Source organism: Petromyzon marinus, unplaced genomic scaffold, assembly GCF_048934315.1.
Source record: "Petromyzon marinus isolate PM22_M1 ecotype Great Lakes invasive population unplaced genomic scaffold, UKy_Petmar_22M1.pri1.0 PM_G_Scaffold_43, whole genome shotgun sequence".
NCBI lineage: Eukaryota > Metazoa > Chordata > Hyperoartia > Petromyzontiformes > Petromyzontidae > Petromyzon > Petromyzon marinus.
The window spans coordinates 1,320,781-1,380,000 of record NW_027422995.1 but is presented as its reverse complement, the minus strand read 5'-3'; the positions used below and the strand labels follow the sequence as shown (position 1 = coordinate 1,380,000).

Here is a 59,220-nt window from a genome sequence, read left to right as displayed (position 1 = left end):
ACTTTCTGTATGTGTCTATGTAAGTGTTTCAGTGTCTGTATGTAAGTGTCTGTATGTAAGTGTCTGTATGTAAGTGTCTGTATGTAAGAGTCTGTATATAAGTGTCTGTATGTAAGTGTCTGTATGTAAGCTTCTTTATGTAAGTGTCTGTAAGTAGTGTCTCTATGTAAGTGTCTCAGTGTCTGTATGTAAGTGTCTGTATGTAAGTGTCTCAATGTAAGTGTCTGTATGTAAGTGTCTGTATGTACGTGTCTCAAGGTAAGTGTCTGTATGTAATTGTCTGTATGTAAGTGTCTATATGTAAGAGTCTGTATGCAAGTGTCTGTATGTACGTGTCTAAGTGTCTGTATGTAAGTATCTCTATGTAAGAGTCTGTATGTAAGTGTCAGTATGTAAGTGTCTAAGTGTCTGTATGTAAGGGTCTGTATGTAAGTGTCTGTATGTAAGTGTCTTCATGTAAGTGGCTGTATGTAAGTGTCTGTAAGTGTCTGTATGTAAGTATCTGTATGTAAGTGTCTGTATGTAAGTGTATGTTTGTAAGTGTCTGTATGTAAGTGTCTGTATGTAAGTGCCTGTTTGTAAGTGTCTGTATGTAAGTGTCTGTATATAAGTGCATGTATGTAAGTGTCTGTATGTAAGTGTCTCAGTGTCTGTATGTAAGTGTCTGTATGTAAGTGTCTCAGTGTCTGTATGTAAGTGTATGTAAGTGTCTGTATGTGTCTGTATGTAAGTGTATGTAACTTTCTGTATGTGTCTATGTAAGTGTTTCAGTGTCTGTATGTAAGTGTCTGTATGTAAGTGTCTGTATGTAAGTGTCTGTATGTAAGTGTCTGTATATAAGTGTCTGTATGTAAGTGTCTGTATGTAAGCTTCTGTATGTAAGTGTCTGTAAGTAGTGTCTCTATGTAAGTGTCTCAGTGTCTGTATGTAAGTGTCTCAATGTAAGTGTCTGTATGTAAGTGTCTGTATGTACGTGTCTCAAGGTAAGTGTCTGTATGTAATTGTCTGTATGTAAGTGTCTTTATGTAAGAGTCTGTATGCAAGTGTCTGTATGTACGTGTCTAAGTGTCTGTATGTAAGTATCTCTATGTAAGAGTCTGTATGTAAGTGTCAGTATGTAGGTGTCTAAGTGTCTGTATGTAAGTGTCTGTAAGTGTCTGTATGTATCTGTATGTAAGTTTCTGTATGTAAGTGTATGTTTGTAAGTGTCTGTATGTAAGTGTCTGTATGTAAGTGCCTGTTTGTAAGTGTCTGTATGTAAGTGTCTGTATATAAGTGCCTGTATGTAAGTGTCTGTATGTAAGTGTCTGTGTCTGTATGTAAGTGTCTGTATGTAAGTGTCTCAGTGTCTGTATGTAAGTGTCTGTATGTAAGCTTCTGTATGTAAGTGTCTGTAAGTAGTGTCTCTATGTAAGTTTCTGTATGTAAGTGTCTCAATGTAAGTGTCTGTATGTAAGTGTCTGTATGTCAGTGTCACAGTGTCTGTATGTAAGTGTCTGTATGTAAGTGTCTGTATGTAAGTATCTGTATGTAAATGTCTGTGTGTAAGTGTCTGTATGTAAGTGTCTTAGTGTCTGTATGTAAGTGTCTGTATGTAAGTGTCTGTTTGTGTCTGTATGTAAGTGTCTGTATGTAAGTGTCTGTATGTAAGTGGCTGTATGTAAGTGTCTGTAAGTGTCTGTATGTAAGTATCTGTATGTAAGTGTCTGTATGTAAGTATCTCTATGTAAGAGTCTGTATGTAAGTGTCAGTATGTAGGTGTCTAAGTGTCTGTATGTAAGTGTCTGTAAGTGTCTGTATGTATCTGTATGTAAGTTTCTGTATGTAAGTGTATGTTTGTAAGTGTCTGTATGTAAGTGTCTGTATGTAAGTGCCTGTTTGTAAGTGTCTGTATGTAAGTGTCTGTATATAAGTGCCTGTATGTAAGTGTCTGTATGTAAGTGTCTGTGTCTGTATGTAAGTGTCTGTATGTAAGTGTCTCAGTGTCTGTATGTAAGTGTCTGTATGTAAGCTTCTGTATGTAAGTGTCTGTAAGTAGTGTCTCTATGTAAGTTTCTGTATGTAAGTGTCTCAATGTAAGTGTCTGTATGTAAGTGTCTGTATGTCAGTGTCACAGTGTCTGTATGTAAGTGTCTGTATGTAAGTGTCTGTATGTAAGTATCTGTATGTAAATGTCTGTGTGTAAGTGTCTGTATGTAAGTGTCTTAGTGTCTGTATGTAAGTGTCTGTATGTAAGTGTCTGTTTGTGTCTGTATGTAAGTGTCTGTATGTAAGTGTCTGTATGTAAGTGGCTGTATGTAAGTGTCTGTAAGTGTCTGTATGTAAGTATCTGTATGTAAGTGTCTGTATGTAAGTTTCTGTATGTAAGTGTATGGTTGTAAGTGTCTGTATGTAAGTGTCTGTATGTAAGTGTCTGTATGTAAGTGTCTGTATGTAAGTGTCTCAGTGTCTGTATGTAAGTGTCTGTATGTAAGCTTCTGTATGTAAGTGTCTGTAAGTAGTGTCTCTATGTAAGTGTCTCAGTGTCTGTATGTAAGTTTCTGTATGTAAGTGTCTCAATGTAAGTGTCTGTATGTAAGTGTCTGTATGTCAGTGTCACAGTGTCTGTATGTAAGTGTCTGTATGTAAGTGTCTCAGTGTCTGTATGTAAGTGTATGTAAGTGTCTGTATGTGTCTGTATGTAAGTGTATGTAACTTTCTGTATGTGTCTATGTAAGTGTTTCAGTGTCTGTATGTAAGTGTCTGTATGTAAGTGTCTGTATGTAAGTGTCTGTATGTAAGTGTCTGTATATAAGTGTCTGTATGTAAGTGTCTGTATGTAAGCTTCTGTATGTAAGTGTCTGTAAGTAGTGTCTCTATGTAAGTGTCTCAGTGTCTGTATGTAAGTGTCTCAATGTAAGTGTCTGTATGTAAGTGTCTGTATGTACGTGTCTCAAGGTAAGTGTCTGTATGTAATTGTCTGTATGTAAGTGTCTTTATGTAAGAGTCTGTATGCAAGTGTCTGTATGTACGTGTCTAAGTGTCTGTATGTAAGTATCTCTATGTAAGAGTCTGTATGTAAGTGTCAGTATGTAGGTGTCTAAGTGTCTGTATGTAAGTGTCTGTAAGTGTCTGTATGTATCTGTATGTAAGTTTCTGTATGTAAGTGTATGTTTGTAAGTGTCTGTATGTAAGTGTCTGTATGTAAGTGCCTGTTTGTAAGTGTCTGTATGTAAGTGTCTGTATATAAGTGCCTGTATGTAAGTGTCTGTATGTAAGTGTCTGTGTCTGTATGTAAGTGTCTGTATGTAAGTGTCTCAGTGTCTGTATGTAAGTGTCTGTATGTAAGCTTCTGTATGTAAGTGTCTGTAAGTAGTGTCTCTATGTAAGTTTCTGTATGTAAGTGTCTCAATGTAAGTGTCTGTATGTAAGTGTCTGTATGTCAGTGTCACAGTGTCTGTATGTAAGTGTCTGTATGTAAGTGTCTGTATGTAAGTATCTGTATGTAAATGTCTGTGTGTAAGTGTCTGTATGTAAGTGTCTTAGTGTCTGTATGTAAGTGTCTGTATGTAAGTGTCTGTTTGTGTCTGTATGTAAGTGTCTGTATGTAAGTGTCTGTATGTAAGTGGCTGTATGTAAGTGTCTGTAAGTGTCTGTATGTAAGTATCTGTATGTAAGTGTCTGTATGTAAGTGTCTGTATGTAAGTGCCTGTTTGTAAGTGTCTGTATGTAAGTGTCTGTATATAAGTGCATGTATGTAAGTGTCTGTATGTAAGTGTCTCAGTGTCTGTATGTAAGTGTCTGTATGTAAGTGTCTCAGTGTCTGTATGTAAGTGTATGTAAGTGTCTGTATGTGTCTGTATGTAAGTGTATGTAACTTTCTGTATGTGTCTATGTAAGTGTTTCAGTGTCTGTATGTAAGTGTCTGTATGTAAGTGTCTGTATGTAAGTGTCTGTATGTAAGTGTCTGTATATAAGTGTCTGTATGTAAGTGTCTGTATGTAAGCTTCTGTATGTAAGTGTCTGTAAGTAGTGTCTCTATGTAAGTGTCTCAGTGTCTGTATGTAAGTGTCTCAATGTAAGTGTCTGTATGTAAGTGTCTGTATGTACGTGTCTCAAGGTAAGTGTCTGTATGTAATTGTCTGTATGTAAGTGTCTTTATGTAAGAGTCTGTATGCAAGTGTCTGTATGTACGTGTCTAAGTGTCTGTATGTAAGTATCTCTATGTAAGAGTCTGTATGTAAGTGTCAGTATGTAGGTGTCTAAGTGTCTGTATGTAAGTGTCTGTAAGTGTCTGTATGTATCTGTATGTAAGTTTCTGTATGTAAGTGTATGTTTGTAAGTGTCTGTATGTAAGTGTCTGTATGTAAGTGCCTGTTTGTAAGTGTCTGTATGTAAGTGTCTGTATATAAGTGCCTGTATGTAAGTGTCTGTATGTAAGTGTCTGTGTCTGTATGTAAGTGTCTGTATGTAAGTGTCTCAGTGTCTGTATGTAAGTGTCTGTATGTAAGCTTCTGTATGTAAGTGTCTGTAAGTAGTGTCTCTATGTAAGTTTCTGTATGTAAGTGTCTCAATGTAAGTGTCTGTATGTAAGTGTCTGTATGTCAGTGTCACAGTGTCTGTATGTAAGTGTCTGTATGTAAGTGTCTGTATGTAAGTATCTGTATGTAAATGTCTGTGTGTAAGTGTCTGTATGTAAGTGTCTTAGTGTCTGTATGTAAGTGTCTGTATGTAAGTGTCTGTTTGTGTCTGTATGTAAGTGTCTGTATGTAAGTGTCTGTATGTAAGTGGCTGTATGTAAGTGTCTGTAAGTGTCTGTATGTAAGTATCTGTATGTAAGTGTCTGTATGTAAGTATCTCTATGTAAGAGTCTGTATGTAAGTGTCAGTATGTAGGTGTCTAAGTGTCTGTATGTAAGTGTCTGTAAGTGTCTGTATGTATCTGTATGTAAGTTTCTGTATGTAAGTGTATGTTTGTAAGTGTCTGTATGTAAGTGTCTGTATGTAAGTGCCTGTTTGTAAGTGTCTGTATGTAAGTGTCTGTATATAAGTGCCTGTATGTAAGTGTCTGTATGTAAGTGTCTGTGTCTGTATGTAAGTGTCTGTATGTAAGTGTCTCAGTGTCTGTATGTAAGTGTCTGTATGTAAGCTTCTGTATGTAAGTGTCTGTAAGTAGTGTCTCTATGTAAGTTTCTGTATGTAAGTGTCTCAATGTAAGTGTCTGTATGTAAGTGTCTGTATGTCAGTGTCACAGTGTCTGTATGTAAGTGTCTGTATGTAAGTGTCTGTATGTAAGTATCTGTATGTAAATGTCTGTGTGTAAGTGTCTGTATGTAAGTGTCTTAGTGTCTGTATGTAAGTGTCTGTATGTAAGTGTCTGTTTGTGTCTGTATGTAAGTGTCTGTATGTAAGTGTCTGTATGTAAGTGGCTGTATGTAAGTGTCTGTAAGTGTCTGTATGTAAGTATCTGTATGTAAGTGTCTGTATGTAAGTTTCTGTATGTAAGTGTATGGTTGTAAGTGTCTGTATGTAAGTGTCTGTATGTAAGTGTCTGTATGTAAGTGTCTGTATGTAAGTGTCTCAGTGTCTGTATGTAAGTGTCTGTATGTAAGCTTCTGTATGTAAGTGTCTGTAAGTAGTGTCTCTATGTAAGTGTCTCAGTGTCTGTATGTAAGTTTCTGTATGTAAGTGTCTCAATGTAAGTGTCTGTATGTAAGTGTCTGTATGTCAGTGTCACAGTGTCTGTATGTAAGTGTCTGTATGTAAGTGTCTCAGTGTCTGTATGTAAGTGTCTGTATGTAAGCGTCTGTATGTGTCTATGTAAGTGTCTCAGTGTCTGTATTTAAGTGTCTGTATGTAAGTGTCTGTATGTAAGTGTCTCAGTGTCTGTATGTAAGTGTATGTAAGTGTCTGTATGTAAGTGTCTGTATGTAAGTGTATGTAACTTTCTGTATGTGTCTATGTAAGTGTTTCAGTGTCTGTATGTAAGTGTCTGTATGTAAGTGTCTGTATGTAAGTGTCTGTATGTAAGTGTCTGTATATAAGTGTCTGTATGTAAGTGTCTGTATGTAAGCTTCTGTATGTAAGTGTCTGTAAGTAGTGTCTCTATGTAAGTGTCTCAGTGTCTGTATGTAAGTGTCTGTATGTAAGTGTCTCAATGTAAGTGTCTGTATGTAAGTGTCTGTATGTACGTGTCTCAAGGTAAGTGTCTGTATGTAATTGTCTGTATGTAAGTGTCTTTATGTAAGAGTCTGTATGCAAGTGTCTGTATGTACGTGTCTAAGTGTCTGTATGTAAGTATCTCTATGTAAGAGTCTGTATGTAAGTGTCAGTATGTAAGTGTCTAAGTGTCTGTATGTAAGGGTCTGTATGTAAGTGTCTGTATGTAAGTGTCTTCATGTAAGTGGCTGTATGTAAGTGTCTGTAAGTGTCTGTATGTAAGTATCTGTATGTAAGTGTCTGTATGTAAGTTTCTGTATGTAAGTGTATGTTTGTAAGTGTCTGTATGTAAGTGTCTGTATGTAAGTGCCTGTTTGTAAGTGTCTGTATGTAAGTTTCTGTATGTAAGTGTCTGTATGTAAGTGTCTCAGTGTCTGTATGTAAGTGTCTGTATGTAAGTGTCTCAGTGTCTGTATGTAAGTGTATGTAAGTGTCTGTATGTAAGTGTCTGTATGTAAGTGTATGTAACTTTCTGTATGTGTCTATGTAAGTGTTTCAGTGTCTGTATGTAAGTGTCTGTATGTGAGTGTCTGTATGTAAGTGTCTGTATATAAGTGTCTGTATGTAAGTGTCTGTATGTAAGCTTCTGTATGTAAGTGTCTGTAAGTAGTGTCTCTATGTAAGTGTCTCAGTGTCTGTATGTAAGTGTCTGTATGTAAGTGTCTCAATGTAAGTGTCTGTATGTAAGTGTCTGTATGTACGTGTCTCAAGGTAAGTGTCTGTATGTAATTGTCTGTATGTAAGTGTCTTTATGTAAGAGTCTGTATGCAAGTGTCTGTATGTACGTGTCTAAGTGTCTGTATGTAAGTATCTCTATGTAAGAGTCTGTATGTAAGTGTCAGTATGTAAGTGTCTAAGTGTCTGTATGTAAGGGTCTGTATGTAAGTGTCTGTATGTAAGTGTCTTCATGTAAGTGGCTGTATGTAAGTGTCTGTAAGTGTCTGTATGTAAGTATCTGTATGTAAGTGTCTGTATGTAAGTTTCTGTATGTAAGTGTATGTTTGTAAGTGTCTGTATGTAAGTGTCTGTATGTAAGTGCCTGTTTGTAAGTGTCTGTATGTAAGTGTCTGTATATAAGTGCCTGTATGTAAGTGTCTGTATGTAAGTGTCTCAGTGTCTGTATGTAAGTGTCTGTATGTAAGTGTCTCAGTGTCTGTATGTAAGTGTCTGTATGTAAGCTTCTGTATGTAAGTGTCTGTAAGTAGTGTCTCTATGTAAGTTTCTGTATGTAAGTGTCTCAATGTAAGTGTCTGTATGTAAGTGTCTGTATGTCAGTGTCACAGTGTCTGTATGTAAGTGTCTGTATGTAAGTGTCTGTATGTAAGTATCTGTATGTAAATGTCTGTGTGTAAGTGTCTGTATGTAAGTGTCTTAGTGTCTGTATGTAAGTGTCTGTATGTAAGTGTCTTAGTGTCTGTATGTAAGTGTCTGTATGTAAGTGTCTGTATGTAAGTGTCTGTATGTAAGTGTCTGTATGTAAGTGTCTCAGTGTCTGTATGTAAGTGTCTGTATGTAAGCTTCTGTATGTAAGTGTCTGTAAGTAGTGTCTCTATGTAAGTGTCTCAGTGTCTGTATGTAAGTTTCTGTATGTAAGTGTCTCAATGTAAGTGTCTGTATGTCAGTGTCACAGTGTCTGTATGTAAGTGTCTGTATGTAAGTGTCTCAGTGTCTGTATGTAAGTGTCTGTATGTAAGCGTCTGTATGTGTCTATGTAAGTGTCTCAGTGTCTGTATTTAAGTGTCTGTATGTAAGTGTCTGTATGTAAGTGTCTCAGTGTCTGTATGTAAGTGTATGTAAGTGTCTGTATGTAAGTGTCTGTATGTAAGTGTATGTAACTTTCTGTATGTGTCTATGTAAGTGTTTCAGTGTCTGTATGTAAGTGTCTGTATGTAAGTGTCTGTATGTAAGTGTCTGTATGTAAGTGTCTGTATATAAGTGTCTGTATGTAAGTGTCTGTATGTAAGCTTCTGTATGTAAGTGTCTGTAAGTAGTGTCTCTATGTAAGTGTCTCAGTGTCTGTATGTAAGTGTCTGTATGTAAGTGTCTCAATGTAAGTGTCTGTATGTAAGTGTCTGTATGTACGTGTCTCAAGGTAAGTGTCTGTATGTAATTGTCTGTATGTAAGTGTCTTTATGTAAGAGTCTGTATGCAAGTGTCTGTATGTACGTGTCTAAGTGTCTGTATGTAAGTATCTCTATGTAAGAGTCTGTATGTAAGTGTCAGTATGTAAGTGTCTAAGTGTCTGTATGTAAGGGTCTGTATGTAAGTGTCTGTATGTAAGTGTCTTCATGTAAGTGGCTGTATGTAAGTGTCTGTAAGTGTCTGTATGTAAGTATCTGTATGTAAGTGTCTGTATGTAAGTTTCTGTATGTAAGTGTATGTTTGTAAGTGTCTGTATGTAAGTGTCTGTATGTAAGTGCCTGTTTGTAAGTGTCTGTATGTAAGTTTCTGTATGTAAGTGTCTGTATGTAAGTGTCTCAGTGTCTGTATGTAAGTGTCTGTATGTAAGTGTCTCAGTGTCTGTATGTAAGTGTATGTAAGTGTCTGTATGTAAGTGTCTGTATGTAAGTGTATGTAACTTTCTGTATGTGTCTATGTAAGTGTTTCAGTGTCTGTATGTAAGTGTCTGTATGTAAGTGTCTGTATGTAAGTGTCTGTATATAAGTGTCTGTATGTAAGTGTCTGTATGTAAGCTTCTGTATGTAAGTGTCTGTAAGTAGTGTCTCTATGTAAGTGTCTCAGTGTCTGTATGTAAGTGTCTGTATGTAAGTGTCTCAATGTAAGTGTCTGTATGTAAGTGTCTGTATGTACGTGTCTCAAGGTAAGTGTCTGTATGTAATTGTCTGTATGTAAGTGTCTTTATGTAAGAGTCTGTATGCAAGTGTCTGTATGTACGTGTCTAAGTGTCTGTATGTAAGTATCTCTATGTAAGAGTCTGTATGTAAGTGTCAGTATGTAAGTGTCTAAGTGTCTGTATGTAAGGGTCTGTATGTAAGTGTCTGTATGTAAGTGTCTTCATGTAAGTGGCTGTATGTAAGTGTCTGTAAGTGTCTGTATGTAAGTATCTGTATGTAAGTGTCTGTATGTAAGTTTCTGTATGTAAGTGTATGTTTGTAAGTGTCTGTATGTAAGTGTCTGTATGTAAGTGCCTGTTTGTAAGTGTCTGTATGTAAGTGTCTGTATATAAGTGCCTGTATGTAAGTGTCTGTATGTAAGTGTCTCAGTGTCTGTATGTAAGTGTCTGTATGTAAGTGTCTCAGTGTCTGTATGTAAGTGTCTGTATGTAAGCTTCTGTATGTAAGTGTCTGTAAGTAGTGTCTCTATGTAAGTTTCTGTATGTAAGTGTCTCAATGTAAGTGTCTGTATGTAAGTGTCTGTATGTCAGTGTCACAGTGTCTGTATGTAAGTGTCTGTATGTAAGTGTCTGTATGTAAGTATCTGTATGTAAATGTCTGTGTGTAAGTGTCTGTATGTAAGTGTCTTAGTGTCTGTATGTAAGTGTCTGTATGTAAGTGTCTTAGTGTCTGTATGTAAGTGTCTGTATGTAAGTGTCTGTATGTAAGTGTCTGTATGTAAGTGGCTGTATGTAAGTGTCTGTAAGTGTCTGTATGTAAGTATCTGTATGTAAGTGTCTGTATGTAAGTTTCTGTATGTAAGTGTATGGTTGTAAGTGTCTGTATGTAAGTGTCTGTATGTAAGTGTCTGTATGTAAGTGTCTGTATGTAAGTGTCTCAGTGTCTGTATGTAAGTGTCTGTATGTAAGCTTCTGTATGTAAGTGTCTGTAAGTAGTGTCTCTATGTAAGTGTCTCAGTGTCTGTATGTAAGTTTCTGTATGTAAGTGTCTCAATGTAAGTGTCTGTATGTCAGTGTCACAGTGTCTGTATGTAAGTGTCTGTATGTAAGTGTCTCAGTGTCTGTATGTAAGTGTCTGTATGTAAGCGTCTATATGTGTCTATGTAAGTGTCTCAGTGTCTGTATTTAAGTGTCTGTATGTAAGTGTCTGTATGTAAGTGTCTGTATGTAAGTGTATGTAACTTTCTGTATGTGTCTATGTAAGTGTTTCAGTGTCTGTATGTAAGTGTCTGTATGTAAGTGTCTGTATGTAAGTGTCTGTATGTAAGTGTCTATATAAGTGTCTGTATGTAAGTGTCTGTATGTAAGCTTCTGTATGTAAGTGTCTGTAAGTAGTGTCTCTATGTAAGTGTCTCAGTGTCTGTATGTAAGTGTCTGTATGTAAGTGTCTCAATGTAAGTGTCTGTATGTAAGTGTCTGTATGTACGTGTCTCAAGGTAAGTGTCTGTATGTAATTGTCTGTATGTAAGTGTCTTTATGTAAGAGTCTGTATGCAAGTGTCTGTATGTACGTGTCTAAGTGTCTGTATGTAAGTATCTCTATGTAAGAGTCTGTATGTAAGTGTCAGTATGTAAGTGTCTAAGTGTCTGTATGTAAGGGTCTGTATGTAAGTGTCTGTATGTAAGTGTCTTCATGTAAGTGGCTGTATGTAAGTGTCTGTAAGTGTCTGTATGTAAGTATCTGTATGTAAGTGTCTGTATGTAAGTTTCTGTATGTAAGTGTATGTTTGTAAGTGTCTGTATGTAAGTGTCTGTATGTAAGTGCCTGTTTGTAAGTGTCTGTATGTAAGTGTCTGTATATAAGTGCCTGTATGTAAGTGTCTGTATGTAAGTGTCTCAGTGTCTGTATGTAAGTGTCTGTATGTAAGTGTCTCAGTGTCTGTATGTAAGTGTATGTAAGTGTCTGTATGTAAGTGTCTGTATGTAAGTGTATGTAACTTTCTGTATGTGTCTATGTAAGTGTTTCAGTGTCTGTATGTAAGTGTCTGTATGTAAGTGTCTGTATGTAAGTGTCTGTATGTAAGTGTCTGTATATAAGTGTCTGTATGTAAGTGTCTGTATGTAAGCTTCTGTATGTAAGTGTCTGTAAGTAGTGTCTCTATGTAAGTGTCTCAGTGTCTGTATGTAAGTGTCTGTATGTAAGTGTCTCAATGTAAGTGTCTGTATGTAAGTGTCTGTATGTACGTGTCTCAAGGTAAGTGTCTGTATGTAATTGTCTGTATGTAAGTGTCTTTATGTAAGAGTCTGTATGCAAGTGTCTGTATGTACGTGTCTAAGTGTCTGTATGTAAGTATCTCTATGTAAGAGTCTGTATGTAAGTGTCAGTATGTAAGTGTCTAAGTGTCTGTATGTAAGGGTCTGTATGTAAGTGTCTGTATGTAAGTGTCTTCATGTAAGTGGCTGTATGTAAGTGTCTGTAAGTGTCTGTATGTAAGTATCTGTATGTAAGTGTCTGTATGTAAGTTTCTGTATGTAAGTGTATGTTTGTAAGTGTCTGTATGTAAGTGTCTGTATGTAAGTGCCTGTTTGTAAGTGTCTGTATGTAAGTGTCTGTATATAAGTGCCTGTATGTAAGTGTCTGTATGTAAGTGTCTCAGTGTCTGTATGTAAGTGTCTGTATGTAAGTGTCTCAGTGTCTGTATGTAAGTGTCTGTATGTAAGCTTCTGTATGTAAGTGTCTGTAAGTAGTGTCTCTATGTAAGTTTCTGTATGTAAGTGTCTCAATGTAAGTGTCTGTATGTAAGTGTCTGTATGTCAGTGTCACAGTGTCTGTATGTAAGTGTCTGTATGTAAGTGTCTGTATGTAAGTATCTGTATGTAAATGTCTGTGTGTAAGTGTCTGTATGTAAGTGTCTTAGTGTCTGTATGTAAGTGTCTGTATGTAAGTGTCTGTTTGTGTCTGTATGTAAGTGTCTGTATGTAAGTGTCTGTATGTAAGTGTCTGTATGTAAGTGGCTGTATGTAAGTGTCTGTAAGTGTCTGTATGTAAGTATCTGTATGTAAGTGTCTGTATGTAAGTTTCTGTATGTAAGTGTATGGTTGTAAGTGTCTGTATGTAAGTGTCTGTATGTAAGTGTCTGTATGTAAGTGTCTGTATGTAAGTGTCTCAGTGTCTGTATGTAAGTGTCTGTATGTAAGCTTCTGTATGTAAGTGTCTGTAAGTAGTGTCTCTATGTAAGTGTCTCAGTGTCTGTATGTAAGTTTCTGTATGTAAGTGTCTCAATGTAAGTGTCTGTATGTAAGTGTCTGTATGTCAGTGTCACAGTGTCTGTATGTAAGTGTCTGTATGTAAGTGTCTCAGTGTCTGTATGTAAGTGTCTGTATGTAAGCGTCTGTATGTGTCTATGTAAGTGTCTCAGTGTCTGTATTTAAGTGTCTGTATGTAAGTGTCTGTATGTAAGTGTCTCAGTGTCTGTATGTAAGTGTATGTAAGTGTCTGTATGTAAGTGTCTGTATGTAAGTGTATGTAACTTTCTGTATGTGTCTATGTAAGTGTTTCAGTGTCTGTATGTAAGTGTCTGTATGTAAGTGTCTGTATGTAAGTGTCTGTATATAAGTGTCTGTATGTAAGTGTCTGTATGTAAGCTTCTGTATGTAAGTGTCTGTAAGTAGTGTCTCTATGTAAGTGTCTCAGTGTCTGTATGTAAGTGTCTGTATGTAAGTGTCTCAATGTAAGTGTCTGTATGTAAGTGTCTGTATGTACGTGTCTCAAGGTAAGTGTCTGTATGTAATTGTCTGTATGTAAGTGTCTTTATGTAAGAGTCTGTATGCAAGTGTCTGTATGTACGTGTCTAAGTGTCTGTATGTAAGTATCTCTATGTAAGAGTCTGTATGTAAGTGTCAGTATGTAAGTGTCTAAGTGTCTGTATGTAAGGGTCTGTATGTAAGTGTCTGTATGTAAGTGTCTTCATGTAAGTGGCTGTATGTAAGTGTCTGTAAGTGTCTGTATGTAAGTATCTGTATGTAAGTGTCTGTATGTAAGTTTCTGTATGTAAGTGTATGTTTGTAAGTGTCTGTATGTAAGTGTCTGTATGTAAGTGCCTGTTTGTAAGTGTCTGTATGTAAGTGTCTGTATATAAGTGCCTGTATGTAAGTGTCTGTATGTAAGTGTCTCAGTGTCTGTATGTAAGAGTCTGTATGTAAGTGTCTCAGTGTCTGTATGTAAGTGTATGTAAGTGTCTGTATGTAAGTGTCTGTATGTAAGTGTATGTAACTTTCTGTATGTGTCTATGTAAGTGTTTCAGTGTCTGTATGTAAGTGTCTGTATGTAAGTGTCTGTATGTAAGTGTCTGTATGTAAGTGTCTGTATATAAGTGTCTGTATGTAAGTGTCTGTATGTAAGCTTCTGTATGTAAGTGTCTGTAAGTAGTGTCTCTATGTAAGTGTCTCAGTGTCTGTATGTGTCTGTATGTAAGTGTCTCAATGTAAGTGTCTGTATGTAAGTGTCTGTATGTACGTGTCTCAAGGTAAGTGTCTGTATGTAATTGTCTGTATGTAAGTGTCTTTATGTAAGAGTCTGTATGCAAGTGTCTGTATGTACGTGTCTAAGTGTCTGTATGTAAGTGTCTCTATGTAAGAGTCTGTATGTAAGTGTCAGTATGTAAGTGTCTAAGTGTCTGTATGTAAGGGTCTGTATGTAAGTGTCTATATGTAAGTGTCTGTATGTAAGTGTCTCAGTGTCTGTATGTAAGTGTCTGTATGTAAGCGTCTGTATGTGTCTATGTAAGTGTCTCAGTGTCTGTATTTAAGTGTCTGTATGTAAGTGTCTGTATGTAAGTGTCTCAGTGTCTGTATGTAAGTGTATGTAAGTGTCTATGTAAGTGTTTCAGTGTCTGTATGTAAGTGTCTGTATGTAAGTGTCTGTATGTAACTGTCTGTATGTAAGTGTCTGTATATAAGTGTCTGTATGTAAGTGTCTGTATGTAAGTGTATGTAAGTTTCTGTATGTAAGTGTCTATGTAAGTGTCTCAGTGTCTGTATGTAAGTGTCTGTATGTAACTGTCTGAATGTAAGTGTCTGTATATAAGTGTCTGTATGTAAGTGTCTGTATGTAAGTGTATGTAAGTGTCTGTATGTAAGTGTCTGTATGTAAGTGTCTCAGTGTCTGTATGTAAGTGTATGTAAGTTTCTGTATGTAAGTGTCTATGTAAGTGTCTCAGTGTCTGTATGTAAGTGTCTGTATGTAAGCGTCTGTATGTGTCTATGTAAGTGTCTCAGTGTCTGTATTTAAGTGTCTGTATGTAAGTGTCTGTATGTAAGTGTCTCAGTGTCTGTATGTAAGTGTATGTAAGTGTCTGTATGTAAGTGTCTGTATGTAAGTGTATGTAAGTTTCTGTATGTGTCTATGTAAGTGTTTCAGTGTCTGTATGTAAGTGTCTGTATGTAAGTGTCTGTATGTAAGTGTCTGTATGTAAGTGTCTGTATATAAGTGTCTGTATGTAAGTGTCTGTATGTAAGCTTCTGTATGTAAGTGTCTGTAAGTAGTGTCTCTATGTAAGTGTCTCAGTGTCTGTATGTGTCTGTATGTAAGTGTCTCAATGTAAGTGTCTGTATGTAAGTGTCTGTATGTACGTGTCTCAAGGTAAGTGTCTGTATGTAATTGTCTGTATGTAAGTGTCTTTATGTAAGAGTCTGTATGCAAGTGTCTGTATGTACGTGTCTAAGTGTCTGTATGTAAGTTTCTCTATGTAAGAGTCTGTATGTAAGTGTCAGTATGTAAGTGTCTAAGTGTCTGTATGTAAGGGTCTGTATGTAAGTGTCTATATGTAAGTGTCTGTATGTAAGTGTCTGTATGTAAGTGTCTGTATGTAAGTGTCTGTATGTAAGTATCTGTATGTAAATGTCTGTGTGTAAGTGTCTGTATGTAAGTGTCTTAGTGTCTGTATGTAAGTGTCTGTATGTAAGTGTCTGTTTGTGTCTGTATGTAAGTTTCTGTATGTAAGTGTATGTTTGTAAGTGTCTGTATGTAAGTGTCTGTATGTAAGTGTCTGTAAGTGTCTGTATGTAAGTGTCTCAGTGTCTGTATGTAAGTGTCTGTATGTAAGTGTCTCAGTGTCTGTATGTAAGTGTCTGTATGTAAGCTTCTGTATGTAAGTGTCTGTAAGTAGTGTCTCTATGTAAGTTTCTGTATGTAAGTGTCTCAATGTAAGTGTCTGTATGTAAGTGTCTGTATGTCAGTGTCACAGTGTCTGTATGTAAGTGTCTGTATGTAAGTGTCTCAGTGTCTGTATGTAAGTGTCTGTATGTAAGCGTCTGTATGTGTCTATGTAAGTGTCTCAGTGTCTGTATTTAAGTGTCTGTATGTAAGTGTCTGTATGTAAGTGTCTCAGTGTCTGTATGTAAGTGTATGTAAGTTTCTGTATGTAAGTGTCTATGTAAGTGTTTCAGTGTCTGTATGTAAGTGTCTGTATGTAAGTGTCTGTATGTACCTGTCTGTATGTAAGTGTCTGTATATAAGTGTCTGTATGTAAGTGTATGTAAGTTTCTGTATGTAAGTGTCTATGTAAGTGTCTCAGTGTCTGTATGTAAGTGTCTGTATGTAACTGTCTGAATGTAAGTGTCTGTATATAAGTGTCTGTATGTAAGTGTCTGTATGTAAGTGTATGTAAGTGTCTGTATGTAAGTGTCTGTATGTAAGTGTCTCAGTGTCTGTATGTAAGTGTATGTAAGTTTCTGTATGTAAGTGTCTATGTAAGTGTCTCAGTGTCTGTATGTAAGTGTCTGTATGTAAGCGTCTGTATGTGTCTATGTAAGTGTCTCAGTGTCTGTATTTAAGTGTCTGTATGTAAGTGTCTGTATGTAAGTGTCTCAGTGTCTGTATGTAAGTGTATGTAAGTGTCTGTATGTAAGTGTCTGTATGTAAGTGTATGTAAGTTTCTGTATGTGTCTATGTAAGTGTTTCAGTGTCTGTATGTAAGTGTCTGTATGTAAGTGTCTGTATGTAAGTGTCTGTATGTAAGTGTCTGTATATAAGTGTCTGTATGTAAGTGTCTGTATGTAAGCTTCTGTATGTAAGTGTCTGTAAGTAGTGTCTCTATGTAAGTGTCTCAGTGTCTGTATGTGTCTGTATGTAAGTGTCTCAATGTAAGTGTCTGTATGTAAGTGTCTGTATGTACGTGTCTCAAGGTAAGTGTCTGTATGTAATTGTCTGTATGTAAGTGTCTTTATGTAAGAGTCTGTATGCAAGTGTCTGTATGTACGTGTCTAAGTGTCTGTATGTAAGTTTCTCTATGTAAGAGTCTGTATGTAAGTGTCAGTATGTAAGTGTCTAAGTGTCTGTATGTAAGGGTCTGTATGTAAGTGTCTATATGTAAGTGTCTGTATGTAAGTGTCTGTATGTAAGTGTCTGTATGTAAGTGTCTGTATGTAAGTATCTGTATGTAAATGTCTGTGTGTAAGTGTCTGTATGTAAGTGTCTTAGTGTCTGTATGTAAGTGTCTGTATGTAAGTGTCTGTTTGTGTCTGTATGTAAGTTTCTGTATGTAAGTGTATGTTTGTAAGTGTCTGTATGTAAGTGTCTGTATGTAAGTGTCTGTAAGTGTCTGTATGTAAGTGTCTCAGTGTCTGTATGTAAGTGTCTGTATGTAAGTGTCTCAGTGTCTGTATGTAAGTGTCTGTATGTAAGCTTCTGTATGTAAGTGTCTGTAAGTAGTGTCTCTATGTAAGTTTCTGTATGTAAGTGTCTCAATGTAAGTGTCTGTATGTAAGTGTCTGTATGTCAGTGTCACAGTGTCTGTATGTAAGTGTCTGTATGTAAGTGTCTCAGTGTCTGTATGTAAGTGTCTGTATGTAAGCGTCTGTATGTGTCTATGTAAGTGTCTCAGTGTCTGTATTTAAGTGTCTGTATGTAAGTGTCTGTATGTAAGTGTCTCAGTGTCTGTATGTAAGTGTATGTAAGTTTCTGTATGTAAGTGTCTATGTAAGTGTTTCAGTGTCTGTATGTAAGTGTCTGTATGTAAGTGTCTGTATGTAACTGTCTGTATGTAAGTGTCTGTATATAAGTGTCTGTATGTAAGTGTATGTAAGTTTCTGTATGTAAGTGTCTATGTAAGTGTCTCAGTGTCTGTATGTAAGTGTCTGTATGTAACTGTCTGAATGTAAGTGTCTGTATATAAGTGTCTGTATGTAAGTGTCTGTATGTAAGTGTATGTAAGTGTCTGTATGTAAGTGTCTGTATGTAAGTGTCTCAGTGTCTGTATGTAAGTGTATGTAAGTTTCTGTATGTAAGTGTCTATGTAAGTGTTTCAGTGTCTGTATGTAAGTGTCTGTATGTAAGTGTCTGTATGTAACTGTCTGTATGTAAGTGTCTGTATATAAGTGTCTGTATGTAAGTGTCTGTATGTAAGTGTATGTAAGTTTCTGTATGTAAGTGTCTATGTGTCTCAGTGTCTGTATGTAAGTGTCTCAGTGTCTGTATGTAAGTGTATGTAAGTGTCTGTATGTAAGTGTCTGTATGTAAGTGTATGTAAGTTTCTGTATGTGTCTATGTAAGTGTTTCAGTGTCTGTATGTAAGTGTCTGTATGTAAGTGTCTGTATATAAGTGTCTGTATGTAAGTGTCTGTATGTAAGCTTATGTATGTAAGTGTCTGTAAGTAGTGTCTCTATGTAAGTGTCTCAGTGTCTGTATGTGTCTGTATGTAAGTGTCTCAATGTAAGTGTCTGTATGTAAGTGTCTGTATGTACGTGTCTCAAGGTAAGTGTCTGTATGTAATTGTCTGTATGTAAGTGTCTTTATGTAAGAGTCTGTATGCAAGTGTCTGTATGTACGTGTCTAAGTGTCTGTATGTAAGTGTCTCTATGTAAGAGTCTGTATGTAAGTGTCAGTATGTAAGTGTCTAAGTGTCTGTATGTAAGGGTCTGTATGTAAGTGTCTATATGTAAGTGTCTGTATGTAAGTGTCTCAGTGTCTGTATGTAAGTGTCTGTATGTAAGCGTCTGTATGTGTCTATGTAAGTGTCTCAGTGTCTGTATTTAAGTGTCTGTATGTAAGTGTCTGTATGTAAGTGTCTCAGTGTCTGTATGTAAGTGTATGTAAGTGTCTATGTAAGTGTTTCAGTGTCTGTATGTAAGTGTCTGTATGTAAGTGTCTGTATGTAACTGTCTGTATGTAAGTGTCTGTATATAAGTGTCTGTATGTAAGTGTCTGTATGAAAGTGTATGTAAGTTTCTGTATGTAAGTGTCTATGTAAGTGTCTCAGTGTCTGTATGTAAGTGTCTGTATGTAACTGTCTGAATGTAAGTGTCTGTATATAAGTGTCTGTATGTAAGTGTCTGTATGTAAGTGTATGTAAGTGTCTGTATGTAAGTGTCTGTATGTAAGTGTCTCAGTGTCTGTATGTAAGTGTATGTAAGTTTCTGTATGTAAGTGTCTATGTAAGTGTTTCAGTGTCTGTATGTAAGTGTCTGTATGTAAGTGTCTGTATGTAACTGTCTGTATGTAAGTGTCTGTATATAAGTGTCTGTATGTAAGTGTCTGTATGTAAGTGTATGTAAGTTTCTGTATGTAAGTGTCTATGTGTCTCAGTGTCTGTATGTAAGTGTCTGTATGTAAGCATCTGTATGTGTCTATGTAAGTGTCTCAGTGTCTGTATTTAAGTGTCTGTATGTAAGTGTCTGTATGTAAGTGTCTCAGTGTCTGTATGTAAGTGTATGTAAGTGTCTGTATGTAAGTGTCTGTATGTAAGTGTATGTAAGTTTCTGTATGTGTCTATGTAAGTGTTTCAGTGTCTGTATGTAAGTGTCTGTATGTAAGTGTCTGTATGTAAGTGTCTGTATATAAGTGTCTGTATGTAAGTGTCTGTATGTAAGCTTCTGTATGTAAGTGTCTGTAAGTAGTGTCTCTATGTAAGTGTCTCAGTGTCTGTATGTGTCTGTATGTAAGTGTCTCAATGTAAGTGTCTGTATGTAAGTGTCTCAATGTAAGTGTCTGTATGTAAGTGTCTGTATGTACGTGTCTCAAGGTAAGTGTCTGTATGTAATTGTCTGTATGTAAGTGTCTTTATGTAAGAGTCTGTATGCAAGTGTCTGTATGTACGTGTCTAAGTGTCTGTATGTAAGTGTCTCTATGTAAGAGTCTGTATGTAAGTGTCAGTATGTAAGTGTCTAAGTGTCTGTATGTAAGGGTCTGTATGTAAGTGTCTATATGTAAGTGTCTGTATGTAAGTGTCTCAGTGTCTGTATGTAAGTGTCTGTATGTAAGCGTCTGTATGTGTCTATGTAAGTGTCTCAGTGTCTGTATTTAAGTGTCTGTATGTAAGTGTCTGTATGTAAGTGTCTCAGTGTCTGTATGTAAGTGTATGTAAGTGTCTGTATGTAAGTGTCTGTATGTAAGTGTATGTAAGTTTCTGTATGTGTCTATGTAAGTGTTTCAGTGTCTGTATGTAAGTGTCTGTATGTAAGTGTCTGTATATAAGTGTCTGTATGTAAGTGTCTGTATGTAAGCTTATGTATGTAAGTGTCTGTAAGTAGTGTCTCTATGTAAGTGTCTCAGTGTCTGTATGTGTCTGTATGTAAGTGTCTCAATGTAAGTGTCTGTATGTAAGTGTCTGTATGTACGTGTCTCAAGGTAAGTGTCTGTATGTAATTGTCTGTATGTAAGTGTCTTTATGTAAGAGTCTGTATGCAAGTGTCTGTATGTACGTGTCTAAGTGTCTGTATGTAAGTGTCTCTATGTAAGAGTCTGTATGTAAGTGTCAGTATGTAAGTGTCTAAGTGTCTGTATGTAAGGGTCTGTATGTAAGTGTCTATATGTAAGTGTCTGTATGTAAGTGTCTCAGTGTCTGTATGTAAGTGTCTGTATGTAAGCGTCTGTATGTGTCTATGTAAGTGTCTCAGTGTCTGTATTTAAGTGTCTGTATGTAAGTGTCTGTATGTAAGTGTCTCAGTGTCTGTATGTAAGTGTATGTAAGTGTCTATGTAAGTGTTTCAGTGTCTGTATGTAAGTGTCTGTATGTAAGTGTCTGTATGTAAGTGTCTGTATATAAGTGTCTGTATATAAGTGTCTGTATGTAAGTGTCTGTATGTAAGTGTCTGTATGTAAGTGTATGTAAGTTTCTGTATGTAAGTGTCTATGTAAGTGTCTCAGTGTCTGTATGTAAGTGTCTGTATGTAACTGTCTGAATGTAAGTGTCTGTATATAAGTGTCTGTATGTAAGTGTCTGTATGTAAGTGTATGTAAGTGTCTGTATGTAAGTGTCTGTATGTAAGTGTATGTAAGTTTCTGTATGTAAGTGTCTATGTAAGTGTTTCAGTGTCTGTATGTAAGTGTCTGTATGTAAGTGTCTGTATGTAACTGTCTGTATGTAAGTGTCTGTATATAAGTGTCTGTATGTAAGTGTCTGTATGTAAGTGTATGTAAGTTTCTGTATGTAAGTGTCTATGTGTCTCAGTGTCTGTATGTAAGTGTCTGTATGTAAGTGTCTGTATGTAAGTGTATGTAAGTTTCTGTATGTAAGTGTCTATGTAAGTGTCTCAGTGTCTGTATGTAAGTGTCTGTATGTAACTGTCTGAATGTAAGTGTCTGTATATAAGTGTCTGTATGTAAGTGTCTGTATGTAAGTGTATGTAAGTGTCTGTATGTAAGTGTCTGTATGTAAGTGTCTCAGTGTCTGTATGTAAGTGTATGTAAGTTTCTGTATGTAAGTGTCTATGTAAGTGTCTCAGTGTCTGTATGTAAGTGTCTGTATGTAAGCGTCTGTATGTGTCTATGTAAGTGTCTCAGTGTCTGTATTTAAGTGTCTGTATGTAAGTGTCTGTATGTAAGTGTCTCAGTGTCTGTATGTAAGTGTATGTAAGTGTCTGTATGTAAGTGTCTGTATGTAAGTGTATGTAAGTTTCTGTATGTGTCTATGTAAGTGTTTCAGTGTCTGTATGTAAGTGTCTGTATGTAAGTGTCTGTATGTAAGTGTCTGTATGTAAGTGTCTGTATATAAGTGTCTGTATGTAAGTGTCTGTATGTAAGCTTCTGTATGTAAGTGTCTGTAAGTAGTGTCTCTATGTAAGTGTCTCAGTGTCTGTATGTGTCTGTATGTAAGTGTCTCAATGTAAGTGTCTGTATGTAAGTGTCTGTATGTACGTGTCTCAAGGTAAGTGTCTGTATGTAATTGTCTGTATGTAAGTGTCTTTATGTAAGAGTCTGTATGCAAGTGTCTGTATGTACGTGTCTAAGTGTCTGTATGTAAGTTTCTCTATGTAAGAGTCTGTATGTAAGTGTCAGTATGTAAGTGTCTAAGTGTCTGTATGTAAGGGTCTGTATGTAAGTGTCTATATGTAAGTGTCTGTATGTAAGTGTCTGTATGTAAGTGTCTGTATGTAAGTGTCTGTATGTAAGTATCTGTATGTAAATGTCTGTGTGTAAGTGTCTGTATGTAAGTGTCTTAGTGTCTGTATGTAAGTGTCTGTATGTAAGTGTCTGTTTGTGTCTGTATGTAAGTTTCTGTATGTAAGTGTATGTTTGTAAGTGTCTGTATGTAAGTGTCTGTATGTAAGTGTCTGTAAGTGTCTGTATGTAAGTGTCTCAGTGTCTGTATGTAAGTGTCTGTATGTAAGTGTCTCAGTGTCTGTATGTAAGTGTCTGTATGTAAGCTTCTGTATGTAAGTGTCTGTAAGTAGTGTCTCTATGTAAGTTTCTGTATGTAAGTGTCTCAATGTAAGTGTCTGTATGTAAGTGTCTGTATGTCAGTGTCACAGTGTCTGTATGTAAGTGTCTGTATGTAAGTGTCTCAGTGTCTGTATGTAAGTGTCTGTATGTAAGCGTCTGTATGTGTCTATGTAAGTGTCTCAGTGTCTGTATTTAAGTGTCTGTATGTAAGTGTCTGTATGTAAGTGTCTCAGTGTCTGTATGTAAGTGTATGTAAGTTTCTGTATGTAAGTGTCTATGTAAGTGTTTCAGTGTCTGTATGTAAGTGTCTGTATGTAAGTGTCTGTATGTAACTGTCTGTATGTAAGTGTCTGTATATAAGTGTCTGTATGTAAGTGTATGTAAGTTTCTGTATGTAAGTGTCTATGTAAGTGTCTCAGTGTCTGTATGTAAGTGTCTGTATGTAACTGTCTGAATGTAAGTGTCTGTATATAAGTGTCTGTATGTAAGTGTCTGTATGTAAGTGTATGTAAGTGTCTGTATGTAAGTGTCTGTATGTAAGTGTCTCAGTGTCTGTATGTAAGTGTATGTAAGTTTCTGTATGTAAGTGTCTATGTAAGTGTCTCAGTGTCTGTATGTAAGTGTCTGTATGTAAGCGTCTGTATGTGTCTATGTAAGTGTCTCAGTGTCTGTATTTAAGTGTCTGTATGTAAGTGTCTGTATGTAAGTGTCTCAGTGTCTGTATGTAAGTGTATGTAAGTGTCTGTATGTAAGTGTCTGTATGTAAGTGTATGTAAGTTTCTGTATGTGTCTATGTAAGTGTTTCAGTGTCTGTATGTAAGTGTCTGTATGTAAGTGTCTGTATGTAAGTGGCTGTATGTAAGTGTCTGTATATAAGTGTCTGTATGTAAGTGTCTGTATGTAAGCTTCTGTATGTAAGTGTCTGTAAGTAGTGTCTCTATGTAAGTGTCTCAGTGTCTGTATGTGTCTGTATGTAAGTGTCTCAATGTAAGTGTCTGTATGTAAGTGTCTGTATGTACGTGTCTCAAGGTAAGTGTCTGTATGTAATTGTCTGTATGTAAGTGTCTTTATGTAAGAGTCTGTATGCAAGTGTCTGTATGTACGTGTCTAAGTGTCTGTATGTAAGTTTCTCTATGTAAGAGTCTGTATGTAAGTGTCAGTATGTAAGTGTCTAAGTGTCTGTATGTAAGGGTCTGTATGTAAGTGTCTATATGTAAGTGTCTGTATGTAAGTGTCTGTATGTAAGTGTCTGTATGTAAGTGTCTGTATGTAAGTATCTGTATGTAAATGTCTGTGTGTAAGTGTCTGTATGTAAGTGTCTTAGTGTCTGTATGTAAGTGTCTGTATGTAAGTGTCTGTTTGTGTCTGTATGTAAGTTTCTGTATGTAAGTGTATGTTTGTAAGTGTCTGTATGTAAGTGTCTGTATGTAAGTGTCTGTAAGTGTCTGTATGTAAGTGTCTCAGTGTCTGTATGTAAGTGTCTGTATGTAAGTGTCTCAGTGTCTGTATGTAAGTGTCTGTATGTAAGCTTCTGTATGTAAGTGTCTGTAAGTAGTGTCTCTATGTAAGTTTCTGTATGTAAGTGTCTCAATGTAAGTGTCTGTATGTAAGTGTCTGTATGTCAGTGTCACAGTGTCTGTATGTAAGTGTCTGTATGTAAGTGTCTCAGTGTCTGTATGTAAGTGTCTGTATGTAAGCGTCTGTATGTGTCTATGTAAGTGTCTCAGTGTCTGTATTTAAGTGTCTGTATGTAAGTGTCTGTATGTAAGTGTCTCAGTGTCTGTATGTAAGTGTATGTAAGTTTCTGTATGTAAGTGTCTATGTAAGTGTTTCAGTGTCTGTATGTAAGTGTCTGTATGTAAGTGTCTGTATGTAACTGTCTGTATGTAAGTGTCTGTATATAAGTGTCTGTATGTAAGTGTATGTAAGTTTCTGTATGTAAGTGTCTATGTAAGTGTCTCAGTGTCTGTATGTAAGTGTCTGTATGTAACTGTCTGAATGTAAGTGTCTGTATATAAGTGTCTGTATGTAAGTGTCTGTATGTAAGTGTATGTAAGTGTCTGTATGTAAGTGTCTGTATGTAAGTGTCTCAGTGTCTGTATGTAAGTGTATGTAAGTTTCTGTATGTAAGTGTCTATGTAAGTGTTTCAGTGTCTGTATGTAAGTGTCTGTATGTAAGTGTCTGTATGTAACTGTCTGTATGTAAGTGTCTGTATATAAGTGTCTGTATGTAAGTGTCTGTATGTAAGTGTATGTAAGTTTCTGTATGTAAGTGTCTATGTGTCTCAGTGTCTGTATGTAAGTGTCTGTATGTAAGCGTCTGTATGTGTCTATGTAAGTGTCTCAGTGTCTGTATTTAAGTGTCTGTATGTAAGTGTCTGTATGTAAGTGTCTCAGTGTCTGTATGTAAGTGTATGTAAGTGTCTGTATGTAAGTGTCTGTATGTAAGTGTATGTAAGTTTCTGTATGTGTCTATGTAAGTGTTTCAGTGTCTGTATGTAAGTGTCTGTATGTAAGTGTCTGTATGTAAGTGTCTGTATATAAGTGTCTGTATGTAAGTGTCTGTATGTAAGCTTCTGTATGTAAGTGTCTGTAAGTAGTGTCTCTATGTAAGTGTCTCAGTGTCTGTATGTGTCTGTATGTAAGTGTCTCAATGTAAGTGTCTGTATGTAAGTGTCTGTATGTACGTGTCTCAAGGTAAGTGTCTGTATGTAATTGTCTGTATGTAAGTGTCTTTATGTAAGAGTCTGTATGCAAGTGTCTGTATGTACGTGTCTAAGTGTCTGTATGTAAGTGTCTCTATGTAAGAGTCTGTATGTAAGTGTCAGTATGTTAGTGTCTAAGTGTCTGTATGTAAGGGTCTGTATGTAAGTGTCTATATGTAAGTGTCTGTATGTAAGTGTCTCAGTGTCTGTATGTAAGTGTCTGTATGTAAGCGTCTGTATGTGTCTATGTAAGTGTCTCAGTGTCTGTATTTAAGTGTCTGTATGTAAGTGTCTGTATGTAAGTGTCTCAGTGTCTGTATGTAAGTGTATGTAAGTTTCTGTATGTAAGTGTCTATGTAAGTGTTTCAGTGTCTGTATGTAAGTGTCTGTATGTAAGTGTCTGTATGTAACTGTCTGTATGTAAGTGTCTGTATATAAGTGTCTGTATGTAAGTGTCTGTATGTAAGTGTATGTAAGTTTCTGTATGTAAGTGTCTATGTAAGTGTCTCAGTGTCTGTATGTAAGTGTCTGTATGTAACTGTCTGAATGTAAGTGTCTGTATATAAGTGTCTGTATGTAAGTGTCTGTATGTAAGTGTATGTAAGTGTCTGTATGTAAGTGTCTGTATGTAAGTGTCTCAGTGTCTGTATGTAAGTGTATGTAAGTTTCTGTATATAAGTGTCTATGTAAGTGTTTCAGTGTCTGTATGTAAGTGTCTGTATGTAAGCGTCTGTATGTGTCTATGTAAGTGTCTCAGTGTCTGTATTTAAGTGTCTGTATGTAAGTGTCTGTATGTAAGTGTCTCAGTGTCTGTATGTAAGTGTATGTAAGTGTCTGTATGTAAGTGTCTGTATGTAAGTGTATGTAAGTTTCTGTATGTGTCTATGTAAGTGTTTCAGTGTCTGTATGTAAGTGTCTGTATGTAAGTGTCTGTATGTAAGTGTCTGTATATAAGTGTCTGTATGTAAGTGTCTGTATGTAAGCTTCTGTATGTAAGTGTCTGTAAGTAGTGTCTCTATGTAAGTGTCTCAGTGTCTGTATGTGTCTGTATGTAAGTGTCTCAATGTAAGTGTCTGTATGTAAGTGTCTGTATGTACGTGTCTCAAGGTAAGTGTCTGTATGTAATTGTCTGTATGTAAGTGTCTTTATGTAAGAGTCTGTATGCAAGTGTCTGTATGTACGTGTCTAAGTGTCTGTATGTAAGTGTCTCTATGTAAGAGTCTGTATGTAAGTGTCAGTATGTAAGTGTCTAAGTGTCTGTATGTAAGGGTCTGTATGTAAGTGTCTATATGTAAGTGTCTGTATGTAAGTGTCTCAGTGTCTGTATGTAAGTGTCTGTATGTAAGCGTCTGTATGTGTCTATGTAAGTGTCTCAGTGTCTGTATTTAAGTGTCTGTATGTAAGTGTCTGTATGTAAGTGTCTCAGTGTCTGTATGTAAGTGTATGTAAGTTTCTGTATGTAAGTGTCTATGTAAGTGTTTCAGTGTCTGTATGTAAGTGTCTGTATGTAAGTGTCTGTATGTAACTGTCTGTATGTAAGTGTCTGTATATAAGTGTCTGTATGTAAGTGTCTGTATGTAAGTGTATGTAAGTTTCTGTATGTAAGTGTCTATGTAAGTGTCTCAGTGTCTGTATGTAAGTGTCTGTATGTAACTGTCTGAATGTAAGTGTCTGTATATAAGTGTCTGTATGTAAGTGTCTGTATGTAAGTGTATGTAAGTGTCTGTATGTAAGTGTCTGTATGTAAGTGTCTCAGTGTCTGTATGTAAGTGTATGTAAGTTTCTGTATGTAAGTGTCTATGTAAGTGTTTCAGTGTCTGTATGTAAGTGTCTGTATGTAAGTGTCTGTATGTAACTGTCTGTATGTAAGTGTCTGTATATAAGTGTCTGTATGTAAGTGTCTGTATGTAAGTGTATGTAAGTTTCTGTATGTAAGTGTCTATGTAAGTGTCTCAGTGTCTGTATGTAAGTGTCTGTATGTAAGCGTCTGTATGTGTCTATGTAAGTGTCTCAGTGTCTGTATTTAAGTGTCTGTATGTAAGTGTCTGTATGTAAGTGTCTCAGTGTCTGTATGTAAGTGTATGTAAGTGTCTGTATGTAAGTGTCTGTATGTAAGTGTATGTAAGTTTCTGTATGTGTCTATGTAAGTGTTTCAGTGTCTGTATGTAAGTGTCTGTATGTCAGTGTCTGTATGTAAGTGTCTGTATATAAGTGTCTGTATGTAAGTGTCTGTATGTAAGTGTCTTAGTGTCTGTATGTAAGTGTCTGTATGTAAGTGTCTGTTTGTGTCTGTATGTAAGTGTCTGTATGTAAGTGTCTGTATGTAAGTGGCTGTATGTAAGTGTCTGTAAGTGTCTGTATGTAAGTATCTGTATGTAAGTGTCTGTATGTAAGTTTCTGTATGTAAGTGTCTGTATGTAAGTGTCTGTATGTAAGTGTCTGTATGTAAGTGCCTGTTTGTAAGTGTCTCAGTGTCTGTATGTAAGTGTATGTAAGTTTCTGTATGTAAGTGTCTATGTAAGTGTTTCAGTGTCTGTATGTAAGTGTCTGTATGTAAGTGTCTGTATGTAACTGTCTGTATGTAAGTGTCTGTATATAAGTGTCTGTATGTAAGTGTCTGTATGTAAGTGTATGTAAGTTTCTGTATGTAAGTGTCTATGTAAGTGTCTCAGTGTCTGTATGTAAGTGTCTGTATGTAAGTGTCTGTATATAAGTGTCTGTATGTAAGTGTCTGTATGTAAGTGTATGTAAGTGTCTGTATGTAAGTGTCTGTATGTAAGTGTCTCAGTGTCTGTATGTAAGTGTATGTAAGTTTCTGTATGTAAGTGTCTATGTAAGTGTTTCAGTGTCTGTATGTAAGTGTCTGTATGTAAGTGTCTGTATGTAAGTGTATGTAAGTTTCTGTATGTAAGTGTCTATGTAAGTGTCTCAGTGTCTGTATGTAAGTGTCTGTATGTAAGCGTCTGTATGTGTCTATGTAAGTGTCTCAGTGTCTGTATTTAAGTGTCTGTATGTAAGTGTCTGTATGTAAGTGTCTCAGTGTCTGTATGTAAGTGTATGTAAGTGTCTGTATGTAAGTGTCTGTATGTAAGTGTATGTAAGTTTCTGTATGTGTCTATGTAAGTGTTTCAGTGTCTGTATGTAAGTGTCTGTATGTAAGTGTCTGTATATAAGTGTCTGTATGTAAGTGTCTGTATGTAAGCTTCTGTATGTAAGTGTCTGTAAGTAGTGTCTCTATGTAAGTGTCTCAGTGTCTGTATGTGTCTGTATGTAAGTGTCTCAATGTAAGTGTCTGTATGTAAGTGTCTGTATGTACGTGTCTCAAGGTAAGTGTCTGTATGTAATTGTCTGTATGTAAGTGTCTTTATGTAAGAGTCTGTATGCAAGTGTCTGTATGTACGTGTCTAAGTGTCTGTATGTAAGTGTCTCTATGTAAGAGTCTGTATGTAAGTGTCAGTATGTAAGTGTCTAAGTGTCTGTATGTAAGGGTCTGTATGTAAGTGTCTATATGTAAGTGTCTGTATGTAAGTGTCTGTATGTAAGTGTCTGTATGTAACTGTCTGTATGTAAGTATCTGTATGTAAATGTCTGTGTGTAAGTGTCTGTATGTAAGTGTCTTAGTATCTGTATGTAAGTGTCTGTATGTAAGTGTCTGTTTGTGTCTGTATGTAAGTGTCTGTATGTAAGTGTCTGTATGTAAGTGTCTGTATGTAAGCGTCTGTATGTAAGTGGCTGTATGTAAGTGTCTGTATGTAAGTATCTGTATCTAAGTGTCTGTATGTAAGTTTCTGTATGTAAGTGTATGTTTGTAAGTGTCTGTATGTAAGTGTCTCAGTGTCTGTATGTAAGTGTCTGTATGTAAGTGTCTCAGTGTCTGTATGTAAGTGTCTGTATGTAAGCTTCTGTATGTAAGTGTCTGTAAGTAGTGTCTCTATGTAAGTTTCTGTATGTAAGTGTCTCAATGTAAGTGTCTGTATGTAAGTGTCTGTATGTCAGTGTCACAGTGTCTGTATGTAAGTGTCTGTATGTAAGTGTCTCAGTGTCTGTATGTAAGTGTCTGTATGTAAGCGTCTGTATGTGTCTATGTAAGTGTCTCAGTGTCTGTATTTAAGTGTCTGTATGTAAGTGTCTGTATGTAAGTGTCTCAGTGTCTGTATGTAAGTGTATGTAAGTTTCTGTATGTAAGTGTCTATGTAAGTGTTTCAGTGTCTGTATGTAAGTGTCTGTATGTAAGTGTCTGTATGTAACTGTCTGTATGTAAGTGTCTGTATATAAGTGTCTGTATGTAAGTGTCTGTATGTAAGTGTATGTAAGTTTCTGTATGTAAGTGTCTATGTGTCTCAGTGTCTGTATGTAAGTGTCTGTATGTAAGCGTCTGTATGTGTCTATGTAAGTGTCTCAGTGTCTGTATTTAAGTGTCTGTATGTAAGTGTCTGTATGTAAGTGTCTCAGTGTCTGTATGTAAGTGTATGTAAGTGTCTGTATGTAAGTGTCTGTATGTAAGTGTATGTAAGTTTCTGTATGTGTCTATGTAAGTGTTTCAGTGTCTGTATGTAAGTGTCTGTATGTAAGTGTCTGTATGTAAGTGTCTGTATGTAAGTGTCTGTATATAAGTGTCTGTATGTAAGTGTCTGTATGTAAGCTTCTGTATGTAAGTGTCTGTAAGTAGTGTCTCTATGTAAGTGTCTCAGTGTCTGTATGTAAGTGTCTGTATGTAAGTGTCTCAATGTAAGTGTCTGTATGTAAGTGTCTGTATGTACGTGTCTCAAGGTAAGTGTCTGTATGTAATTGTCTGTATGTAAGTGTCTTTATGTAAGAGTCTGTATGTAAGTGTCAGTATGTAAGTGTCTAAGTGTCTGTATGTAAGGGTCTGTATGTAAGTGTCTGTATGTAAGTGTCTTCATGTAAGTGGCTGTATGTAAGTGTCTGTAAGTGTCTGTATGTAAGTATCTGTATGTAAGTGTCTGTATGTAAGTGCCTGTTTGTAAGTGTCTGTATGTAAGTGTCTGTATATAAGTGCCTGTATGTAAGTGTCTGTATGTAAGTGTCTCAGTGTCTGTATGTAAGTGTCTGTATGTAAGTGTCTCAGTGTCTGTATGTAAGTGTATGTAAGTGTCTGTATGTAAGTGTCTGTATGTAAGTGTATGTAACTTTCTGTATGTGTCTATGTAAGTGTTTCAGTGTCTGTATGTAAGTGTCTGTATGTAAGTGTCTGTATGTAAGTGTCTGTATGTAAGTGTCTGTATATAAGTGTCTGTATGTAAGTGTCTGTATGTAAGCTTCTGTATGTAAGTGTCTGTAAGTAGTGTCTCTATGTAAGTGTCTCAGTGTCTGTATGTAAGTGTCTGTATGTAAGTGTCTCAATGTAAGTGTCTGTATGTAAGTGTCTGTATGTACGTGTCTAAGTGTCTGTATGTAAGTATCTCTATGTAAGAGTCTGTATGTAAGTGTCAGTATGTAAGTGTCTAAGTGTCTGTATGTAAGGGTCTGTATGTAAGTGTCTGTATGTAAGTGTCTTCATGTAAGTGGCTGTATGTAAGTGTCTGTAAGTGTCTGTATGTAAGTATCTGTATGTAAGTGTCTGTATGTAAGTGCCTGTTTGTAAGTGTCTGTATGTAAGTGTCTGTATATAAGTGCCTGTATGTAAGTGTCTGTATGTAAGTGTCTCAGTGTCTGTATGTAAGTGTCTGTATGTAAGTGTCTCAGTGTCTGTATGTAAGTGTATGTAAGTGTCTGTATGTAAGTGTCTGTATGTAAGTGTATGTAACTTTCTGTATGTGTCTATGTAAGTGTTTCAGTGTCTGTATGTAAGTGTCTGTATGTAAGTGTCTGTATGTAAGTGTCTGTATGTAAGTGTCTGTATATAAGTGTCTGTATGTAAGTGTCTGTATGTAAGCTTCTGTATGTAAGTGTCTGTAAGTAGTGTCTCTATGTAAGTGTCTCAGTGTCTGTATGTAAGTGTCTGTATGTGTCTCAATGTAAGTGTCTGTATGTAAGTGTCTGTATGTACGTGTCTCAAGGTAAGTGTCTGTATGTAATTGTCTGTATGTAAGTGTCTTTATGTAAGAGTCTGTATGCAAGTGTCTGTATGTACGTGTCTAAGTGTCTGTATGTAAGTATCTCTATGTAAGAGTCTGTATGTAAGTGTCAGTATGTAAGTGTCTAAGTGTCTGTATGTAAGGGTCTGTATGTAAGTGTCTGTATGTAAGTGTCTTCATGTAAGTGGCTGTATGTAAGTGTCTGTAAGTGTCTGTATGTAAGTATCTGTATGTAAGTGTCTGTATGTAAGTTTCTGTATGTAAGTGTCTGTATGTAAGTGTCTGTATGTAAGTGCCTGTTTGTAAGTGTCTGTATGTAAGTGTCTGTATATAAGTGCCTGTATGTAAGTGTCTGTATGTAAGTGTCTCAGTGTCTGTATGTAAGTGTCTGTATGTAAGCGTCTGTATGTGTCTATGTAAGTGTCTCAGTGTCTGTATTTAAGTGTCTGTATGTAAGTGTCTGTATGTAAGTGTCTCAGTGTTTGTATGTAAGTGTATGTAAGTGTCTGTATGTCAGTGTCTGTATGTAAGTGTCTCAGTGTCTGTATGTAAGTGTATGTAAGTTTCTGTATGTAAGTGTCTATGTAAGTGTTTCAGTGTCTGTATGTAAGTGTCTGTATGTAACTGTCTGTATGTAAGTGTCTGTATATAAGTGTCTGTATGTAAGTGTCTGTATGTAAGTGTATGTAAGTTTCTGTATGTAAGTTTCTGTATGTAAGTGTCTATGCAAGTGTCTCAGTGTCTGTATGTAAGTGTCTGTATGTAAGTGTCTGTATATAAGTGTCTGTATGTAAGTGTCTGTATGTAAGTGTATGTAAGTGTCTGTATGTAAGTGTCTGTATGTAAGTGTCTCAGTGTCTGTATGTAAGTGTATGTAAGTTTCTGTATGTAAGTGTCTATGTAAGTGTTTCAGTGTCTGTATGTAAGTGTCTGTATGTAAGTGTCTGTATGTAACTGTCTGTATGTAAGTGTCTGTATATAAGTGTCTGTATGTAAGTGTCTGTATGTAAGTGTATGTAAGTTTCTGTATGTAAGTGTCTATGTAAGTGTCTCAGTGTCTGTATGTAAGTGTCTGTATGTAAGCGTCTGTATGTGTCTATGTAAGTGTCTCAGTGTCTGTATTTAAGTGTCTGTATGTAAGTGTCTGTATGTAAGTGTCTCAGTGTCTGTATGTAAGTGTATGTAAGTGTCTGTATGTAAGTGTCTGTATGTAAGTGTATGTAAGTTTCTGTATGTGTCTATGTAAGTGTTTCAGTGTCTGTATGTAAGTGTCTGTATGTAAGTGTCTGTATGTAAGTGTCTGTATATAAGTGTCTGTATGTAAGTGTCTGTATGTAAGCTTCTGTATGTAAGTGTCTGTAAGTAGTGTCTCTATGTAAGTGTCTCAGTGTCTGTATGTGTCTGTATGTAAGTGTCTCAATGTAAGTGTCTGTATGTAAGTGTCTGCATGTACGTGTCTCAAGGTAAGTGTCTGTATGTAATTGTCTGTATGTAAGTGTCTTTATGTAAGAGTCTGTATGCAAGTGTCTGTATGTACGTGTCTAAGTGTCTGTATGTAAGTGTCTCTATGTAAGAGTCTGTATGTAAGTGTCAGTATGTAAGTGTCTAAGTGTCTGTATGTAAGGGTCTGTATGTAAGTGTCTATATGTAAGTGTCTGTATGTAAGTGTCTGTATGTAAGTGTCTGTATGTAAGTATCTGTATGTAAATGTCTGTGTGTAAGTGTCTGTATGTAAGTGTCTTAGTGTCTGTATGTAAGTGTCTGTATGTAAGTGTCTGTTTGTGTCTGTATGTAAGCGTCTGTATGTAAGTGGCTGTATGTAAGTGTCTGTAAGTGTCTGTATGTAAGTATCTGTATCTAAGTGTCTGTATGTAAGTTTCTGTATGTAAGTGTATGTTTGTAAGTGTCTGTATGTAAGTGTCTGTATATAAGTGCCTGTATGTAAGTGTCTGTATGTAAGTGTCTCAGTGTCTGTATGTAAGTGTCTGTATGTAAGTGTCTCAGTGTCTGTATGTAAGTGTCTGTATGTAAGCTTCTGTATGTAAGTGTCTGTAAGTAGTGTCTCTATGTAAGTTTCTGTATGTAAGTGTCTCAATGTAAGTGTCTGTATGTAAGTGTCTGTATGTCAGTGTCACAGTGTCTGTATGTAAGTGTCTGTATGTAAGTGTCTCAGTGTCTGTATGTAAGTGTCTGTATGTAAGCGTCTGTATGTGTCTATGTAAGTGTCTCAGTGTCTGTATTTAAGTGTCTGTATGTAAGTGTCTGTATGTAAGTGTCTCAGTGTCTGTATGTAAGTGTATGTAAGTTTCTGTATGTAAGTGTCTATGTAAGTGTTTCAGTGTCTGTATGTAAGTGTCTGTATGTAAGTGTCTGTATGTAAGTGTCTGTATGTAAGTGTCTGTATATAAGTGTCTGTATGTAAGTGTCTGTATGTAAGTGTATGTAAGTTTCTGTATGTAAGTGTCTATGTAAGTGTCTCAGTGTCTGTATGTAAGTGTCTGTATGTAACTGTCTGAATGTAAGTGTCTGTATATAAGTGTCTGTATGTAAGTGTCTGTATGTAAGTGTATGTAAGTGTCTGTATGTAAGTGTCTGTATGTAAGTGTCTCAGTGTCTGTATGTAAGTGTATGTAAGTTTCTGTATGTAAGTGTCTATGTAAGTGTTTCAGTGTCTGTATGTAAGTGTCTGTATGTAAGTGTCTGTATGTAACTGTCTGTATGTAAGTGTCTGTATATAAGTGTCTGTATGTAAGTGTCTGTATGTAAGTGTATGTAAGTTTCTGTATGTAAGTGTCTATGTAAGTGTCTCAGTGTCTGTATGTAAGTGCCTGTTTGTAAGTGTCTGTATGTAAGTGTCTGTATATAAGTGCCTGTATGTAAGTGTCTGTATGTAAGTGTCTCAGTGTCTGTATGTAAGTGTCTGTATGTAAGCGTCTGTATGTGTCTATGTAAGTGTCTCAGTGTCTGTATTTAAGTGTCTGTATGTAAGTGTCTGTATGTAAGTGTCTCAGTGTTTGTATGTAAGTGTATGTAAGTGTCTGTATGTAAGTGTCTGTATGTAAGTGTCTCAGTGTCTGTATGTAAGTGTATGTAAGTTTCTGTATGTAAGTGTCTATGTAAGTGTTTCAGTGTCTGTATGTAAGTGTCTGTATGTAACTGTCTGTATGTAAGTGTCTGTATATAAGTGTCTGTATGTAAGTGTCTGTATGTAAGTGTATGTAAGTTTCTGTATGTAAGTTTCTGTATGTAAGTGTCTATGCAAGTGTCTCAGTGTCTGTATGTAAGTGTCTGTATGTAAGTGTCTGTATATAAGTGTCTGTATGTAAGTGTCTGTATGTAAGTGTATGTAAGTGTCTGTATGTAAGTGTCTGTATGTAAGTGTCTCAGTGTCTGTATGTAAGTGTATGTAAGTTTCTGTATGTAAGTGTCTATGTAAGTGTTTCAGTGTCTGTATGTAAGTGTCTGTATGTAAGTGTCTGTATGTAACTGTCTGTATGTAAGTGTCTGTATATAAGTGTCTGTATGTAAGTGTCTGTATGTAAGTGTATGTAAGTTTCTGTATGTAAGTGTCTATGTAAGTGTCTCAGTGTCTGTATGTAAGTGTCTGTATGTAAGCGTCTGTATGTGTCTATGTAAGTGTCTCAGTGTCTGTATTTAAGTGTCTGTATGTAAGTGTCTGTATGTAAGTGTCTCAGTGTCTGTATGTAAGTGTATGTAAGTGTCTGTATGTAAGTGTCTGTATGTAAGTGTATGTAAGTTTCTGTATGTGTCTATGTAAGTGTTTCAGTGTCTGTATGTAAGTGTCTGTATGTAAGTGTCTGTATGTAAGTGTCTGTATATAAGTGTCTGTATGTAAGTGTCTGTATTTAAGCTTCTGTATGTAAGTGTCTGTAAGTAGTGTCTCTATGTAAGTGTCTCAGTGTCTGTATGTGTCTGTATGTAAGTGTCTCAATGTAAGTGTCTGTATGTAAGTGTCTGCATGTACGTGTCTCAAGGTAAGTGTCTGTATGTAATTGTCTGTATGTAAGTGTCTTTATGTAAGAGTCTGTATGCAAGTGTCTGTATGTACGTGTCTAAGTGTCTGTATGTAAGTGTCTCTATGTAAGAGTCTGTATGTAAGTGTCAGTATGTAAGTGTCTAAGTGTCTGTATGTAAGGGTCTGTATGTAAGTGTCTATATGTAAGTGTCTGTATGTAAGTGTCTGTATGTAAGTGTCTGTATGTAAGTATCTGTATGTAAATGTCTGTGTGTAAGTGTCTGTATGTAAGTGTCTTAGTGTCTGTATGTAAGTGTCTGTTTGTGTCTGTATGTAAGCGTCTGTATGTAAGTGGCTGTATGTAAGTGTCTGTAAGTGTCTGTATGTAAGTATCTGTATCTAAGTGTCTGTATGTAAGTTTCTGTATGTAAGTGTATGTTTGTAAGTGTCTGTATGTAAGTGTCTGTATATAAGTGCCTGTATGTAAGTGTCTGTATGTAAGTGTCTCAGTGTCTGTATGTAAGTGTCTGTATGTAAGTGTCTCAGTGTCTGTATGTAAGTGTCTGTATGTAAGCTTCTGTATGTAAGTGTCTGTAAGTAGTGTCTCTATGTAAGTTTCTGTATGTAAGTGTCTCAATGTAAGTGTCTGTATGTAAGTGTCTGTATGTCAGTGTCACAGTGTCTGTATGTAAGTGTCTGTATGTAAGTGTCTCAGTGTCTGTATGTAAGTGTCTGTATGTAAGCGTCTGTATGTGTCTATGTAAGTGTCTCAGTGTCTGTATTTAAGTGTCTGTATGTAAGTGTCTGTATGTAAGTGTCTCAGTGTCTGTATGTAAGTGTATGTAAGTTTCTGTATGTAAGTGTCTATGTAAGTGTTTCAGTGTCTGTATGTAAGTGTCTGTATGTAAGTGTCTGTATGTAACTGTCTGTATGTAAGTGTCTGTATATAAGTGTCTGTATGTAAGTGTCTGTATGTAAGTGTATGTAAGTTTCTGTATGTAAGTGTCTATGTAAGTGTCTCAGTGTCTGTATGTAAGTGTCTGTATGTAACTGTCTGAATGTAAGTGTCTGTATATAAGTGTCTGTATGTAAGTGTCTGTATGTAAGTGTATGTAAGTGTCTGTATGTAAGTGTCTGTATGTAAGTGTCTCAGTGTCTGTATGTAAGTGTATGTAAGTTTCTGTATGTAAGTGTCTATGTAAGTGTTTCAGTGTCTGTATGTAAGTGTCTGTATGTAAGTGTCTGTATGTAACTGTCTGTATGTAAGTGTCTGTATATAAGTGTCTGTATGTAAGTGTCTGTATGTAAGTGTATGTAAGTTTCTGTATGTAAGTGTCTATGTGTCTCAGTGTCTGTATGTAAGTGTCTGTATGTAAGCGTCTGTATGTGTGTAAGTGTCTCAGTGTCTGTATTTAAGTGTCTGTATGTAAGTGTCTGTAAGTTTATGTATGTGTCTATGTAAGTGTTTCAGTGTCTGTATGTAAGTGTCTGTATGTAAGTGTCTGTATGTAAGTGTCTGTATATAAGTGTCTGTATGTAAGTGTCTGTATGTAAGCTTCTGTATGTAAGTGTCTGTAAGTAGTGTCTCTATGTAAGTGTCTCAGTGTCTGTATGTGTCTGTATGTAAGTGTCTCAATGTAAGTGTCTGTATGTAAGTGTCTGTATGTACGTGTCTCAAGGTAAGTGTCTGTATGTAATTGTCTGTATGTAAGTGTCTTTATGTAAGAGTCTGTATGCAAGTGTCTGTATGTACGTGTCTAAGTGTCTGTATGTAAGTGTCTCTATGTAAGAGTCTGTATGTAAGTGTCAGTATGTAAGTGTCTAAGTGTCTGTATGTAAGGGTCTGTATGTAAGTGTCTATATGTAAGTGTCTGTATGTAAGTGTCTGTATGTAAGTGTCTGTATGTAAGTGTCTGTATGTACGTATCTGTATGTAAATGTCTGTGTGTAAGTGTCTGTATGTAAGTGTCTTAGTGTCTGTATGTAAGTGTCTGTATGTAAGTGTCTGTTTTTTTATGATAATATATATGTGGCATTGTCCTTGAAACTGATTGGTCCACACCTAGGGACGGCTTTCTTTTGAGCCTCGACCCAATTGGTGCTAGACCACATGACGCCAAAAGGCGTCACACAGCTCAAAGACAATGCACTATCCAGGTAATGAGGGCTCGGGGTGAGCATCTACATCATTGGACCTCCTTTGCCAGTGCCAAAATATAATAATAGAGGGGTTTTCCCCCTTTTTTTGGCAACAAAACTGAAACCTTTTTTTACGAGGAGTCACGTCGCTGCATTGACCACAATATACCTGCAGTCAAAATTCAAACAAAAAACCTACTATGATAATATATGTGGCATTGTCCTTGAAACTGATTGGTCCACGCCAAAAGGCGTCACACAGCTCAAAGACAATGTACGCCTTTTGGCGTCATCTTGTCGAGCACCAATTGGGTCGAGGCTCAAAAGAAAGCCGTCCCTTGGTGTGGACCAATCAGTTTCAAGGACAATGCCACATATATATTATCATAGTAGGTTTTTTGTTTGCATTTTGACTGCAGGTATTGTGGTTATTGCAGTGACGTGAATCCTCGTAAAAAGGTTTCAGTTTTATTGCCAGAAAAAAGGGGAAAAACCCTATTATTATAAATCGAAAAGCGATTGTGTTTTTTTTTGGGTAACAAAGTGCGAGCCCCAATACGGCAACGCTGCATAGCTTGCTCAAGCAGGTGACTTCGCTGGCGGAAAACAATCCCAACGCAATTGAACCATTTCAGAGAAGTGGGGCGGGTGGGAAGATAAATCGAAATCATTTAATGTAGCTGCTACAAAGCTTTGGAACCATCTAGCATCGTCTCTTAGCACCTTCACTCTGTCATCTCTGTCCTCACCTAAACCGACTGTTAAGATCACAAAAGTTTCAAATGTGAATGTAAATAGTACAATCTAATTGATTTATTTTAAAAATGTGAACCTGTGTAATTGTTCAAATAGAATGATTTGCTGAGCCACCATTGACAAAGAGCTTTTTTGGCTCATTGGGCTTTACTTGGCTAATGAACTTGTGAACTACAATCGCGACGTTGAACGTCGTCCGCTCTTCTGGCTGATATTGCGATAGACGACATTGAAATGTGCTCACCAGCGTTTCGCGATGTTTCATGTCGTTATTGTCGCTTGCAATCTTCAAATTACCTAAAAATATTAATCGAGTGATAATATTAATTAAGGATTACCAATAAACGTTGGACAACGATGAAAATATATTAAACAGACGTTAACAATGTACACTCCTGATAGAGGTCAAATGTCACACGTGCGATAAATAATTAACACTCGCAATGGTCACTGACACTCTCAAAACGTTGCCTACCTATTTCTGTATTTTTTTCACGAATATTTCTTTCAAACCTGCTACGAATCTCAGCTTCTTCGCTGCACCTGATAAAAAAAAAAACATAACAAGACATCTGCCTCATTTAATTGTTAAAAAAAATGTCATACGCAACGCAGCACACAATCAATGCAAGACGAAAATCGTCCCCGTGTAGCCTTAACAGACTGTTGGGTCAAGTGCTGCTCGCGAGCATCATTGTTAAGGCCGGCACGGTACACGAGGGGGTGGGTGGCCAGCACCACGCCCGGCCGCCTTTGTCTCCCCAGTGGCAATGTTCACACACCGCACCAGGGTACTCATTTGAGGCCGAGTTGAGTGGAGGCCCGGGACCGGTTCGGATAATCGTCACGCGGACGTTGTGTTCGTGATGTGCGGCAGAAGCCAGATTAAACGATGCAGAAAACTGCATCGGTAAACAAACTGTACTCTATTATTGGTTCTTTCGGTAAAGTCACCACGTAGAAGGGAAACAATAAAATAATAAAAATATAAAACGATAAAATTCTCACGTGTGAAAACCACATATCAAGAAAATTTTCTTGCAGTGGTTTTCACACCTGACGATGATTGCTTGCGTTGCAGTCGAAACGTCGTGAGAATTTAATTGTTTTATATTTTTATTATTTTAGTGTTTCCCTTCTACGTGGTGACTTTACCGAAAGAACCAAGAATATAAATCGCTGCAGTCACGAAAGCTTTAAATAAAAATTTAAACTGTACTGTATTTGTTTTGCTTTACAGATACAACAGTCAGAGATGTTCTACGCAATGCAGCGCCTTCTCCTTAGTAGCTCCCAACGTCTGAAATTCACAAACTTGAAAACTCGCTAATAACTTAATTGGGGGAAACACGAAGCAACTGTCGCCCCCTACTGCAAAATAATTGCAGACCCAGCGCATCGTGGCTGCTTCTCCCTCTCCCCCCTCCTCCGTTCCGAACAATGATGGACTCGTCCGTCTGAACAAAGCTCGTCGCTTTCCGTGGTGCTAACGTTGAAACAAGGAAAAAATAAACCGGCATGCTAATCCCTCACACTAACATTCTGCCTTTAACATCCTGCTAATCCAACACATTAACACAGCTATTTCAATGCTAAATTATTCTGTTGATATGTAAACTCGGACTTTAACACCCTGCTAATCCAACACATTAACACAGCTACTTCAATGCTAAATCCTTCTGTTGATATGTAAACTCTGACTTTAACATAGCTACTTCCGTGACCAGTCACATGCTGATCCCTCACACTAACATCATGCTAATCTCCCAGTTACATTCTAATTTGTTGACTTTAACATCCTGCTAATCCAACACATTAACACAGCTACATCAATGCTAAATCCTTATGTTGATATGTAAACTCGGACTTTAACATAGCTACTTCCGTGACCAGTCACATGCTGATCCCTCACGTTAACATTCTGCTAATCTCCCAGTTACATGCTAATTCCTCACATCAACATCATGCTAATCTCCCAGTTACATGCTAATTCCTCACATTAACATCCTGCTAATCTCCCAGTTACATGCTAATTCCTCACATCAACATCATGCTAATCCAACACATTAACTTAGCTACTTCAATGCTAAATCCTTCTGTTGATATGTAAACTCTGACTTTAACATAGCTACTTCCGTGACCAGTCACATGCTGATCCCTCACACTAACATCATGCTAATCTCCCAGTTACATGCTAATTTCTGACTTTAACATCCTGCTAATCCAACACATTAACACAGCTACATCAATGCTAAATCCTTATGTTGATATGTAAACTCGGACTTTAACATAGCTACTTCCGTGACCAGTCACATGCTGATCCCTCACGTTAACATTCTGCTAATCTCCCAGTTACATGCTAATTCCTCACATCAACATCATGCTAATCTCCCAGTTACATGCTAATTCCTCACATTAACATCCTGCTAATCTCCCAGTTACATGCTAATTCCTCACATCAACATCATGCTAATCTCCCAGTTACATGCTAATTCCTCACATTAACATCATGCTAATCCAACACATTAACTTAGCTACTTCAATGCTAAATCCTTCTGTTGATATGTAAACTCCTAAGTCAAGGGGCTCTGCTCCTCCCACCCAGCTTAAAAGACGCTGCCAAGCTTAGCAGTGTTCACTCGAGCGCCGTCTTCCCGACAGTTCTGTTTCTTCACCTGAGGAAGGCTACTTGTGTTGTGGCCGAAACGTCGTGAGAATTTTATTTTGTTTTATTTTTATTATTTTATTTCCATTCTACGTGGTGGTGACTTTACCGAAAGAACCAAGAATATGAATCCCTGCAGTCACGAAAGCTTTAAATGGAAATTTAAACTGTACTGTATTTGTTTTGCTTTACAGATACCACAACAGTCAGAGATGTTCTACGCAATGCAGCGCCTTCTCCTTAGTAGCTCCCAACGTCTGAAATTCACAAACTTGAAAACTCGCTAATAACTTAATTGGGGGAAACACGAAGCAATTGTCGCCCCCTACTGCAAAACAATTGCAGACCCCCTTCTAAACGTGAACACTGCGGGGCAGTGTCCTTCACTGCAAGGCCGGCGGGCCACGAGCGGCCCCTGGTGGCCTCTTGTGCGGCCCCTGACAATACCCAGATCTGAAATCACCTCCCCATCGTCGTCGTCGTCGTCGTCCTCGTGTGCTGCTGTCAAACCCAGCAGTGTTAAAACGTGTGGCGGCCCTCACGCTGTACCGTGTCTTATCGGCGGACGTGCCCCACCCCCCCCGACCCGCCCTCGCCCTCCGCCACCTCTGAAAATGAGTGAAGAACACCACCGTGGTGCTTTCCTGCGTCAACCAGCGTAGTACGTGACAATAGCGACGCAACGATAATTAACATCTTCTTTGGTTCTTTCGGTAAAGTCACCATCACGTAGATTGAGAATAAAATAATAAATTGATAAAATGACACGATAAAATTCTCACATTTCGGGCCACGACACAAGCGGCCTTCATCAGGTGAAGGGACGAGAATGTCTGGAGGACAGCGCTGGAGCGCTGAGGCAGTCTCGTCCCTTCACCTGATGAAGGCCGCTTGTGTTGTGGCCGAAACGTCGTGAGAATTTTATCGTGTTATTAAATTTTATTAATTTATTATTTAATACAATTAATCCTTGCAGTCACGAACGCTTTAAATCGATGATTAATGTCTCGGCACGCGCCACGTTCCGTGTTGTAAAAGTTCACCACTTGCCTCTGGCTGGCTGCTGCTGTCAACTCTTCGTTTGCCTTCTCCAGGTTTTGCACAATCACGTTCAGGTCCCGACGTTCGTGCTGCAGCTTGTCGCACGACAGCCGCTGCCCCGCGGTGCTTGCGGTGAACTCTCGCTCCTTCTCCGCAAAACTTCTCTCCGCGTTTTGCATCCCAGCCTGCATTCAGACCGTACGATGATGAAATCGATGAGGCGGGTGACCCGCTGCATTTGTTCAGATACAGTTAAAAAAGCTTGAGACTTTTCCAAAAAGGCTAAGAGAAAACCATTCCTTATTCTTGATTCTTTCGGTAAAGTCGCCACGTAGAAGGGAAACTATAAAATGATTAAAATATCAAACAATTAAATTCTCACGACGTTTCGACGGCAACACAAGCAATCATCATCAGGTGTGAAAACCACAGCAAGAACATTTGGAATAAGTGGCGGTGAAAAATGTTTCTTGCTGTGGTGTTCACACCTGATGATGATTGCTTGAGTTGCCGTCGAAACGTCGTGAGAATTTTATTGTTGTATATTTTTATTATTTTATTGTTTCCTTTCTACGTGGCGACTTTACCCGAAAGAACCAAGAATATGAATCCCTGCAGTGACAAAAGCTTTAAATCAAAAAGAAAACCATTCCGTTAAAAATATCCAGTTAAGGAATGCAGACAATATTAGCGATGTAATAAATATGAACGGATACATATTCTTAGCTCTTTCGGTAAAGTCACGTTGAAGGGAAACAATAAAAATAATAAAATATATATAAAACAATAAAAATTCTCACGACGTTTCGACCATAACACAAACGGTCATCATCAGGTGTGTCGGTTTGCATTAATGTATTTATTTTTAAAACACCGTTTAAACACCGTTTAAAAATAAATTAATTAATGCAAACCGACACACCTGATGACGACCGTTTGTGTTATGGTCGAAACGTCGTGAGAATTTTTATTGTTTTAAATATATTTTATTATTTTGTTTCCCTTCAACGTGGTGACTTTACCGAAAGAGCTAAGAATATGAATCGCTGCAGTCACGAAAGCTTTAAATAAAAAAAATGAACGGATAGGTCACCTGCAGCGTGCTTTCAATTTCCCGACGGCGATTTACTTCGAGTTTCAGGGTACCACTTTCTTTCTGCATTTGCTCAAGCCGTGCTTGAAAGTTGCCTGTTAATTCACGCAAAACAAATGAAATCGGGATCGACTTTCACGGTCGGGACGTGCAGACATTTGCCCACCGCGCACACGCACAAACACATCCGGGCTCGTTGGCAATAAAAAGCGGGCAACTTGAAGTGTGCTCTCACGCTCTGTTTCTTCGAGTCGAGCGCAGCTTTCAATGGAATCTTGCAGCTTTTGCGAGGCCATTTTGAGCTCTTCATTTTTTAACTCCAACAGCTCGGACATTTCTTTGGCCTAAGAGCGAAAAGACGGAACTCTCTGTTTGCTAACTACTGAACGACAAAGATAATAATACGACTTTACGCACGGATCTATGAAATGACCTACTGCTGGGCAAGGCGAGTTTTCTGGTTTGAAAGTCATCATTGAAGTCAGATAAGTTGTGTTTACCAGACTGAAATGAACTTGAGAAATCAAGACAAAGAGGTCGAAATGTGCAGATCCCATATATTTCGTTGAACAAATGCGTTTAGGGCACTGAATACGTTCTAAAGTGGAAATAATTCACATTTTAAGCATTATATTGTTATACAGACGTTTGTAAATTGTAAAAGCAATGTATGAACACTGTACACAATGGCAATAGTAGGCGTTAAAGGCAATAGTTTGGGATAGGAACATTAATATATCAGTTTTTATTTGAAGGTGATTTTGATCTTCAAAGGATATTTTATGATTGAGACAGGCATGCCTTTAGGAGCTGCATTTCTTACATTTGAAATCAACAAAAATTAATGAGCCTGAATTATAACAGACCCTTGGGGTTTGAGCTATATATATACACACTGGTTTGTAAAAGGTAATGCATGGTCATTTAATCCAATTTTTTTTTTATCCCAACGTGCATTTAAAATGTGAGCAAAAGCGATCAGCTCGTGGATTCGCCCGAACCTGGCTTTCTTTAATCGTCAACTTGTTTACAAAGTCCCACCGCGCTCTTTCCATTTCTTCCACAGCTGCTTCCACTGCGTACGACACACGCGTCATGCATTTAAAATGTGAGCAAAAGCGATGAGCTCATGAATTCGCGCGAACCTGGCTTTCTTTAATCGTCAACTTGTTTACAAAGTCCCACCGCGCTCTCCCCGTCGCTTCCACGGCTGCTTCCACTGCGTACGACACACGCGCGTCGCACGTTCGACAAAGTGGCTGAGCGCGTCAATATTCATCCAGTAAAAACCACAACGGTCATTGATCATCATCGACAGTGCTCTGCGTATCACTGAGCAGCCGTGCATTGCGTCACCCGGCACGAGACTCACCTTTGCACAACGCAATATTCTTGTCATTTTGAGACTTTAAATTCAATTCGCTGAAAGTCACCGCAAACGTCTTTAAGAGAGGATGACAGCGGGGATCCAGCATTAATGTTAAATGTGCACGTGCGTACGTTTATACCGTTACACGTTTCTCAAGAAATACAATTAAATGAAAACAAAATTTAAAAAGCATCACACATTTTACCTTCAGTTCTGCTTTCAGCGACGAATGAACAGCTTCCACTTCTTCTTGTTCTGTTTCAGCTGCCATTATCACCGTGCGGACGTGACCCACGTGAGTCAACGACAAGCAAGTTTAATCACTAAACGTGTTACACCGTCAACGTCCATTATCACCGTACGCACGTGACCCACGTGAGTCAACGACAATCAAGTTTAATCACTAAACGTGTTACACCGTCAATGTCATTATCACCGTACGCATGTGACCCACGTGAGTCAACGACAATCAAGTTTAATCACTAAACGTGTTACACCGTCAACGTCCATTATCACCGTACGCACGTGACCCACGTGAGTCAACGACAAGCAAGTTTAATCACTAAACGTGTAACACCGGCAACGTCCAATGGTCGGCGAATGTTGAGAATGTACCTCTGGTTAATGTTTGTTGCACTGAAGAGGACTGGCCCTTCAGATCGTCACACATCTGCCTGGTGGCACGGATCCTTACGGACACATTGCAAGGACGGCGGGTCAGAAAACCTTCGTAGGAACGTATCCGCCATTTTAAGGCAAAGCGCATTGCAGATGAAAATATTCTTGGTTCTTTCGGTGAAGTCACGTAGAAGGGAAACAACAAAATAAAAACTCACCGTGATTTTGTTGTTTTCTGTGACTTTACAGAAAGAACCAAAGAACGTGAATTCCTGCAGTCGCGAAAGTTTTTAAAATGAAAATGCAGAGAGGATGTTGGTGTCATCAACAAGTCGCTCGTTTGTTCTGCCGGCGTGACCTCTGACCTCCACCCAGTAGTCCACTCAGGGGCGGAGCAACAGGGGGGGATGGGGGGGGTCAGCCCCCCCCCCTGAAAATTTGGGGAAGTCGGCAATCGGGATAACCGGATATCCGGCTGCTGCAAAATGCCGCAGGCTGCCACCTTGTGATGCCACCTTGTGTGCTGCCCTGCAGGCTGTCACCTTGTGCTGCCCTGCAGGCTGCCACCTCGTGTGCTGCCCTGCAGGCTACCACCTTGTGTGCTGCCCTGCAGGCTACCACCCCGTGTGCTGCCCTGCAGGCTACCACCTTGTGATGTCACCTTGTGCTGCCCTGCAGACTGCCACCTTGTGCTGCTGCCCTGCCAGCTGCCACCTTGTGATGTCACCTTGTGTGCTGCCACCTCGTGCTGCCCTGTAGGCTGCCACCTTGTGCTGCCCTGCAGGCTGCCACCTTGTGTGCTGCCCTGCAGGCTGTCACCTTGTGCTGCCCTGCAGGCTACCACCTTGTGCTGCCACCTTGTGATGTCACCTTGTGATGTCACCTCGTGCTGCCCTGCAGGCTGCCACCTTGTGTGCTGCCCTGCAGGCTGCCACCTTGCGTGCTGCCCTGCAGGCTGCTTGAGCGGCAGCCTTGCGAACTTATCGAACTTACTGGCCACGTCGGCGGCTCCGACCTATTAATAAACTCCGCAGCTCAAATCCAATAATTAGTTTTATACATTTGTGGTGCCCATTGGAAAACACAAACACACTGAGATATCTCAGAATGTTGAAGTCAGCAACCCCCCCAAAGTCAAAATCCTGGCTCCTCGCCCCTGAGTCCACCGGACATCTCTGAAATCTACCGGACATTTGTTACAAAAAAAAGAGCTTCATTGCTCTTCGGGTTTCTCCAGTAAGTTTAGGAACCTAAACAGAGGACAAAGATGAAATTCGAGGGAAATGAATAACTTCTTACTTCTCCATTAAATATCCTTTGATGTCAATCACGTCTTGAAGTTGCGCGCTGAGGTGTACATTTTCAAGCTGAAAGGAAACACGACACACACACTTCGCTGAGGTGACGCATACCGCTTCAACACAGTTGTCTGATAATTGTTATCTGACACACAGCACTGATAATGACGTTCGGGTTTCATAAAGCATCGTCAATCATGCAGACAAAGCGATCGCTGAGGAACCACAGACACGAATCTTATTGCTGTCCAGTTGAAGCTACAAACAGATTAGAAGTACCTTTAAATTATTGTCTTGGCAAACCAAGTGTTTCTCTATTTTAGTTAACAATGACGAATGATGAGTGGACACAATTACCAATCATAATGATGACTATGGGGAATCCACAAAAACAACCTAATCGTGATTATAACCAGACGAAATTAATGAGTCTGAAACAATATGCAAATGTAGCAACGTTATTTGAGATGCCACTGCATCTCCCATTGAGCACGGTTGGCTACGTATGGTGTGAAAGAAGTTCAACATACACACACGTAGCACGGTTGGCTACGTACTGTGTGAAAGATGTTCAACATACACACACATAGCACGGTTGGCTACGTACGGTGTGAAAGAAGTTCAACAAACACACACAAAGCACGGTTGGCTACGTACGGTGTGAAAGATGTTCCACATACACACACGTAGCACGGTTGGCTACGTACGGTGTGAAAGATGTTCAACATACACACACACATAGCACGGTTGGCTACGTACGGTGTGAAAGAAGTTCAACATACACACACGTAGCACGGTTGGCTACGTACGGTGTGAAAGAAGTTCAACATACACACACATAGCACAGGTGGCTACGTACGGTGTGAAAGAAGTTCAACAAACACACACATAGCACGGTTGGCTACGTACGGTGTGAAAGAAGTTCAACATACACACACACGTAGCACGGTTGGCTACGTACGGTGTGAAAGAAGTTCAACATACACACACGTAGCACGGTTGGCTACGTACGGTGTGAAAGATGTTCAACATACACACACATAGCACGGTTGGCTACGTACGGTGTGAAAGAAGTTCAACATACACACACACACATAGCACGGTTGGCTACGTACGGTGTGAAAGAAGTTCAACATACACACACATAGCACGGTTGGCTACGTACGGTGTGAAAGATGTTCAACATACACACACGTAGCACGGTTGGCTACGTACGGTGTGAAAGAAGTTCAACATACACACACACATAGCACGGTTGGCTACGCACGGTGTGAAAGATGTTCAACATACACACACGTAGCACGGTTGGCTACGTACGGTGTGAAAGATGTTCAATATACACACACAGCACGGTTGGCTACGTACGGTGTGAAAGAAGTTCAACATACACACACACGTAGCATGGTTGGCTACGCACGGTGTGAAAGATGTTCAACATACACACACGTAGCACGGTTGGCTACGTACGGTGTGAAAGATGTTCAATATACACACACAGCACGGTTGGCTACGTACGGTGTGAAAGAAGTTCAACATACACACAGTGCACTGAGGAAAACCAAACCTGATCATTGGCTACGTGTCTACGTCAAAAGATTGATGAAGTTTACCGATTAGCTGACAATAAATGTTTGGGTTTGGAGAAATGAGGAGCCACTCACACCAACATTGAATGAAAGCGTTTCACTGCTTTAGTCGACAAGACTAAGAGATTTATTTTTGGTTCTTTCGGTAAAGTCACCACGTAGAAGGGAAACAATAAAGTAATAAAAATATAAACAATAAAATTATCACGACGTTTCGACGGCAACACAAGCAATCATCGTCAGGTGTGAAAACCACAGCAAGAAAATTTTTAAAAAGTGGCGGTGACATTTTTTTCTTGCGGTGGTTTTCACACCTGATGATGATCGCTTGCGTTGCAGTCGAAACGTCGTGAGAATTTTATTGTTTTAAATTTTTATTATTTTATTTTTTCCCTTCTACGTGGCGACTTTACCGAAAGAATCAAGAAGAAGACGAAGAAGAGATTTGAAGTTTACGTCACTGCAGGAATCCATAATCGTTGGTTCATTCGGTAAAGTCACCACCACGTAGAAGGGAAACAATAAAATAATAAAAAATATAAAACAATAAAAGTCTCACGACGTTTCGACTGCAACACAAGCAATCATCATCAGGTGTGAAAACCACAGCAAGAATTTTTTTTAAAGAGCGGCGGTGAAAATTGTTTTCTTGCTGTGGTTTTCACACCTGACGATGATCGCTTGCGTTGCAGTCGAAACGTCGTGATAATTTGATCGTTTTACATTTTTATTATTTTATTGTTTCCCTTCTACGTGGCGGTGACTTTACCGAAAGAACCAAGAATATGAATCCCTGCAGTCACGAAATATTTAAATAAAAATTTAATAAGACTAAGAGATTTGAAGTTTTTCGTCACCGCAGGAATCCACAGTCTTTGCTTTCATTCAAGTAAAGTCGCGTAGCGCGTATAAAAATACAACACAAAATAATGAATCAAATCACGACGTTTCCATCGCGACACCACAGGCGGCGGTCGTCCTCAGGCGAAAATAAAAAATAAAAATTAAACCTCTTGCTGCTGCTGCTGCTGCTGTTGTTGTTGTTGTGACAGGACTCTCTCGCTGGTTCAGCAGTTCCACTGCAGGGATTACTTTTTTTACCGCCCGAGGACAAAGCGCTTGAGGTGTTGCGATCGAAACGTCGTGGACATTTTATCATCTTTATACCTACCACGTGACTTTACCGAAGTAACCAAAGATTAAAGGCCAAGAGAATGACCGCGCGCAATGCACAAATACTCCGCGGAAACTCGACAAGTCGTCGGCCCGCAAACCAACTCAGCCACCCCTAGCGACAAAATGCATTTGCTTGTTTCTCTAAATAGCAGTAACACTAAATCACTCATATTACGGGAATACAAACGCTTTATTTTTTTAAACGCAGCTACGAGGTTTTTTTTTAGGGGGGGCGCATTTAGACCCGAGGGTTAAGGTCGTTTTTCCTCACCTAATTTTTGAATATCACGAGTTTAATTTAATAATTATAATGACGTACATTGTAATTACTCTCCGGATCAGCCTGCATCACAACCCCGCGAACCACCCGGAGGAGCGTGGAGGACCACCGGTGGTACGGGGGAGGGAGGGAAGGTGACCACACTGTGAGAAGCACTGCTTTAGAGAAATGAGACCACTTACTGCTGCTGCTGTTGCCCACCTGTGTTACTCACAGCCCTGAGGACCACCCGGAGGAGCGTGGTGGACCACCGGCGATACCGGGGGTGAGTGACCACACTGAGAAGCACTGCTTTAGAGAAATGAGACCACTTACTGCTGCTGCTACCCACCTGTGTTTGTCGAGTTGATTTCTGCAGAGCGTCGGCCGTCTCCTGGGCCATTCTGACAGCTTCCTCCTTTTTGCTGAGCTCAGAGTGAACTCTGACCTTCCACATGTTCAACTTGTTCATTTCACAGCGCAAATAATTGTACGTCCTTGACACGTGATCTTTATTCTGCGAAGAAAAAAAACCAACCAAACACAACACACGGCATGAGGAGCGTGTGTCAGCAGCTTCCCAAGCCGTAGTGTCGTGAACACATCAAGATTTTCCGCTGCCCGATGACCGATTATTCGCGATAAACGTTCTTGGGTTGGCTCGCGTAAGTGTGTGTCGTTACCCTCCACCACCCGACCCAGCCAGTGAGGTTTGTCACGTAAACAAAACGCGCCAGTGAATTACTACTCCGGCCCACCGGTGTGTCGGAGAGTAAATCCACAACATTTACACATTCATACTTTACGCGATATAACCAAAAAAACATTTATTATACGAATATAATTGGTCGCGAAAGCCTACGTGTTGAACTGATTATTATTACTCCATTTCAACCGAAAACTCGATCAAGTCATGTACAAGCACAAATACACGGTTTTTTTATTTTTTAAATATACTTTCCCTCAAAACGTCTTTGCCAAGTGCTGTGAACGTAAAAAGGTTTAAGGCACAGATCTGAAATTGTTTGATCGTAATCACTGCTGGCAAAAGGGCCTCCACTAGAGGGCGCTCAGTAGAGGCTGAACTCTTCCACGCTGTTCAAGACGTCTTGGAAGAGAAACCCTCACTAGGGGCTGAACTCTTCCACGCTGGGGAGACGTCTTGGTAGAGAAACCATCACTAGGGGCTGAACTCTTCCACGCTGTTCAAGACGTTTTGGAAGTGAAACCCTCACTAGGGGCTGAACTCTTCCACGCTGGGGAGACGTCTTGGTAGAGAAACCCTCACTAGGGGCTGAACTCTTCCACGCTGTTCAAGACGTCTTGGTAGAGGAACCCTCACTAGGGGCTGAACTCTTCCACGCTGTTCAAGACGTCTTGGTAGAGGAACCCTCACTAGGGGCTGAACTCTTCCACGCTGTTCAAGACGTCTTGGAAGTGAAACCCTCACTAGGGGCTGAACTCTTCCACGCTGTTCAAGACGTCTTGGAAGTGAAACCCTTACTAGGAGCTGAACTCTTCCACGCTGTTCAAGACGTCTTGGTAGAGAAACCCTCACTAGGGGCTGAACTCTTCCACGCTGTTCAAGACGTCTTGGAAGAGAAACCCTCACTAGGGGCTGAACTCTTCCACGCTGTTCAAGGCGCCTTGGTAGAGAAACCCTCACTAGGGGCTGAACTCTTCCACGCTGTTCAAGACGTCTTGGTAGAGGAACCCTCACTAGGGGCTGAACTCTTCCACGCTGTTCAAGACGTCTTGGTAGAGAAACCCTCACTAGGGGCTGAACTCTTCCACGCTGTTCAAGACGTCTTGGTAGAGAAACCCTCACTAGGGGTTGAACTCTTCCACGCTGGGGAGACGTCTTGGAAGAGAAACCCTCACTAGGGGCTGAACTCTTCCACGCTGTTCAAGACGTCTTGGAAGAGAAACCCTCACTAGGGGCTGAACTCTTCAACGCTGTTCAAGACGTTTTGGTAGAGAAACCCTCACTAGGGGCTGAACTCTTCCACGCTGTTCAAGACGTCTTGGAAGTGAAACCCTCACTAGGGGCTGAACTCTTCCACGCTGTTCAAGACGTTTTGGTAGAGAAACCCTCACTATGGGCTGAACTCTTCCACGCTGGGGAGACGTCTTGGTAGAGAAACCCTCACTAGGGGCTGAACTCTTCCACGCTGTTCAAGACGTCTTGGTAGAGAAACCCTCACTAGGGGCTGAACTCTTCCACGCTGTTCAAGACGTCTTGGTAGAGGAACCCTCACTAGGGGCTGAACTCTTCCACGCTGTTCAAGACGTCTTGGTAGAGAAACCCTCACTAGGGGCTGAACTCTTCCACGCTGTTCAAGACGTCTTGGAAGAGAAACCCTCCCTAGGGGCTGAACTCTTCCACGCTGGGGAGAAGTCTTGGTAGAGAAACCCTCACTAGGGGCTGAACTCTTCCACGCTGTTCAAGACGTCTTGGAAGTGAAACCCTCACTAGGGGCTGAACTCTTCCACGCTGGGGATACGTTTTGGTAGAGAAACCCTCACTAGGGGCTGAACTCTTCCACGCTGTTCAAGACGTCTTGGAAGAGAAACCCTCACTAGGGGCTGAACTCTTCCACGCTGTTCAAGACGTCTTGGAAGTGAAACCCTCACTAGGGGCTGAACTCTTCCACGCTGTTCAAGACGTCTTGGAAGTGAAACCCTCACTAGGGGCTGAACTCTTCCACGCTGTTCAAGACGTCTTGGAAGAGAAACCCTCACTAGGGGCTGAACTCTTCCACGCTGTTCAAGACGTCTTGGTAGAGAAACCCTCACTAGGGGCTGAACTCTTCCACGCTGTTCAAGACGTCTTGGTAGAGAAACCCTCACTAGGGGCTGAACTGTTCCACGCTGTTCAAGACGTCTTGGAAGTGAAACCCTCACTAGGGGCTGAACTCTTCCACGCTGTTCAAGACGTCTTGGTAGAGGAACCCTCACTAGGGGCTGAACTCTTCCACGCTGTTCAAGACGTCTTGGAAGAGAAACCCTCACTAGGGGCTGAACTCTTCCACGCTGTTCAAGACGTCTTGGTAGAGAAACCCTCACTAGAGACTGAACTCTTTCACGCTGTTCAAGATGTCTTGGTAGAGAAGCCCTCACTAGGGGCTGAACTCTTCCACGCTGTTCAAGACGTCTTGGTAAAGACACCCTCACTAGGGGCTGAACTCTTCCACGCTGTTCAAGACGTCTTGGTAGAGAAACCATCACTAGGGGCTGAACTCCTCCATGCTGGGGAGACGTCTTGGAAGTGATGGTAGTACCCACACTTTACCCCACCACATGCGGCCTGCCATTCAACTGCGGTGTACCAATATATACTGCAGAGTGGACAGAGGTGGGACATTGTAGACACGTGCCTATTAAACCTGGCACGCCTGGACATCACGACCTTGTGGACCGCAAGTCCAACGTGCTGAACCATTGCGCACCGTGGCAGCAGCCCCAAGCTTCGTGAAACTAAATAAATTTTCACTTGAAGCTTTCGTGACTGCAGTGATTCACATTCTCGGTTCTTTCGGTAAAGTCACCGCCACGTAGAAAGGGAAACAATAAAATAATAAAAATATAAAACAATTGAATTATCACGACGTTTCGACTGCAACACAAGCAGCGATCATCGTCAGGTGTGAAAACCACAGCAAGAAAATTTGAAAAAAGTTTTTTTTAAACGTCAGTACCACGGAGAGCGATTTGGCAGCTTGTTCAGATGTCTGAAACGTCGCGAGAATTTTATTGTTTTATATTTTTATTATTGTATTGTTTCCCTTCTACGTGGTGACTTTACCGAAAGAACCGAGAATATGAAACTAGATGAATCGGTATTTTCTTAGAATGACCGTATTATTAATGTGAAATAACGATGCACATCTGTGGGCACGTTTCAATGTGATCAGCGAGTCATCTTGCCTCTTGCCAATCAAGCGGCACCGGCGGCAGCGGCGGCGGCGGCGTGCTCTGCCGAGGTTGATGCTGCTCAGTGATGTTTGCTTGAGCTGCGAACAAAAATTGCGCACAATTAAGTTAAAGTACATCCTAGATTTAAAGTTTTCGTGACTGCTAGGATCCATACTCTTTGGTTCTATTGGGTTTATTTTCACCTACGTGACTTTACCCAATAGAACCAAAGAGTATTAAAGTACATCGTTCATAATAGCACCGCACGAGATGTACATTGGTACACGTTGACACACGTATCGCTTTTTAGAACTTTCCAACTGAGGTTTAGTGCTCAGCTCAGTCGGGGTGTCTGTCGGCAATGAGAGGTTATGATGAGCATCATAAATATGAATAAATCTTCAGTAAAATTGCGTTCTGATATAAAGTGCTTGCCCTGTAGAAAAATCGGCGAACTGACCAAAAGTTTTTTTCCAATGTATATCAGCCGTTTTTTTCCAAAAAAACTTTGGAGACAAAAGCCAGCGTTAAAGGAACCCATCAACTAAACGAAACTAAACTTGTTATTTTACCACGTAAGAGCCCGCTCGGATACGTAGCTCTTGTTCAGAAGCGACCTGGCCACAGTTGATAAGCTCAACAAAGTGGTTCCTCACCACGTGTCAATGTATATCAGCCGCATTACTCTTAAACGTCACGTTTTTCTAAATGCGCGGGGAAACAATGCAGGGCATGGAGCAACATCAACACCGCCGTGGGGAGAACGCGCAAACTTTCAAACGCACGGGCGTCAGGGGTCGGGATCGAACCCACGACCCTCCTGCGTACCAGGCGAGGTAGTTAACATCTCCTAGCCACCGTGATGATGATGATGATGAGAGAGAGACACGCAAACTCCAAATACACAGCAACAGGCGTCAGGGGTCGGGATCGAACCCACGACCCTCCTGCGTACCGGGCGAGGTAGTTAACATCTCCTAGCCACCGTGATGATGATGATGATGAGAGAGAGACACGCAAACTCCAAATACACAGCAACAGGCGTCAGGGTTGGGATCGAACCCACGACCTCCTGCGTACCGGGCGAGGTAGCTAACGTCTCCTAGCCACCGTGATGATGATGAGAGAGAGACACACAAACTCCAAATACACAGCAACAGGCGTCAGGGGTCGGGATCGAACCCCCGACCCTCCTGTGTACCAGGCGAGGTAGTTAACGTCTCCTAGCCAACGCGGTCCACCTGCCCTAGGCACGCACACCTAGGACGAGCCGCTTTTCATCGCGACGTGACGGACGTACCGCCTCTTGCGTTCCTGGGGCAAGCGCTGCCTAACCATCGTTATCGTCAATGACTAAGCAGAGCGCCGCACCGTACTTCTGACGTCAAACGCCGGTTGAAAAGCGCAAGCGGAATTCGTGCTCGGCGATCAATGTGGACATCGGAGGATTGAGATCGTTTTAAGTAAAATAAGCGGCGCGATTGGTTTACAGATCGGAGCCAGGCGATACACGGGGCCATGATCCACAGCTGAAACGAATACCTTGACCTTGGCGGTGTCACTTGACCATGACCAAGTTGACTGACCTTGCAATAGCATCCTCTATGCTTGACCTTGTTGAACCTGTCCAGTTTCACCACGACCCACTTGACCTTGTCCAAGTTGACCCCAAGCGTGACCCAATGGCTCCTGGACTTGGCCCAGTGGACAGAGAGATTGCCTTGGCTGACTCAGGCCCTGATTAGGTTGACCTCGGCCTTGCCCCAGCAGACCATGGGCGTGCCCTGACAGTCCCTGGCCCTGCTCGGGTTGATGCTGACCCTGTTTTGGCTGAGTCTGACCTCGGCCCAATTGGGGTTTTTTTTTCCCGTCGTGATATTGGCTCTGCCCTGGCTGATTGTGGCCTTGAATTGCCACTCCGTCACCTTCCCCCGGCTGACCCTGCCCTTTATTACCCCAACCTTGAGTCGATGGCCCCTGCCCTGGCTGATTGTGGCCTTGAATTGCCACTCCGTCGCCTTCCCCCGGCTGACCCTGCCCTTTATTACCCCAACCTTGAACCGATGGCCCCTGGATTTGCCCCCTAGATTGACCTTCACCTTGTCCCATCTGACACCACCCGTGACCCAACATCACCTGGAATGGCCCCGTTTGACCGCGACCTTGCCCTGGCTGACTCTGGCCACGGCTCGATGGCTCCCGGACCTGCCTAGATTGACGGTGACCTCGTTCATTCTCTGAAACACTGCCCAAGATGCACCGTATTTTGAAGTCGGGGAGCGTGGAAAAACTGCTGCCCAAATTTCGGCCGAAGGTTTCATTGTCGTTCCCCTCCATGTTGTATTCTTTGCACACTCCTCAGATAGCCGTCTTCCTGCATGACGCACAGACACCGTGTACGTGCACGCAAGAAAAAAAACAAATGTGGAATTTATTAAGACAGCACCACTGCTGCAGAGCAATCCAGATGGCACCAGCGAGATCTCTCGGCAAAGCAACTTACAAGTTTAAATGGGAATCATTTTTTTTTTAATTGCCACCGCCCGTCTGTTTACGCTGTAGCGTTAATGGAGGTGGGGGCAAACAGCGTTGTTGCTGCAATTTTTACATTTTTTAAAAATACGAATGCAACAAGTTTCCCAATACGTCAATCGGTAATTGTATTTTCATGGTGTTACTGTATTGATTTTGTGCTTTGCTGCACTGACAATGAGAATCTAGATTCATTTGTCGATTTAAAGCTTTCGTGACTGCAAGGATTCATCTTCTTTGGTTCTTTCGGTAAAGTCACCATCACGTAGAATGAGAAAATAATAAATTGATCAAATAAAATAACACAATAAAATTCTCACGACGTTTCGGCCACAACACAAGTGGCCTTCATCAGGTGAAGGGACGAGACTGTCTGGAGGACAGCGCTGCAGCGAGCGCTGTCCCTTCACCTGATGAAGGCCACTTGTGTTGTGGCCGAAACGTCGTGAGAATTTTATCGTGTTATTTTATTTTATTAATTTATTATTTTATTCTCATTCTACGTGGTGGTGACTTTACCGAAAGAACCAAAGAAGATGAATCTAGCTTAACATCAAAGTTCTTCAACTGGAGTTCCCTCAACGTAAGGCCTACCCCGTGCTCCTGATCATTGTGACCACACAATGCTATAATTAGCTGACACGTGCCTATTGATCCAAGAGCCACATCGAGTGAAACATTTTTTTCTTAAGTGTCCTGCATTTAGTTTTTATTTTATTTTAAGATGTAATAACAGTTGTGCTTATTATTGTTATCATACACGTGTGGGAGGAAATCGCAGCACCGGGAGAAAACTCCACGTGGCGTGCGAGGGGGAAACACTCAATCCCCCCCCAAAGAGATGGAAAGTGATGGCGATTTGAATACTTGCTGCCACTGCCTTCACCTGGCGTGCCCAGGGTATGGCCATCCCCTCGACGCCCACGGGAATAGAATTTCACAACATGTTGACATGTTTACACCAAACAATAACACAAAGATCCCACACCGTGTAGCCTGTAACAGGCTGTAGGGGCAAGTGCTGTTAGCGAGCAGCAGCTATGAAGGCTACCGGCACTGTGGCACACGAGGGGGGTGGGTGGCCAGCACCACGCCCGGCCGCCTTTGTCTCCCCAGTGCTAGCGATGTTTTACTACTACACACCGCTACACCAGCTACTCATTTGAGGCTGAGTCGACCTAGGGGAGTCCCAGAACCGGTTTAGATAATCGTCGCCGGCGGTGTTGGAAGGCCCGAAGTGAATCACTCAACAACAACAACACGGTGTGGTGATTAGACCACTAAGCTAGACACATTGTCAAGGCCCCAAGGGAATCACTCAACAACAACAACAAGGTGTGGTGATTAGACCACTAAGCTAGACGCATTGTCAAGGCCCCAAGTGAATCACTCAACAACAAGGTGTGGTGATTAGACCACTAAGCTAGACACATTGTCAAGGCCCCAAGTGAATCACTCAACAACAACAACACAGTGTGGTGATTAGACCACTAAGTTAGACACATTGTCAAGGCCCCAAGTGAATCACTCAACAACAACACGGAGTGGTGATTAGACCACTAAGCTAGACACATTGTCAAGGCCCCAAGTGAATCACTCAACAACAACAACACAGTGTGGTGATTAGACCACTAAGCTAGACACATTGTCAAGGCCCCAAGTGAATCACTCAACAACACGGAGTGGTGATTAGACCACTAAGCTAGACACATTGTCAAGGCCCCAAGTGAATCACTCAACAACACGGTGTGGTGATTAGACCACTAAGCTAGACACATTGTCAAGGCCCCAAGTGAATCACTCAACAACAACAACACCACGGTGTGGTGATTAGACCACTAAGCTAGACACATTGTCAAGGCCCCAAGTGAATCACTCAACAATCTCTCTCTGTAATGATGATGATGATGATCGTGAACAATGTCTCTCTGTAATGATGATGATCGTGAACAATGTCTCTCTGTAATGATGATGATGATCGTGAACAATCTCTCTCTGTAATGATGATGATCGTGAACAATGTCTCTCTGTAATGATGATGATCGTGAACAATCTCTCTCTGTAATGATGATGATCGTGAACAATGTCTCTCTGTAATGATGATCGTGAACAATCTCTCTCTCTGTAATAATGATGATCGTGAACAATCTCTCTCTGTAATGATGATGATCGTGAACAATCTCTCTCTGTAATGATGATGATCGTGAACAATGTCTCTCTGTAATGATGATGATCGTGAACAATCTCTCTCTGTAATGATGATGATCGTGAACAATGTATCTCTGTAATGATGATGATCGTGAACAATCTCTCTCTGTAATGATGATCGTGAACAATCTCTCTCTGTAATGATGATGATCGTGAACAATCTCTCTCTGTAATGATGATGATCGTAAACAATCTCTCTCTCTAATGATGATGATCGTGAACAATCTCTCTCTGTAATGATGATCGTGAACAATCTCTCTCTCTGTAATGATGATGATGATCGTGACGTCTGGCACAGATGATGATAGAGTTAGGCCCAAATCAACCTTCGGCGATGCTTTGATCCGCCGGCGATTGTAAGCGCAGGAGTCGCCTCGATTGTTGCGGCCTGTACGCCTTGCGGTATACTTCGTACAACTACAGACTCCTAAAGCAACTTAACGAGACGTGAAAGTTAAAACTTTTAAAAATAAAACCAAGCCGCGCTGCGTGAGTAGAATAGTGACGCTCGCGCGCCAAGAATCGACTCTTTAAATCGAGAGCAAAGGAATCGAAGGTTGTAGATTCCTTTAGAATCGGCCTATTCCCGTTTAATCGATGCCACAGACGCTCACTGGATATCGATTCTCGCCGGTCGTGCACCGTGCGATAAAGGTCCGTTACCCGAAACGTCGCCTATTAAATATTATTCCCCCCCTTTTTAAAGCCGGAGTTAACGACGACTGACGCCGTTGAGTTCGGGTTTGGCTAATTGTTTTGTGTGCCCGTTGCCCCACTGCCAAACGCAGCGCCACCAAATCACGTGGTTAAGTAATCGATTTCAAATCGATAATCGCAAATCGAAACGACGATTTTCCAGCAGCGGCTTGGGGGCCATCGACTGAGGCGAACGTCACCGGTGGCGTTCACGTTCTGTGTGTGTGTCTGTGTGTATGTATGTGTGTGTATGTGTGTATGTATGTGTGTGTCTGTGTGTGTGTCTGTGTGTATGTATGTGTCTGTGTGTGTGTGTCTGTGTGTGTGTGTCTGTGTGTATGTGTGTGTCTGTGTGCGGTAGTGTAGCGGTTAGCGCGCTGCGCTATGAACCTGGCGACCCGGGTTCGATTCCCGCTCACGGCCAACACCAGTGACGATTATCTGAACCGGTCCCGGGCCTCCCCTAGGTCGACTCAGCCTCAAATGAGTACCTGGTGCGGTGTGTAAACATCGCGACTGGGGAGACAAAGGCGGTCGGGCGTGGTGCTGGCCACCCACCCCCTCGTGTACCGTTCCGGCCTTCATAGGTGCTCGCTAACAGCACTTGCCCCTACAGTCTGTTGAGGCTATACGGGGGATCTTTGTCTTTGTTTGTGTGTCTGTGTGTGTGTGTCTGTGTGTGTGTGTCTGTGTGTATGTCTGTGTGTATGTATGTGTGTGTGTCTGTGTGTGTCTGTGTGTGTGTATGTGTGTCTGTATGTGTGTATGTGTGTCTGTATGTGTGTCTGTGTGTGTGTATGTGTGTGTCTGTGTGTGTGTGTCTGTGTGTGTGTGTATGTCTGTGTGTGTGTGTGGTTAGTGCGCTGCTCTACCAACATAACGACCCGAGTTTGATTCCCGCTCACAGCCAACACCCAGTGACGATTATTTGAACCGGTTCTGGGCCTCCCCTAGGTCGACTCAGCCTCAAGAGAGTACCCGGTGTGATGTGCAAACATCATTACTGGGGAGACAAAGGCGGTCGGGCGCGGTGCTGGCCACCCACCCCCTCGTGTACCGTTCCGGCCTTCATAGGTGGTGCTGCTACTTGCTAACAGCACTTGCCCCAACAGTCTGTTAAGGCTACACGGGGGACCTTTGTCTTTGTATTACCACCCGGAAGTCACGGAGCTTTTGAGGCTCCGAGCCACGTGGGGATCCACAACAGCGTCAGGTGGTGCCACTCACAGGTGAGACTCGGGGATATGTGATTTCTAATCGATAGCCATCCGTCGGTTAACCCATCGCAACTGCTGAGTCTGTCACGCGACTTCCTCCTTCCAGCGAGCCTTTGACGCTTCACGTGGCCTCAAAGTGTACACAGTGTGTACGTATACACAATAATGTCCACGTTGTTGTTGCTGAGTTCACGCACTCAAGGGAGGGGGGAATGGAAAATGAATCTAAATCAACTTAAACTCCATCCCCATGACCTCATCGGCATGAAGTGCCAGCGGGAGGT

General features: G+C 39.9%; 1 protein-coding gene and 1 long non-coding RNA gene across 2 annotated transcripts; both read right to left on the bottom strand.

Annotated features, from left to right (window-relative positions):
- Positions 1-37,151: 37,151 nt before the first annotated feature.
- LOC142917139 (uncharacterized) lies at positions 37,152-37,808 on the bottom strand. Its single transcript, XR_012936876.1, has 2 exons — positions 37,739-37,808; positions 37,152-37,560 (listed from the first exon to the last, which is right to left on the bottom strand). It is a non-coding gene; the product is annotated as an uncharacterized LOC142917139 (long non-coding RNA).
- A 3,020-nt stretch (positions 37,809-40,828) lies between these two features.
- On the bottom strand, positions 40,829-57,440 carry LOC142917152 (uncharacterized). The gene is made up of 12 exons (XM_076061860.1): positions 57,350-57,440; positions 54,544-54,657; positions 52,296-52,381; positions 48,721-48,885; positions 45,349-45,416; positions 44,047-44,120; positions 43,637-43,695; positions 43,435-43,504; positions 43,064-43,137; positions 42,298-42,406; positions 42,063-42,157; positions 40,829-41,154 (listed from the first exon to the last, which is right to left on the bottom strand). The coding sequence occupies exons 2-12, from the start codon at positions 54,602-54,604 to the stop codon at positions 40,879-40,881; spliced, it is 1,137 nt and encodes a 378-aa protein (XP_075917975.1). The 5' UTR covers positions 54,605-54,657; positions 57,350-57,440; the 3' UTR covers positions 40,829-40,878.
- Between the last annotated feature and the right edge of the window lie 1,780 nt (positions 57,441-59,220).

Coding starts and splice junctions, on each gene's coding strand:
- LOC142917152 (XM_076061860.1), bottom strand. CDS start 54,604: ATGAAACCTTCGGCCGAAATTTGGGCAGCAGTTTTTCCACGCTCCCCG. Junction 44,121..45,348: donor AAAGGATATTTAATGGAGAA/GTAAGAAGTTAT, acceptor TGTGTCCGTAAG/GATCCGTGCCACCAGGCAGA. Junction 42,407..43,063: donor TGACGATTAAAGAAAGCCAG/GTTCGGGCGAAT, acceptor TTTCGCTCTTAG/GCCAAAGAAATGTCCGAGCT.